The 68,080-nt window shown below is 33.6% G+C and overlaps 4 protein-coding genes, 1 long non-coding RNA gene and 1 pseudogene across 9 annotated transcripts; 4 read left to right on the plus strand and 2 right to left on the minus strand.

The window, feature by feature from the left end:
* Window positions 1–7,223: 7,223 nt before the first annotated feature.
* LOC120085512 lies at window positions 7,224–20,338 on the minus strand. Of its 3 annotated transcripts, none has more exons than XR_005483977.1 (5): window positions 20,148–20,338; window positions 19,888–20,054; window positions 13,585–13,724; window positions 7,931–8,031; window positions 7,224–7,581 (listed from the first exon to the last, which is right to left on the minus strand). It is a non-coding gene; the product is annotated as an uncharacterized LOC120085512 (long non-coding RNA). The 3 variants fall into 3 exon arrangements; XR_005483976.1 differs by having other exon boundaries at window positions 13,585–13,758; XR_005483978.1 differs by lacking the exon at window positions 13,585–13,724.
* Window positions 20,339–23,680: 3,342 nt separating this feature from the next.
* Window positions 23,681–28,157, plus strand: LOC120086535 (beta-1,3-galactosyltransferase 7-like). 3 transcript variants are annotated; one of them, XM_039043234.1, is made up of 11 exons: window positions 23,681–24,033; window positions 24,150–24,246; window positions 24,340–24,395; window positions 24,487–24,701; window positions 24,782–24,845; window positions 26,000–26,072; window positions 26,158–26,278; window positions 26,382–26,469; window positions 26,640–26,765; window positions 27,300–27,409; window positions 27,570–28,157. In XM_039043234.1, the coding sequence occupies exons 1-11, from the start codon at window positions 23,942–23,944 to the stop codon at window positions 27,716–27,718; spliced, it is 1,191 nt and encodes a 396-aa protein (XP_038899162.1). In that variant the 5' UTR covers window positions 23,681–23,941; the 3' UTR covers window positions 27,719–28,157. The 3 variants fall into 3 exon arrangements, with proteins under 3 accessions (XP_038899162.1, XP_038899161.1, XP_038899163.1); XM_039043233.1 differs by having other exon boundaries at window positions 23,684–24,033; window positions 24,147–24,246; XM_039043235.1 differs by lacking the exon at window positions 23,681–24,033 and having other exon boundaries at window positions 24,147–24,246; window positions 24,344–24,395.
* Window positions 27,633–29,442, minus strand: LOC120086537 (ABSCISIC ACID-INSENSITIVE 5-like protein 2). The gene is made up of 3 exons (XM_039043236.1): window positions 28,860–29,442; window positions 28,658–28,729; window positions 27,633–28,565 (listed from the first exon to the last, which is right to left on the minus strand). The coding sequence occupies exons 1-3, from the start codon at window positions 29,316–29,318 to the stop codon at window positions 28,485–28,487; spliced, it is 612 nt and encodes a 203-aa protein (XP_038899164.1). The 5' UTR covers window positions 29,319–29,442; the 3' UTR covers window positions 27,633–28,484.
* Window positions 29,443–30,568: 1,126 nt separating this feature from the next.
* On the plus strand, window positions 30,569–34,470 carry LOC120084873 (transmembrane protein 87B). The gene is made up of 5 exons (XM_039040685.1): window positions 30,569–30,720; window positions 31,935–32,871; window positions 33,017–33,112; window positions 33,774–33,910; window positions 34,001–34,470. Exons 1-5 carry the CDS (start codon window positions 30,569–30,571, stop codon window positions 34,176–34,178), a joined length of 1,500 nt encoding a protein of 499 aa, XP_038896613.1. The 3' UTR covers window positions 34,179–34,470.
* Window positions 34,471–41,111: 6,641 nt separating this feature from the next.
* On the plus strand, window positions 41,112–44,462 carry LOC120084874 (annotated as a pseudogene).
* A 2,323-nt stretch (window positions 44,463–46,785) lies between these two features.
* On the plus strand, window positions 46,786–52,398 carry LOC120084875 (glucan endo-1,3-beta-glucosidase-like). The gene is made up of 3 exons (XM_039040686.1): window positions 46,786–46,870; window positions 50,509–50,903; window positions 51,829–52,398. The coding sequence occupies exons 1-3, from the start codon at window positions 46,786–46,788 to the stop codon at window positions 52,396–52,398; spliced, it is 1,050 nt and encodes a 349-aa protein (XP_038896614.1).
* The last annotated feature ends 15,682 nt before the right edge of the window (window positions 52,399–68,080 follow it).

The raw sequence follows: 68,080 nt of genomic DNA on the forward strand, positions 1-68,080 counted from the left end.
TTCGGGTATCTCTACCTAATGCAACGTAAGTATGAAGCCCTTGACAAGTTTAAAGAATATAAGGCTGAAGTTGAAAACTTGTTAGGTAAAAAAATGAAAACACTACGATCTGATCGTGGTGGAAAGTATATGAACCTCCAATTCTAGAACTATATGATAGAACATGGAATTACGTCCCAACTCTCGGCCCCTGGTACACCTTAGCAGAATGGTGTGTCAGAAAGGAGAAACAAAACCTTGTTGGACATGGTTCGGTCTATGATGAGTTATGTTCATCTTCCAGACTCGTTTTGGGGTTTTGCAGTGCATACTACATGCTATATCCTGAACAACGTTTCCTCGAAAAGTATTTCTGAAACACCTTTTGAGTTGTGGAGAGGTCGTAAAGGTAGTTTACGCCACTTCAGAATTTGAGGTTGTCTGGTACATGTTCTAGTGATTAACCCAAATAAGTTGGAACCGCGTTCGAAGGTTTTCCTTTTTGTAGGATACCCCAAGGAAACGAGAGGTGGATACTTCTATGAACCGAGTGAGAACAAAGTGTTTGTTTCTACAAATGCTATCTTCTTGGAAGAAGACCACATCTGGGATCATAAGTCACGGAGTAAGCTCGTTTTGCAAGAGATTTCTAGTGAGACTGAGACTGCTGAGGGTTTAACAAGAGTTGTTGAACAGGCCGATAGATCAACAAGAGTTGTTGAGGTCGGAACTTCTAGTCAACCAGCTCAAGAGTTGAGACTTCCTCGACGTAGTGGGAGGGTTACGAACCCATCAGATCGCTACATGGGTTTGACTGAAGCCCAAAACGTCGTTTCGAATAATGGGATCGAGGATTCGTTATCTTTCAAGAAAGCAATGAAGGATGTTGACAAGGATGAATGGGTTAAAGCCATGAATTAGGAAATGGAGTCTATGTACTTCAATAACATCTGGGAGCTTGTTGTTCCACCTGATAGGGTAAAACCTATTGAGTGTAAGTGGATCTATAAGCGAAAGAGAGGTATAGATGGAAAGGTGCAAACCTTTAAGGCTAGACTCGTGGCAAAGGGTTATACCTAGGTTGAAGGAGTTAACTATGAGGAAACTTTCTCACCTGTTGTCATGCTCAAGTCTATCAGGATTCTTCTGTCCATAGCCATATTTAATGATTATGAAATATGACAAATGGACGTCAAGACTTCCTTTCTTAATGGTAATCTTGAGAAGATCATCTATATGACTAGACCACAGGGGTTCATAGTTCCAGATCAAGAGTAAAAAGTTTGCAAGCTGAATAGGTCCATTTATGGGCTGAAACAAGCATCTAGATCATGGAACATTAGATTTGACACTGTGGTCAAGTCATTTGGCTTTGATCAAAACGTTGATGAGCCTTGTGTCTACAAGAACATCATCAATAATTCAGTAGATTTCCTAGTACTGTATGTAGATGATATCCTACTCATTGGGAATGATGTAGGGTATCTGACTGACATTAAGAAATGGCTAGCTGCCCAGTTCCAAAAGAAAGATTTGGGTGAGGCACAGTATGTTCTAGGGATCCAGATCATTCCAGATCGTAAGAACAAACGATTAGCCCTGTCTTAGACATCGTACATCGATCAAATGTTGATCAGGTACAGGATGTAGGATTCCAAGAGGGGTCTGTTACCCTTCAGGCATGGAATCATTTTGTCTAAATATTAATGTCCTAAGACACCTCAAGAGGTTAAGGACATGAGACAGTTTCCTAATGTTCAGCTGTAGGAAGATTAATGTATGCAATGTTGTGTACCAGACCCGACATTTTCTATGCAGCAGGGATTATCAGTTAGTATCAGTCCAATCAGGATTTAATCACTGAACGGTGGTCAAGACGATCCTCAAGTATCTTCAGAGAACGAGGGACTACATGCTCGTGTATGGAGATAAGGATATGATCCTTACATGATACACGGACTCTGAATTTCAGACCGATAGAGATTCTCGCAAATCGACATCGAGGTCAGTGTTCACTCTTAATAGAGGGGTTGTAGTATGGCAAAGCATCAAGCAATGATGCATCACGGACTCCACTATGGAAGCTGAATACGTAGCCATTTGTGAAGCAACTGAGAAGGCTGTTTGGCTGAGAAAATTCCTTTCAGTTTTGGAAGTTGTTCCAAATATGGATTTGTCTATCACTCTGTATTGGGATAACAGCGGGGCTATGGCAAATTCAAAGGAGCCTTAGAGTCATCGATCCTATGGAGTGAAAATACCACTTGATCAGGGACATTGTGCATCGGGATGATGTGATAGTCACGAATATCACATCAGAGCACAACGTTGCTGATCCCTTTACAAAGGCTCTCACGACTAAAGTGTTCGAGGGTCACCTAGAGAGTCTAGGTCTGTGGGACATGCGGCATCTTGTCTAGGGCAAGTGGGAGATGATATTGGGGTATGACCTAGTTTATTGTATATTGTACATATTTTATATTGTTTTGTACATTAGTCTCCTGACGCATTAAGACAAGTGGGAGATTGTTGGGATTGGTGTCCTAATTCTCCCAGAGTCTTGTTATTTGTAATGATAGACATTGTTTTAGGAATAAAATAACTGTTATTTCATTCTAGCATTTACTCATATCTAATAAACAAAGCTCCGTGGTTATCTTATGTAAACTTAAGCATGTATATGTGATATACAAATGGACATGCCTTAAGTGATAACCTAAATAGGTCTGTAGTATAAGGATTAAGGTGGGATACTTGATCCTGGTGACACTACGGATACGACCCGCTTTGTAGAGGTTTGCAAGTGTTGTAAACAACTACAAATGATAGATCCTGACCATTCATGTTGAGACATGCGAGCGGGGGTGTCCTATACAAAGAGTTTGTATAAAACCGGACCATGAGATGACTAGACTTTGTATATAACACAATTGATACTAGAGACTTACATCTCACCTAAACGACCATAGGTGACACGACCTCAATCTTGAGTGTTTTGGAAACTCCTGCCTTTGAGGGCGGTCTTTTGATTAGTATGGGTGAGAGTGGCTAGATTGCCAACTCAACATGCCTACCTTTTTGGGGACTTGTCTGATTTGGGAACCGGGAATTCAATACATAAGATGGAATTCACTTCTTCCCTGAAGCAGGGGTAAGTAGAGAGATTGCTCTCTTAAGGGCTGATTCCGGGGCTTGAACATAGTGGTCATAGCTTCTCTTTGGAAAAGAGGACTTAGTCATAGTAGGATTATGACTTATGTTCATTAGAGGATTCAGTGGTACTTAAGGAGTTAGATGTAACTATAGGGGCATAACAGTTATTGGCCGAGCTGTACTTACGAGCGATCTGTGAAGGATTGTCGCACTGTTGATTGGAAAGATGGACATATAATATATCTGCGGTAAGAAGAGTTCAAATGTTGGTCTTTAGTGGAGTGCCTGACAGTTAACGGATGGTGGATCCTGTGATTAAAGAGTTTAGTCAGTTATTCACGTATCATTGGAGCTTCAAGCTACAGGTTCATAAGGTCCCCTTGGTAGCTCAATGGATTCAGTTGAGGATCAGTTCTTGATGTTGATTTGAAATGTTCAAATTGACAAGAGGTAATTTGATTATATATGATATGATCGGTATGATGTATGAGATACTTCTAGTGGAGGATTAATCTAAATGAGATTTACATTAAGTACCATGGAATAGAAAAATAGCTATGGTTTATATGTTTCATGAGATGAGATATTAAAACTATAGGTTATAAATATAATATGATAAGTTAGTTATCATTTATATTTATAATAATATTAATTATTGGATAATTAACTCTTTTTCTCTAATAACCAATTGAGTGGGAGGTTATTGGTGGTTTCATGGTAACCGTGAGATAAAAGGAAAAATGTTTTCCTAATTTTAGTAAAGTTTAGCAAAATTGTTGTTTTGAGATTTCCAATCTCGAAAAAATTCTCACGGAAGTTGTCAAGTAAATAAGATTTACTAAGCGACAACTTAGAGTTAGCTAAACGATCGTGGAGTGTTTGTAGGCGATAGACACTCAACTAAGCGATGAGCTAAACGATCGCATAGCTTTTGCTAGACGATCACTTAGCTTTTCCTAAACAATTGGGCATTGACCTATACAATAGGCTCTTCCATCTCCCGCTTGCTTAATCATTTACACGATTGTGGTTTCCTCCATTTTTCCGCCACAAACCAAGTTCACACAAAACCCACCCTCTGGATTCTCCCATCGAGGATACCAAGGTAGCCTTTTTGGTGGTGTCATACTCGAAAGGCGTTTTAGAAACACTTTTCGAGAGAACATTATTCAAGATATAAATTGCAATCTCTACTGTATACCCCAAAAACGAGCTAGGCAATTGAGCATAGCTCATCATAGAACGAACCATGTCTAACAAGGTTCTCTATTTCTCCTTTCTAATACACCATTCTGTTGAGGTGTACCAGGTCTTGGAAGTTGGGATTGAATTCCATGTTCTATCATATAGCCCTGCAATTCTAAATCCATGTACTCTCCACCCCGATCAGATCAAAGTATTTTAAGCATTTTACCTAACAAGTTTTCAACTTCAGACTTGTACTCCTTGAACTTTTCAAAGGCTTCAGACTTATGTCCCATTAGGTATAAGTAACTATATCTTGAATAATCATCTATGAAATAGATGAAATATTCGTGCCCTCCTCGAGCTTTTATATTCATTGGGCCATAAAAATCTGAATATATGAGCTCTAAGGTCTCTTTGGCTCTATAACCTTTTCCACTAAAAGGTCTTTTAGTCATTTTTCTTTCAAGATAGGATTCACATGGAGGTAATCAATCATCTTTTAACTCTCTTATAAGTCCATTATTTACCAGTCTCCTAATTCTATCGAGATTTCTGTGACCTAATCTCAAATGCCAAAGATAGGTATTATTATTACTTGGATAAATTCTTTGCCTTTTAGTTTGAGTATTTGCAGTTTTAAATATCTCATGATTTAAAAGTGCTTTTGATTCAGTTGGTCTTAACACATATAAGTTGTCTTCTAGTTTAGTTGAACAAATCGTGATACCATTTTTCATAATGAATGCTTCATTGAATGAAAAAGAAACAGGATATGATTGTTCAATTAAACAAGAAATAGATACAAAGCTCCTCTTAATTTTGGGAACTATATACAAATTTTTCAAAATTAAGTATCTATTTCTAAAAAAACAACTTAGCAGCTCCCACTGCAAGAGTTGAAATGGCATCTCCTATTCCAAGCTTGAACATCATTTCACCCTCCTCGAGTTATTGGAAGGAACTAATTCGCTGTAAAGAAGAACAAACATGATTAGTGGCTCCTAAATCAAGTATCTAGGCATTATGGTCATTTTCCACTAAACAAGTTTATAGGACCAGTAAATCATATTTACGTTCCTTCTCTTTCTTCGTCTAGACGAGGTACTTTGGGCAATTGCATTTTCAGTGACCATCCATATTGTAATGGACGCACTTGCCCTTGTTGGCCACCTTGGCCTTGGTCTTGCCTTTCCCAGCAATAGGAGCCTTGCCCTTCCCTTCTTTCTTTTTCTGGATCTTCTTAGAAACAGAAGATAAGGGAACAAACAAAGTTTCAAAGGATGAACCCTTGTGGAACTTCTTGGAATGGGCAACATTTGTCTCTTCTTATATTGGTCCCCTACTTTTCATAAGAGATTGATAAGTTTGTAACTCATTTAGGAGGGTAGTTATAATGTACTCTATTTTATTCATAACCACGAAGGAAACTCTTTGGAAGAGATTCCAAAATAAAGGACACCTGACTTTGCTCGTCGATCTACATCGTTTATCTCAACCACATTGAAGTGGACCATCAAATCGAGAACATGTTCTCTAACTAATTGACCTTACTTCATACGTGTTATAAACGTACTTGAGGGCCTCGTGCTAGATCTGAAATGATTCATTAACTAGCTTAATTTATCCTGTAGGTGTGACCCTACTATTTTCGGATCCCAGAGGTATGCTTAATAGACTGTTGAAAGGAAAGACAACTATTGAAGATTAATCTAAGAAACCCTATCCATTGCTAGAGTTTTGCATTGTTCTAAATCCTATGATTAGGCCCTCTAAAAGGATGGTCGCTCTAGGACGACATGCAAGTGGAGCATAGGACTTTCATGGTGCCTCATAATGGAAGAGACCGTAGGCTACGTACTTTCCTTATTCACCTTGGTATTGACTCATACAAATATTTTTACAATGGAGGTCGCGCCCAAGGCGACATGAAGCTGAGCATGGATCTCATGGTGTGAACTCTTAGAGATGTGAGAGCTAAAAATTGATATATCCTATATACCATTTTTCTCTTACTAAAGTATTCCATTATTTTAGGGTTTTATTTTACTTAGTTAAACTCCAGCTAATGAACTATCTAAGTCCATCTTAATTTTCTCAATGTAACATTTATATTGAATGTTTTAACAATACTTGATTTCATTTACTAAACTCTTTAATAAAATCAATCACCTATTGCATGCTTATAAAATATTTTTCCAATTCACCTTCCAGGTCGGTTCCTAGATGGAGGTGTTCCGTTTTCGTCAGCTTAAATACCCCTGCCTAGATAGAACGTTCCTCAAACAAAGGTCCCTTATGGGTAATTATTTTATCAATTTAATCTTTTAATGGAATTCATTTTAATCCTATTAAAACAAATTAAAAGATTAACCTATTTCTAATATCATTAGAAATACTTCCAATATTAGTCTAGGTGACTTGATTTTAAACCATTTAAAAATAATTTGGACATATGTTTACATTCAACTCTTGATTATAGATTTTAATGTATCCCATTAAACATATAATACTTATATTTTAATGCCATATTAAACTTTATAATTTGCATATAATGACGTTGATCAAATATAACAATCATATTTATCTAAGTAGTGTCATGCTCAATGCAAGGTTCATTTTCATTGGAAAAATATAACATTTATATTTGTCATCCATGAAAATTAAACATACATATTCATCATTCTACTATACATTATAACTTATAACATTGTATGATGCATGAACATGCTTAATTAATTATACATCAAAACTAACATTTATATTATGATACATGGACATGCTAATAAACTCATGCATCCATAAAATATATATAAAAAAAAAAATTATATTTAATCATGATGCATGAATATATTTATCATAAGGTGGCATTTTGAATCTATATGACGTGCATTATGTAATATAAATTCAAACATTAATTTAAATATACATCCAATGCATAAAAAATTAAAATAAACAGTAAATATTGGGCCAAATTTTGGCACCGTAAATATTTAATGAAGTTAATATAACTAATTTACATTAATTTAATTAATATAAAGAAATAAAATTAATAAAATCAAGAAAAACTATTGCAAACACTGGAGGGGAGGTTCGAACCGACAATCGTCGAACTCCTCGGCGTGCGCCTGTGAAGTTCGGAACGTTGCAACGCTATGGATGTTCCATTTTGCTTCATTTTGCTTTGAACTTAGATCGAAAACTTCCATTTTTCCACTGATCTCTTCAATAACTCTTACTCCTTGATCGACACGGACTTACAGGCTTGATAGCAAAACATAAATGCCAAAAAACAATGAGCCCTTATATTTTAATCGGATTAAAACGTAAAGCTAAGTGCCAACAATGTAAACATCCAATATTACAAACCTCAAATTCAAAATGTAGATTAAAACCGACATTTCTACACTGATTTTTGTTTCCAAAATGTGAAAAATAAAATTCAAGAAATTGGCTTTGATACCAATTATAGGGAATCGAATCCCGAGCGCAAGTGTGAGGATGTTATGCATTCGAGAAACAAAAACAGCAAGCTAAAACAGAGTAGAATAGGATAAGCAACATAATTAGCATGCATTATAAAGGAAAAGTAAAAGGGAAGAATGATTCTTACCTTCGTAGACTCCCAAGCTTTTCAAAATTCCTCTTATTCTCTAGGATTCCAAGAGTTGGATGAGTGTTCTTCAACCCTTGGAAGAGGAAGAGGTAAAGAAACTGTAAAGAGAGTATACAGAGGAATTAATTTGGTGGCTAGAGTATGTTTTTTCCCAAAAGAAAGTTTGCCCTAAATGGGCTAATAAGATGAATTTATATAGAGAAGAGTTTTACCCATTCTCCAAGTATTTTCCTTTTTACTCTTGATGTCAATTAATTAAATAACTCCTTATTTAATTAATTGGTATATTAATTAAATAACCATATATTGAATCTAATATAATATAGTCAATTGATTAATATATATAAACATCACATGTTTATATTCTTTCACCTTTCTATCATTTCTTAATCAATTAATTAACCATTAATTAATCAATTAAGTAACTATATTTAATCATATTTAATATAAAGTTAATTAACATATAAATATCACATATTTATATGTATACATCTCTTTAGGAATCTCATTCATATTAATCTAATATTTGAATCCCATTCAAATATATCTTTCTTACATAATTTAAATTATAGATCACATCTATAATTAATTATATATTAATCCCATCAATACAAAATTTCCTTAATTAATTTGAAAAATTCAAATCATTCCTCATTAATATTCTTTAGTGAGCTAACAAGAGGACCTAGTGGACTTGTAAATCAGAAGTTTCACCAATATGAGATTAATTGACTAAACTCATTAACCAAATTAATCAATTTTCGTTAACTGTGGGTACACTCCACTAAAGACCTACAGTTTCCCTCTTCTCACTACAAATATATTTTTGTGTCCACTGATATGACCAATAATAGTAAGTTAGTCCTTCACGAGTATTCACTCTTCTCACTACAAATATATTTTTGTGTCCGCGGATAGAGACCAATAATAGTAAGTTAGTTCTTCACGAGTATTTGTAACACCAATTAGGCCAAATTACCATTTTACCATTGGGTTACCTCTGTATCTTTAAATACCGGCACTTCTATAATGAACAATTTGTTTATGGTTCAACTGTTAAATAAAAATCCCTCTCGGACTAGTGAGAGGGTAGGGCCCTTTGTTCAAGTCCCGCAGACACTACTTAAGGGAACACTCATTTACTTATCCTAAAGTCAAGAATGAGTATTCCATCTTGTAATATTATGTTCCCAATTCCCCATTCGGTCTAGTTCCCAAAATGGTAGGCCCATTGAGTCAGCGAACTAGCCACTCTCACCCATACAAATCAAAGAACAATCCCTTGTGAACAGGAGTTCATAATACACTTAGGATTAAGAGTAAGTTTCCTAGGTTATCCTATTTAAATAGAAACCTGACTAGTCAGGCCAAAGGATAAAACTCATCCATTTTTAAAAATGGAAGGATGTTTGTTGTCCCAAACATTTTTCTAAGTTCCGATCCCGATAAGGAAAAGGGATAATTTATAACAAAGTTTTCGTGTTGTTGATTCCTAGGTGTAGTGCTTTTTCCCCTCTGTTTCGGACAATTTCGTCCTCCCCTTCGCCAAAGTCTAAGTAAAGAGACCGAAGGAAAGTAAAGTAACGTTTTGATTCGAAAATTTTCATTTTGCGGTCCAATCTTATGCAAACTCATTGCACAGGATACCTTCACTCACATGTCACCTACATGAGCGTGTTGGATCATTGTGCTTGTATCAAGTACAAAGTGAGTTATATCATAGTGTCACCAAGATGAGGTACCCAATCTTATCCCTATACTATAGACCTTTTAGGTTGTATCTCGAATATTGATCCCTGTATGTCTCCACATACTGTTCAAGACTCATAATATGGTCTTGGATGTTAGTTTATTGGATTTATGGCTATTAAGACAAAATAGAATACAGCACAATCAATAACATTTATTAAAATGACATAAAAAACTCTATATTGATGATTGTCAATTAATTATATTTACTATCTACGAGTTTTAGGACATAAAACCCAACAAATTAACTGACGGTCACTCACTAAAAACCGATAGCTTCACTATTTGCACTATAGATATATTTCTATGTCCATGGATATAACCAATCAACAGTGAGTCGACTCTTTACAAATTGTTCATAACTACAGTTGGGTCAAATTATCGTTTTACCCCTATAGTTACATCCAACTCCTTAAGTACCATTGATTCCTCTAATGAATAAATAGTTTATAGTCCAACAATAAACTAACACCTCTCGGACCAATGAGAGCTTGAGGCCTCTTTGTTCAAGACCCATAATCAACTATAAAGGAAGCAATTTATCTACTTTCCCTAAGATTGGGAAGAAGTTAATTCCATCTTGTGTAGTTGTGTTCCCGGCTCCTTACTAAAAAAAAATCCCCAAAATGGTAAGCTTGTTGAGTCGGCTATCATAGCCACTCTCACCAATACATATCAAAGGATTGCCCTCATAAACAGGAGTTCACAACTCACTTAGGATTAAGGTCAAGTCACCTATGGTCATCCTAGTGAAATGTAAGTCTCTTTTAGTAACGGTGTTATATAGAGAGACTACTCATTTTGTGGTCCAGTCTTATACAAACTATTTGTATAGGATACCCCCGCTCACATGTCTCCACATGAACAATCAAGATCAGATCATTTGTAGCACTTTACAACAATTGTAACAACTATAAAGCGGGTCGTATTCGTAGTGCCACCGGGATAAGGTACCAAACCTTGTCTATCTACTATAGACCATTTAGGTTATTACTTAAATATGATCCACTTGTATGTCAACCACATACATGTTTTAAGTTACATAAAATAATCTTGGGTTTTAGTTTATTAGATTAAATTAATGTAGTCTAAATGTTAATAAAATACCTCTTTTTTTTATTTTATTAAATATATGGTTTATATTTATAAACTACAAGATACATGAGATTTAGGACACCAAATCCAATAATCATAAGCAAACTCTATCAGATGCAAGTGAGAGTCCCAAATCCCTGAAAACTCTCATGCACAAGCGCGTAACATATTCTCCAATGTTTGATTTAAATGCTTTATTTGCCCATCTGTCTGTAGGTGAAAAGCTGTGCTAAAATCTAACCAAGTACCCAACATTGTCTGAAGACTCTTCCAAAAGCTAGATGTGAAATAAAGGTGTCTGTCAGACACAATAGATACCAACACTCAATGTAATCTCACCACCACTTTCATGTATATCTGAGCCCACTTGTTCACTGAATATGTGAACTTCCTAGAATGAAATGCGCCAACTTTGTGAGTCTGTCCACTATAACCCATATCACTATAAATATTTTTGCTATTCTTGGAAAACCCACAATGAAATCCATAAACACATTCTTCCACTTCCTTTCCGATACGTTCAAGGGCTGCAATAAGCCTGCTGGCTTATGTCTCGAGGCCTTCACCTGCTGACACACCAAACACTTACTAACAAACTCAACTATCTCTCTTTTCATATCAATCCACCAATGAAACTGTTTCAAGTCCTGGTACATCTTGATGGTGTCAGGATGTATCAAGAATGGGGAATGTAAGCTTCTATCAATAATTCATTCTTAAGGTCACTGTCTACAGGTACACATAAACGACCCTGATAAAGGAGGCCATGATCTAAGGACACTGAAAACTCATCATCCCGTCCTGACCTCACTTGACGAAATTTCTCAACAAGATAAGAATCACTCTGTTATGCATCAATAATCTTATGTCTCAAGGTCAGTTGTACTATTAATTATGCCAACTATGTAATGACTTCCCCCACTACTATTGCAATTTTAGCTCATAAAAAACTATTACATAGATGAGTCTGTTTGGTAATTAAAGCTGCTGGATGAGTTGTCTTTCTACTAAAAGCATCTGCCTCTATGTTTGCTTTACCAGGATGGTACAAAATCTCACAATCATAATCTTTCACTAACTCTAGCCACATGTACTGTCTCATATTTAACTTCTTCTGAGTGAAGAAGTATTTTAAGCTCTTGTGATCTGAGAAAATCTGTATCTCCTCTCCATATAAGTAATGTCCCCAGGTCTTTAAAGTGAAAACTACTATTGCCAACTCTAAATCGTGTGTAGGATAGTTTCGTTCATAATTCTTTAACTGTTAAGAGGCATAAGCAACCACTTTACCCTGCTGCATCAACACACACTCCAATAATCTCTTAGAGGCATCACTGTAAATAAGGAAACTCCCTGATCTATCTGTTAGTATAAGAACTAGTGCAGAAACCAACATTTGTTTAAGATCCTGAAAACTATCCTCATAAGGCTTACTCCAAACAAAGGAGGCTCATTTCCTGGTCAATTGAGTAAAGGGAGTGGCTATGCGAGAAAAGTCTTTAACAAACCAACGGTAATACCTGCTAACTCCAGAAAACTGCGCACTTCACTGACTATTGTAGGATGAGGCCAACTTGTAACTGTCTCAATCTTTGCTGGACTACAAATATCCCATCCTTTGATACCACGTGCCCTATAAAGGACACCTGACATAGCCAAAATTCACACTTGGCGAATTTAGCATATAACTTATTCGACCTCAGAGTGTCCAAGACCTTCCGTAAATGTTCTTCATGCTCTGTCTCTGTCTTGGAGTAAACCAAGATGTCATCCATAAAAACTATCACAAAAGTTTCCAAGAATTCTTTAAACACCATGTTCATCAGGTCCATAAATATTATAAGAGCATTAGTTAAGCTAAACGACATTACGATGAACTCATAAAGTTCATATCTTGATTGGAAAGTAGTCTTAGGAATGTCACCGTCCTTAATCCTCAATTGATGGTATCCTGAACGTAGATCGATCTTGAAGAAAACTCTAACCCCCTATAACTTTTCTAACAAGTCATCAATCATGGGGAGAGAGTACTTGTTCTTGATGGTCACCTTGTCCGACTATCTATAATCAATGCATAAGCATAATGATCCATCCTTTTTCATCACAAACAACACTGGTGCACCTCAATGGTGACACACTTCGTCGTATAAAACCCTTATCGAGCAATTCATGCAACTAAATCTTGAGCTCCTTCAACTCTGTTGAGGCCATTCTATACGGAGCCTTTAAAATTGGAGTTGTACATGGCTATAGTTCGATAACGAAGTATATCTTTCGATATGGCAGTTAACACGGGAGGTCCTCTAGAAAGACATTTGACTAATCTCTTACTACTGGCTCTGAAGTCAAGGCGACCTCAGCTTCTCTAGTGTCGACCACACTAGCCAAAATACTCTAAGTTCCTTGATTAAGCAACTTACTGGCTTTCATAGCTGAAATCACTTTGGGAAGACCAAGGTCTCAGCCCCTTTTAATTTAAAGCTAGTTTCTTTAGGAGGATTGAAAATCACCTTCTTGCAGGAGCAGTCTATATTGGCATAGTTAACAGCCAACCAATCTATGCCCAATATTACGTCAAAATCACGCATGTCTAAGACTATTAAGATCACATCTAGCGTACAATTCACTATACTTTTATTTTTTCTTTTGCCAACATAATTTCTCCAGACGAAGTAGAAGCTGATAAACATAATACAAAGCTTCCAATTGTAACATAGCATGCTTCATAAATACGGAGGATATAAATGAATGAGATAATCTAGAATCAAACAATACCAACGTAAAATGTCCCAAGATTAGGAGCGTACCTATCACCATAGTGCCTGACTTCTCGGCCTTCTATCGAGTGGTTGAATAAACACGACCTTGCTATTGCTGGTGTCTGCTTGATGCGTTGATTTATCATTCGATGTAGGGATGTGTGGATGTGATGATCATACAAGTTTTCCTAATAAAGCCCAAGTATAAGCCTTCTTAGGGTCCTGGTAAGTCCAGGGTCAAACGTAGGGATTACTAAATAGATATGCGACGGATTCTCTGATTCTATTACGATGGTGATAAAGAAGTAAATGGTGATTTAATTTAGATTTTCTAATGCGATGGAATTAAATGTGGAGCGATGAAAGGGTGGTGTTGTGATTAGTATGCAATGAAAGGGTTAAGAAGAGATTTAACTAGCATTTCTTAAGATTTTGTACAAGTCATGCGATCATGCTATACACAAATATTAAGCACTACATTTCTCAATGCATAATGTCATATTTCCTATTTCTAGGATGCATGCAATGTGTATGGAATGTTGCAGATATAACTTATTTCTAAGTTTCTACTCTTGCTTATGCAATCTAATCCGACTCTCTCAAGCCTAGATTCTGTCTTTAGAATATTCTCTCAAGTACTTCAAATGATGAATGAAGCATACATAAGACAAGATGATCGCATAGAGTGCATAGCTTAAGTCATGCCAGCTAAATACTTCTCAACACATTCACAAATTTAGTTACTCATGCATGGTGTAGAGAGATGATGACATGCAGAAATGCACGTCATCTTAGGCCTTTTATTTAGAATTATGAGGGTTGTTAAGCAGAATATGCAGCGATTATGTTTGGAATTCATGAGAAAATGAGTTTGCATCCATTGGCATTAATAATCTCGGCTAACCCACTATTATACGTTATTATGGGTTTAATTGATTATTTTTATAGCAACCGCAAAAAGCGATCGCATGCGCGGAAGAGAGGCTATCGCAAAGACGACCGCATGCGGGGATCTCTCCATTGTAGAGGCGAACGCATACGTTCAACGCATGGATGTTGCATTAACGCATGCGTCCATCGCATTGAAGTTGCGGCTGTCAAGCGAATGTGGTCATCGCATAGATGTTGCGGCCATCAACCGCATGCGTCCATCTCATGGAAGTTGCGGCCATCAAGCGAATGGGGTCATCGGAGAGAGATTGCGGCTACATAATAATAACCATAATATAGGGATGATCACAAGGTTGGTGAAATGCAACATGAACGCATATCTCAGGAGTATCAAAAGATGATGTTGACATTTCACCTACCACGCCGTTAGCAGCGGAGATTCAGAAAAGGACCATCGCTGTCTCTTATACACATCTAGATGTGTATAAGAGACAGCTATGCGTCCATCACATGGAAGTTGCGGCCATCAAGCGAATGTGGTCATCGTAGAGAGATTGCGGCTACATAATAATAACCATAATATAGGGATGATCACAAGGTTGGTGAAATGCAACATGAACGCATATCTCAGGAGTATCAAAAGATGATGTTGACATTTCACCTACCACGCCGTTAGCAGCGGAGATTCAGAAAAGGACCATCGCGCCGCGAGTGTCAGATTCAGAGCAGGTCCATTAATGCCGTCAGTGATCAAGCTCTATAAATTGAAGCTAAATTGAAGCTGCTGAGCAAAATTTCAGATATCCAAGTTTCTACCTTCAGGTGGATCCTTGTGATCCAGACAAAAGCGTGAGAAGAAAGCTTGAGAGTTCTTCACCTCCTTCATCCATTCAGAGTGACGACCGGAGCCTTCACTGGAGGTAGAGCTCGAGAGAGTTTTCTCCACCACCCATCCATGGCACTACCGGCAGCCTTGACACACATCTGCTGGAAGCAAGACATTGCTTCCAACTAGCCTTTCCATTTTCTCTTCTTTCCTTATATTGTATTGTATTACATTTTTGCTTAAGGAATTAATACATTTTGTGATCAATACATTTTCTATATTTTCCTTCGACTCCATCTCCATCTTCATTTACTTAGCATTCCTAACTTTCATTGCATCACTTAGTGAGACTGTTAGAGTATCGCATACTTAATCATGCGGCATAGGAATATGAAGCATGTAGCAAACCATCGGGAGGTGTGCGTTGCGCGAGTGTTGTGAGAAAACCTTATTTGCTTAGTGTGTAGCTATAGCAACACTTGTCTATAAGCGACGCAATACTTGTCTATGAGTAAAATCAGCAACAACTAACTACCTGGAAGTGTAAGTGGTTGGTCGCATTAAGCAATGTAAGCAAGTATTCACTAGAGATAGGAATAATCTTACGTCAGCCAGGTTTATTCGATTACCTTGTCTTATGGGCACATCATTCATCATTTAGGCATACTTGGGAGAGTAGTCTAAAAACCAAATCTAAGACTCGAGAGAGCGGATTGGAACATATAAGCAAGAATGGGGAACTTAGAGATAAGCCCAGTTTGCTATTACACGGTGTATGCACCCTACGGATAGGATATTGCATGTGTCCAGAAGTAGGATACGGTGGTATGTAGTCATCTTGTTTATGTGTGGGAGCACATGAGCAGAAATAGAGACTTAGAAATAAGGCCTCTCGAAACTGTTGCATATACATCGCATGCGTCCTAGAAATAGGCACAAGTGTATGTAGCATGATCGCATAGCTTTGTGCTGGCTGAGGTTGCCCTTGTGGTTAAGCTCAGTGTTGCAGTGAATTCATCCTCACATTTTATCTATTTGTCCATGTATTTTACTACGCTTCAACAGTTGTCGTGTCTCTACCTCTCATTCATATTCCCACTGCTTTGTTTGTTAGTTAGGAGTAGGAGTAGTTCTTAGCTTATAACCCCCTCCCCCCATCATTCTTTTATTTATCCGCCGCAAACACATCACCGCATACATTTAGCTACAAGTACCTGAGTTCGACCTCGGATCACTCGAGAAACTTGCGTTCACGTTATACTTGGCGCGAGCGCAAGAAAAATTATGACAGGAACGCATGGTCATCGCATATAAGAGTAACGCATATTTTCATTCCAACACATGACCACCGACGCATGATAATAAACGCATAACTTAAGACATGCATCGAATATTGCGTTCACCCTAATTTTTGTCACCAAGAGACTGATCATAAATTGAAATAAAGTTTCCATTGTTGCAAATAAAGTGTTGAGTACAAAACAATAAATGGAGTAAGACGTATTAAGCCAAGTAAACAATGTCTTGCTTCCTCTGGCTTTGTACACTGCTCTTATCACTTTAACTCTTTCCTGAATTGTAAAATCTTGCTCTCGTAAGGGTTGGGTGTCTCTCCTCTATGTTGTTTCCGGTAGTCTCTCGACCTCTCCAAAAGTAATTCCCTTCCCTCGGCTTCGCCTCCTTTCTCTCACGCCCTATTTGGTTTGGTAACATTGGGTATTTATAGACTTCTAGGCAAAGCAGTTCTTCTCACTAATGATTGCATGGATGGGCGGCATTAATTTCCATACCCTATTGCACCATCTGAAAGTCACTAGAAGTTCAATGTATTTGCAACGGTATGGTCTTCAACGGTCGTCAATTTGTATTCCAGAATTGATCGTTATCAGCTTTACGTCCCATCATGTTTTATTATGATGTCGCCTTTATGTAAGGTCTTTACGCGGTCATTTTTTAGGTACTCTTAGATCGCAAACTCAAATGCACCATCGCATTGTTCCCTTGGATCGCAATTTCAGACGCACCATCGCATTGTGCTTGTACAAAATAATGCAATTTAACTGCTTTTATGCGATGAGCATTAGCGATCACAATTTATTTTTAGTTTGGCGCATTCAATCATAATATTGCCTATTTCAACATTGCTTCCTCCCATTGTTTTAATAATTTGAGCTTTAATAACTTGTATTTCTACCAGTTATCACTGCTCAAATCGCTTTGTTCAAAATCCGCAAATGGGCTCCCGTAACCTGGTGTTTTTTATTTGGACATTTATCAATCGTGTGCTCCTCCTTCTTACAATTAAAACAGATCCCAAAGCCAACCAAACATCGTCTCCAATGATGTCTTCCACAAGAGTTACACATTGGTTGGCTTCTCTCTACCATTCTCGACTCGAGGGCCTACTGCTTGAAGTGTCAAAATGGCTTATCTGAGTTCTGCTCTTCTGTTGGAACTGAAGCTCAAAAGCCTTCTGATTTGCCTTCATTTTCTGACTCGAGGTGGATCCCACCCAAATGACTTCAAGCACTCACTCTCTGACTGGAAGTCTATATCGGCTACCAAACAAAGTGCTTTTACGTGGGTGGTCGATTTAAAAGCTTGCATAAAACCTCGTATTCCGTCCTTCAAACCTTGGACAATATTTTTGCTCTCATAACCTCTGTAGCGACCAATTCAAGAGCAAAACGAGACAATGTGAAACTTCTGGTCATACTCCTCAATGGACATGTGCCCCTGTTTTAGGTCTGAGAACTCCTTCTACTTATTATACCTCAAGTTAATAGAGAAGTACTTTGAGTAGATGCGCTCCTTCAATTGCTCCTACGTCACTGGTTCATCACATGTACCTAGCATCCTCTCTGCCGACTACCACCAGATCTGTGCTTTATCGGTGCACATGAAGACTATACCATACACCTTCTAGTCCTCTAGGCATTTCATGTAACGGAATATTGTCTTGATTGTTGACAGTCATAACTCTGCATTAGTAGGGTCCTTTAGTGACCCATTAAAGGTACGGGGGTTGTACTTCGTTTGAACTTATGAAGGTGGTATTTGTTGGAACTGGGCAAATTGGGTCATTCGCCCGTCCATCATGTACTTCACCTTATTCAGCACCGTTTTCGTGACTGCTTCCCCTATAGCTGTTGCCAAATGTAGTAAACTCAGTCAGGATGGTTGGGGGAATCGGTGTCTGCAAAGGCACAATCATGTTTTGGGCTCGACTTCGTGTCTGAGTCCTCTGCTATCCTGACCCCCCCTGCCTTTTCCTCTAACACATACCATTTCCTAACAATCAAATGTAACCAACTTTAACAAATTCTTCAAAAAAAAAAAAAAAATGTCAATTATGATCATAAATCCAACATAATCTTGTGCATGTTATTCTAGAGACTTTTTCTTAAGGGGCATACCTGGCAATGATGAAGAATCTGTTAATGGCCAAAATGGACAATCTAGACTTACATAGTAAGTCAATCTACACAGTCCAAAACATGGGCTCTAATACCAAGTGTAATGACCCGACTTTCTAAGACATCTAATAAAGTCGTTACTTCATGCATATATAAACTTGTACTTAAACATTTACATTTAAAATAAGAAAGTTGGACTGCTTAAATTAATAAAGAATTCAAAACAAATTTTTAGCTCAAAGATTCATAATGTTTTGATTAAGGGTACCCCTAAAAATAGAAATTTAAAACAAGGGAATATAACTAAAAAGAAATCTCAAACACTTAAGTTCTATCAAAATCTAAATCATGAAAAGTAGGAAAACATGAAAACGACACAAGAACTCATATGCGAAAGCGTTTATTTAATCCCTTTGGCACTATCATAGATTCATCTTATCAATTGCCATGTGTATCCTTACCCTTTAACTAAAAAACATGTAAACATAAAGGATGAGTCTAAAATACTCAGTAAGTGAGCCCATTATCGGGATCGAGCTAAGCAATCACATTCAGTGAATGCTTGGGGCTAGTGGGACATGCACAATGTAACTGTTCCTGGATGACTATTTAAAAGAATAATCTTGCCTCGCCCTAACTCGCATGTCTAGTGGCCTGATGGCACACCATAAAAAAACATAAAATTAAATTTGTTAATTCAAAAATCGTAACATGCAAACGAACCCATCGGTTCACGCATGTCTATTGGCCTGATGGCGCACCGTCAAAACATGGAACTAGATCTGTTTGACTACTGTATCATACGTCAAGGCGATACAATAAATCACCCCTACCGATCTAACATGCATCACATACATAAATCTCATAAGTGGTCCCACAGCCTAAATCATAACATAACATATTATTTCAACATACTCATAGTCCTCATAACTTTCATGCATAAAAAAAAAAGTAACATATATTCAAAATCATGCTTCTAAAATCCATTAAATAACTTGATAATTCTAAACTAGGGCGCTTGACACGGCATTGGTAATAGTATCATTTACCTCAAATTAAGTTCAGAAAAAGTTAACACAACAACAACACTCCAACAATTTACTTGAACTAAAACCTAGAACATAAGTCTAATTCAAAATTCAATCATTAGGCTTAATTCCAAACACATTTTATCTAAGTGTCACTAAATTAATTTCAGGCAATTCCAAATATTCTTACCCAAAGTGTGGCTAGATTCAAAGCTTCAACACCAATGTGACCCAAAAGCTAATTCGCCCAAAAACAATCCTTACTCCCACAGATATTGGCTCTAAACCAAAATCCTTGCTGGAAACAACCTCGAAGCCGCTGGACAGGCCGCTTTTGGTTTCAAATCTCCTCCTAAACTTGAATCTCAAACCCAATTATGGTGGGTATCAATAAACAAAGCTCAAACACCAATGGATAACCAAGAAATCTCAAGAACTCAATAACCTTACCCAAGTCCAAGATTCCGACGAGACCAAGACAGAGTGACGGCGGAAAGAAGTTGACGACGACGGCTCAAGGCGGTGGCACACGACACCCACTGGACGGCGTGACAGATCAAAATAGTGAGCACATGCGTGAATAGCAGCGGGAACAGGGTTGTGCAGGTTGATTCACGAAAAAGGATAAGGATTTTTTTTTTTCTTTTACTTCACACATGATATATATATATATACATCCTTCTTAACCCCCAAAAGCAAATTTTAATTCCTTCCAAAATTCCAAATCTCCAATAAATTTCCAAAATATCCTAACCAACCTTTTCGAAATTAACTCCAAATTTCTAAATCTTTTATCCACTAAATTTCAAAATGAATTATTCTATAATAAATATTTTTTAAAACACGTATTATGTTGTCTTAACCAGACAATTCAATTATCCTCAAGATCCAAAATAACCCAATTAACTAAACAAAATTTACCTGGAAATTCGGGAGGTTATATTTTACGTTTTAATTAAACAAGAGTTTGTTTACTCATTTCAAGAGAAGTAAGTTTCCTTGCGAATTGATGTCAGCGTTGATTTAAGAGAAAAAATATATATATTTACAAGGTAATTCCTTTTTTCTTGGGTCAAAGAAAATTGATTCATTTTCGCTTACTAAGTTTGACGGAAAAGATTGGATGAAAATTCAAAATATAATTTGTTTGGTTAAACATGTATAAAACGAAAGAAAAAAAAAGACAACGTTTTTAACACCTGCATATTTTCGTACTTAAAAATATAAATTATAAACAGCCTTTAAGCAGCCTTCCTGTAAAAATTTAAATCTTCCAACTAATTTAACAGTAATTAGAAAATGACTCTTAGTCCAAATCATAATAGTTTATTTTGAATAATTTTTGGAAAATTTTATTTAGAATGTTTACTTGATAATTTAAGAACACACCTGTTTTTTTTAGATAATCTAATTTCTATTTTATATTTTCAATGCGTTCGAAATTTAGATTTGAAAATTTAAATGATACAACTATATTTTAAAAAATAAACAATAATAAAATAAAGGAAAATTACTTCAAATGGTAAAACTGTTGAAAATATTTACAAGATATAGAAAAATTTTAGAACTATCAATAATAGACGTTGATAGACATTATCAGTGTCTATCAGTATCTATCATTGATGGTTCTAAAATTTTACTATATTTTATAAATAGTTCGATTCATTTTTCAATATTTAAACAACTCAATAATAAATATAGTATTATATGTTACAAACTTTATTTGGTTTTGTTAAATTACATATATACATATTATACAATTTTTATTACACAAAATATAATAAAAAGTTAATTTATAATAGTTTATATTCAGCATATTAGCGTATTTTTGGGCTACTTTTAAAATTGAGATCCAATTATAAAATTTATTAGGAAAATATATAATTAAAAAGGCATCAAATATAAAACTTTGTAGGTTGGTTTTAAATTTTATCAAAACGACCAAATTAAAAGATTCAACAAGAATCTACTAAGCTAATTGATAGATGTTTATGGAAAAATTATAAAAAAAAAGTATTAAAAATATGTAAATTAATGAATTGTTTTTTAAACAAACTTGACATACTTATTTTTTATATTATACCTACATTGTAACATTTTATTTCTTAAAAACACTTTCAGTCCTAAATCATCGTAAGATTCTGTTTTTTAAAATTTATAATAATTTAGTTGATAAATTTTAATAAATAATAATTTAATAATGGTACTTTTTTTATAATATTTAATAATTTTTTATACAAACGAATCACAAAATGATTAGAGATCATTTTTTTTTTACAAACTATAAATAAGTTACGTAATAAAATCAGACCCTTAATTTTGAATCTAGTTTTCATGAGAGGGACTAGTTGAATTGTAACAAATTTAGAGGAACATGTGCTGAATTATTACAAATTGAAATTTAGGGATCAAATTGTTAATTCGTAGAAAATTCATAGATCAGAAATGTACTTTGTATATAATGTTAATATTAATTCAACCATCATATCGATGTTAAATAAGTGAAAATGTAGAAATGTCAACAAAGATATTTGAATATACGGGCAAAATTTTAATACAAAAATGGAGGAAAGATCAAGGGAAAATGACGTATTTAGTCTTCGAGTTTTGAAAACTAAGTGCATTTGGTCCTTTAGTTTTTAAAACATACATTCACAGTCTCCGAATTTTTTAGAATAGGTTCATTTGGTCCATAAGTTTTCAAAATATATCTTTCTAGTTTTTGAATTTTTAAATATAGATTTAAAAGGTCTCAACACTATTTTTTATTATTATTATTTTAAATTAAAAATTATTTATTAAAGATTACACCTTCTCTCTAAAACCATCTTTTGAACGTATTTTTGTAATTCAAAATTTAATATAACTATAAAGTTAACATATTCTTAAAAACCCAAGAACTAAAAAGATATACTTTAAAAACTTAGGAACAAAATGCACAAATTCTTAAAAGTCATAGACTAAAAGGGTATATTTTAAAAACTCATATCTAAATGCACCTATTATTCAAAACTTGGAAACTAAAAAGGTAGTTTGCCCAAAGATCGTGTAGATTGACTATTTTTATAGTACTAGTAAAACAAACGTCTGTTTGGTAGAGAACCTGAAAACATAAAATTGAAAACAATGAATTAAATGAAAACAAAGTTGTATTTCATGTTTTCATATATATGTTTGGCAAAAAAATTCAGAAATTGTATTATAATTTAAACAATTTATAAACTAGTTGTAGTTACCCACTAAATATTAGTTGAAATAAATTATTATTAATTTATTTAGGTACATGTATAATTATTGTTTTGTAATATTATATAATTTATAGAAAAAATTGAAATTTTAGTCTTTGTGATATGAACATTTAGGTCTTATGGTTTATAATTAGAATTTATCCCATAATTTGATAAAAGCTACCTAATAAATAGTCTCCATGGTAGGGACTATATATGAAACTATATTAAACAATAGGAATTAAATTCTAAAATTTAAAATGAATAACTTTATCTAGACTTAGAATTTAACCTAATTTAATTTATAATAAATTACATAATACATATTTTAGTTTTAAAAAATTAAATTAGATTTATTACATCTATCATTCTAAATGTTTTTATCTTTATTTAATATAATTTTATATTTTAAATTTTAAAATTTTAAAAAAAAACATAAAAATGTTGTTTTTCGATTTCGCACGATTTGGATCTAATAATTAAAAAATAATTTTTAGAAACAAAATTGGAGTTGTCGGGTTGAATACAATAAATTTAAAAACATAAAGAGAATCGGATTGCGAATAAAGAAATATGAGGTTTAAAAATCTCAGATCCATGCTATCGCAACTAAACTTTTCGGAAAACGGAAACAAAAGTGGGTAACGATCTGATTAATTTATTTAATCAGAATTAGTGAAGTCATAAACACAGAGTTAATTAATCCAATTAGAAAGCAATGAAGAAGGTGGCTTCATATTAATTTATAATACTGAAAGCGGAACTGAGTTATGGCGTGATTAGCGTGGAGAAGGCAACGACAATTCTTATTTCTTCCTTTCGCAGCCTAACCTTTGACACTCTGACTTCCAAAAACGCGCCTAATTCTTCTTCGATGACGTTTTGATTTATGACACACAAACCCCAATTCGATTCCACTTTCTTCCTTCTATTAACCCCATAAAAGTCTTTCATCATTCCTCTAGTTTTCCATCGGTCGGTCGTCTCCCTTTCTCTCGTTTCACAGCAAACCAGAAAATGAAGAGCCGTGGCACTAGAAAGATTTCTGTTATATGGGTTCCTTTCTTTTGTCTCTCCTTCTTCTTTTTCGGTATGCTCATCACAAACAGGTTTCTATTTTCTTCCACACCCTTTTCTCTTTTCGATTTCATGTGATTCTCTATTTTTTTTAATGGGTTTTGATTGTTGATTTGTGGGAGTTTTGGATTTTTGGTTTATGTAGCAGGATATGGTCGGTGTCTGAATCCAATGGCCAGATCATTTCCCGTCGTCGACACGAACAGGAACTTCAAATTGTCTCTGAAGATAACTCAATTAAGATCGTGAGTGTGTTTGCATCTGATTTCCCAACATTTCACGACTGACTCTGTTGCTTGTTTAGTCTGATTTTTCTTTTTTTCTTGGAAAATTTTAAGCCAGCGGAAAAAAAGGATGTGATGACAGAAGTCTATAGAACTCACGAGGCAATCCAGTTTAGTGCAACTTGTCTTTATTTCCAATTTTTCGCTTCTTCATTCTTCCAGTTTTGGCTCAACACACTGTTTTTCTCCTTTGGGATACAGATCTTTAGACAAGAAAATTACAATGCTTAACATGGATTTAGTGGAGGCTAGAAATTCTCGGGAGATGCAATCCTCTGATAGCCACACCCCCTCTATTGAATCCTCTGGTAACGGCAACCTTCCGAAGAAGAAAATGTTAATGGTGATTGGGATAAATACAGCTTTTAGTAGCAGAAGACGTCGAGATTCGGTCCGAGAGACATGGATGCCTCGAGGTATTTAAGTCCCACTCATTGTTCTTATGTCTCATTTTTTATCACTTGACTGCTAAAACATGGTTTAATGTTTTGGTCAGGGGAAAAGCTGTTCCAGTTGGAGCGAGAGAAGGGGATTGTTGTCCGGTTTATGATTGGCCATAGGTAGAATTGCGTTTCTTGTGGGGTATTTGGCTCTTGCTACTTGTTTGAAATTAGATGCTGGCGAAAATAGGCAAACTCACTTATTTTCCTATATGGTTTATTCTTCTTTTTCCAACCAAACGGTATTAACAAATGTAATAGGCCATTTAAAGGATAGAGTATTAGGGGGTTTTCGTTGGCCAAAATTTTTCTTTTTGAGTTCCTCTTATAATCATGCGCTGGATTGTCTCAAGGCATGACAATAACAGACGTGGGTTTGTGATGACTTTTCCGGTTGAAGCTTTTTCTCTATAAATACTTGTGAGAGAAGCACAAATTAAGTGTTTTTAAAAGCCATCTTAATATGTTGAGTGTTTTCAAACTTGCTCTTTGACTATTTAACCAAACATAGGAAAATATTGAAGAATGCTTTAAAATTTTTCTTCTTTCAGAAAAGGGTACAGAGGAAGGTGTAGAAACTAAATTGTGTAGCAGGGTCATTTTCATGGTATATGAGATGGGAGGTGTTAGCTTATACAACAACAGAAACTTTTCTTCTCCACGCAAAGGAAAGTTGTGGAAACTAAAAAGTGATGTTTGGTCTGTTCACATTATAAGATGGTCTAACATAGGACTGAAGCTGCAAGTTATACCATGCTGTTTTAATTCTTGAAAATAAGTTATAAGATTTTAAGGTCCTCTGTTTTACAATCATAATTATGACACGGAGATTTTCTGGATTGCTTTCTATTGCTGAAACTGGAGTGTGTCAATAGATGGGCCAAACAAGTTCTTTGTTGGTGGTTTCCTTTTACAAAAGCAGCAAGAACTGTCAATCTACCAGCTTTCTCTTTTCACCTTATTTTTCTGATTACTTCAGTAATTAATTTATGATATTGCTGTTTATGTGTGAAATCAATCTTGTGTAAATAAGAAGTAAATTTAGACTGGAATTTCTGACTGTGATTAACAAACTGTTTGTATTTGTATCACATGGAAAATAGTCTTGTCATGTCATCGTTATAACATTTTCCCCCATGAATCATGCAATCGCACCTTATTCTCCCATCATCCTTTTATATTTGTGCAGTTTAATCTCGATGCATTATTTAACTGGTTTGGTATTGCTTCCTTGATTTCATTTGAACTAAGCTCATTGATTTTTGCTTGATTAGTGCAACTTCCAACAGCATCTTAGATCGTGCAATTGATTCAGAAGATGCCCTACATAAAGATTTCCTTAGGCTGGTAAAAGAGTTTATATGGAGTAATTATATTAGCATATAAAAGAATGATTAGACATTCAGCTTGTAAATTGGATCATTATGTGCAGGAGCATATTGAAGGGTATCATGAATTGTCTGCAAAAACAAAATCCTTCTTTTCCACTGCCGTTGCTAAATGGGATGCTGACTTCTATGTCAAGATAGATGATGATGTCCATGTAAATTTAGGTATGTTTCACATTGACCGTTGTTAGGTTGTTATTCTTTCTATTTATTTGAAAACTAAATATACATTTATCAAGATTGAGTTTCTTAATTCTTTCTCATGTAGGGATGCTAGCTACTACTCTTGCTCATCACCGTTCGAAGCCCAGAGTCTATATTGGGTGCATGAAATCTGGACCTGTTCTTTCTTCTAAGTAATTATCATGGACTATCTATCATGTTCATTGAGAGAGGGCGAGATTGATTATCTCTGCTATTTCTTCCCTTCATGGCACAATGATACCATTCTTTTGTTTGTTTTCATTTGTGTATTCTTAAAAAGGATTTGACAATAATATTTTTTGCATTTTCTTTTATATCACAGGAGTGTCAAATACCATGAGCCTGAATACTGGAAATTTGGAGAGGAGGGAAATAAGTATTTCAGACATGCAACTGGGCAGATTTACGCAATCTCAAAGGAACTAGCCACCTACATTGCGGTCAATCAGTAAGGATATAACTTTTCCATGTGCATCTAGAGTTCATAAAGTGAATACATAATCTTAATCACGTCTTTAATTAAAATCATTCAGGCATCAACATGAGATGTGAAGTTTCTTAATACATTCAACTGTTTTCACAGTAAGTTTTTTAAGTGTGTAATGTTTAATGAACTAAAAGAATATGCGATCAATTTCAATGGATATCAGAAGCTTCTCACTTGAGCTTGCAGCTCTTTCTTAAGGTTTTTGACATTTTATGTTATCTTTTACAGTTATGGATTACCTTATCGAAAAAATTTACAGATTATGGATGGTAGATTTTTAGTTGTTAACTAACTAATGGAACGGTAAATGAGCACTAGCCTTGTGTTAAAATAAAACTTTTATGAATTTGGGCAAGTTATATATATATCCTCTATCTCTCTGTTAGGAAGAAATCTGTATGTGGACCAGTCGTTATTTTATCTATAGATTGGGCACTTGTACCCGCCTCTTGTTCATGTCATTTTAAATTCAGAGAGTTGAAACTTGTGATGCAGGCCAATTTTGCACAAATATGCCAATGAAGACGTGTCCCTTGGTGCTTGGTTAATAGGCCTTGAAGTCGAGCATATTGATGATCGCAATATGTGCTGTGGGACGCCACCAGGTAATAGTTTCATTAGATATGGATGATCTTGTATTTAGATACAAACGGTAAGGTAAAGAACAAACGTTTACCTTATTTCTCCAAATTCTTTATCCCTTATTGCAAAGCATCTTTTTTATTCTGTTACATAGTATTATCTTAAAACAACAAAAATTTTCAGATTGTGAGTGGAAGGCACAAGCAGGAAATGTCTGTGTTGCATCATTTGACTGGAGTTGCAGTGGAATATGCAAATCTGTGGAGAGGATCAAGAATGTCCATGAAAAGTGTGGTGAAGGGAATGGAGCTGTCTGGAGTGCCTTAATCTAGTTAAAGCTTCTCTTAGTCTACTTGGGTTTTTGACATTATTCACCTGTGATCAGACAAAGCTGGAGGTTGGGAGTTGAACTGGAGATAAAACATTATCAAAACACTGCAAGTAGAACCCTGAAAGAAGCAACGATGAATGGATTTGTAAGATTGCGAGGAAAATATTCACATATTCAGAAGAAAGAAAAAAGAAAAAAAAAAGTTTCTTCCACAAAGCTTCCAATTTTGTTCGTGTTTGTTAAATTCATTGATACCTCTGTTCCTTTCTCAGTCTTTCCTTTTGATTATAGAATTTATGTATTATAGCCAGTGTATTATGTATTTTAGGCTTCATTTGTATTCCCCTTACAAGGCCGAGTTCCCATTCAATGTGTCAGATTATGTTTATGTAACATTTCTTTGTATAGTGAAAATAAATAGAATGAACTTGTTTGTTTCATGATTTGTGTTAAAGGACTCCACCTTCTTCCTCCATAAACCTCAACTTCATATCGGAAGTAGTTATATCCTCAATAATCTGGATCTGATATCACCGGTGATAAATTTCTTGATGGAAAAGAGAGGTGCCCGGAATTTTACAGCGTAGAAGGCAAAAGAGGTAGAATAGCAACTGCATTGTTATCATAACCAAAGAAGTTTTGTTATTTGAGTATTTCCTCTACATGAAACACAGAAATTAAAGCTCCTATGTTTTCAAAATTAACAATCTAGCTAGGAAAAACTTGAGAGAGAGAACAGAGACAGGTCTGCTTGTAAAGATCAGAAGCTAGAAGAAGGCCGAGCTCGTGCGCCGCAGCTGGTATCTCGGCATTGGAATTGGATTTGAAGAAAATAGTCTTTCTGCTTCCTGAAAAAGAAAAGAAAACTACAGTTTCTTAGTATATGAACAAAATATAACTGTCTGGTAGAAGTAGTAGTTGTAATGGATGATGTACTTGCCTCTTGCTTTCTCAGCCAACTATTTGTTTTCCTCAAGCATAACACTTCATGCTCCAACTGATTTGTATAAGCCTAGAGTATTAAAACAAACAAACATATGATGATGTACACGAAAAATGGTCATTTGTCCTAAAGTTTATTGTGTTTGATGAACACTTCAAAAATAGATGCATGATTGAAAGAACAAATTTCATAAATTTACCTGCTTCCTGGCTCTGGACCTTGCAGCAGACTCCCGGTTCTTGATCATCCTCCTCTGCCTTCTTTCAATAGTCTTCTCCTTTATATCATCCAACTGTCTTCGTTTCCGTCCACAATTACCTTCCTGGAAATCAGAGTTCAACGAGGCCGACGTTGTAATCGACATGGCCTGCATATTGTAAACACCAAAATCTGGTACACTTGCATGATTGTAAACAGCTTGAGAAACTGGCAACTTGGAATCAATCAGCAATGCTCGTTGGTAATGCATCCAATCCATCCCTTCTGCTGAGGCTGAAACCTCGGCCATTGGATCAGGCCGTGGCTCGACATCTTCATTCCTTTTCCCAAGAAACAATGAAGCCGTGGACGCTGCAGGAGATGAAGAGGAAGGGTTATGTACCAGCTCTGCTTCTTCAACAGACATCACATTCCTCAAAACTAATTCATCTAAATTCATTTCCTATTCTAATGGCTTCTTGCCCTGCACCACTTGTTTTCTGTTCCTCTCTGCTACTTCAAAATCTGCACACTGAGACAAATGATGAGGGAAGGGGAAACAAGCCAAGTTTGGTGAAAGTTTTGAGGAGAACCCATAAATCCGATATGAAAAAGGATCTGGCAGATGGTGATTTGTTGAAAGGGATCCTATATTTCAGAGAGAAAAAGAGAGTAGTTTCTCAGTCCAACAGCCAAACCTGATATTCTTGCTAATTTTGTGGGATACAGAGATGGAAATTCAAGGGCTTAAAAACATTCTAATATTACCAATCTACTTCACTTTCTTGTCTTTCATTAGAATACAGTTGCACATTTCTGATCAAAACCATAGAAGCATTGTGACTTAGCATATGCCATCAAAATGCAAATATTATATTTGCTACATATGGTTTTGACGTTTATAATCTCATCTAAAAGAAATACACATATTGCATGCCCTTTTAATTTGAAAGTACCTTGTAGTTATAGTTGATATCAGTATATTCAAATGGATTTTTATCGAATGTGATAAGTTGATTAAATAGGTGTTTTAAGGGTTTTTTTATTTTATTTTATTTTATTTTTATTTTTTAATGAGTGAGAAGATTAAAACCTCACCTTTTAGTTAAAATTATATAATCTAATTTTAATTGTGCTTGGGTTGACCTATATGTTTTAAGTAACATTTTGATTTTTTTTTTTTGCTCACGTTAGCTCTTTTAGTAATAACTTATTTATTTTGTTTTTTTTTACTTTTTAAATACGAGGTTCAAAATTCAGCCAAATTTTAAAAAAGAATAAAATAAAAATAAAAATAAGTTATAAAACAATGACATTTTATCAGTTGGAATTGAACTGAGAAAATAGAAATATCGTATAAGTTATGTTTCTTTAAAATTTGAGTATTAATATCTTTCAGAAGAAAAAAAAATTGAGAATTGATAGAATATACATGAGTTGTCTCAATCGCTTTTAAGGTGAGCGCGTCCCGCGCGTGTGGTAGAATTCCTTTTCGTACCGACCGAAACAAATGCTTCTCTTACAATCGGACTCCGATCTCATCTGCCGATTTCCACCCTAACGCCGATCCCTCGTTTCTCTCTCTCTGGTTCTCGTTTTGCCGTTCGATCCCTAGTCATGAATATCGCAAAACAAAGATCTGTTGTTGTTTCAAATCCTTTATTCATTTTGTATGCTTGCTTCGTACTCTTACTGTCACTCACAGTGAATATGAGCAATGCCTCCATCCATTTCTACGACAAAGAAGTTTTCATTGATGTCGGCAATGCTTTCCTTCTTTCCGGTGGCAGTGAAGGTCTTGCGGCTTCTCTCTCGGCCGATTCCGACACGTCTTCTGTCCGCAATGGCCAATCCTCCATCCAGTACTCTTTCTAACTCTTTGGATGTCTTATGTGTTTCCTTGCGAGTCAGTGTGGATAGGTTTTGTAGTTGAAATTTAATTGGATGTTAATTTCGTTGTTCTTGAGCTAGATCTGTGTTCATTTTGTTATAATGGGGTTAACATTTGATTTAAAACCTGATTCATTGGGGAATCGGAAAATGAAGTTGCACATTTGGCCTCTTTTTTTCTTTTGTTTGTTAACTCTCTAATAATATTTTAAGTGGGACTATGGAAGGACTCTGTATTTCAACAGATCTGGCGTTCACACATATATGCACATATATTTTTGTGTTTTGTGTTTTAGGCTGGAGAAAGATTCTCCTGTCTTCAAAGGAGTTCAACGTCTTTCTATGACCCTTGGAACTCTTCGATCACTTAATGTTTGTTTTCAATGACTAATGAGCAAGATTTCTACTTACCGATTAAAGTACGGATTTTAGTTTGGTAAATTGACCCGTTATGCATTTAATTAAATTCAATGAACGTCTCAAGAACTATGTAATTTGAAGAGAAGATTTTTATCAATAACCAAACCAAGGGTTCTATGTGAATTTTAAATGAATTGAAGTGATGTATCATATAAATCCCAACCTCAGGTTTTCTTCCATTTTTACAGGTTGGTTTCTTATCATTTTGGGATTGGTATATGCAAATACTGCATTTTCTTTATTGCTTAAAAAGTGATTAGATTAGCACTGCAGTTCCAGTGATGTGGCACTTTAGTGCTGCCTCGATTTATTTATGGCTTTAAGTTTTGTATTGGAAGTATCTTGCCACCATGGTGCTCTAGTACTTCCTATAAGTGGAGGCTCGATTATGGGTCAATAAGATGTAGATGAGCTTAGATTTGAACAATATCCTTCCTCTGAAGAATTTCAGTTTGCTTGAAGATCATATTTAGGAATACTCTACCAGTTGATTAGGCAAATTTGTTTCGAACAACTTGGCCAGTAATTCAATTCCTTTGTTTCTAAAGATATTGACCTATCTATTGCATCCTTGATAATGCTTTAATGGATATAACTAGTCTCGAAAACTGATTTTCCAAATATTTATGCCCTGCTGTGATGAAGCTCACTGAATGTTTATACTCTGCATGTGTTTTTTTATTAAAAAAAAAGTTTATATTCTTTCCTGCCTTTGTATTTTTCCCTCAGTAAGTCTGCGTATTCGTGACTTTTACAAATGGGACAGATTTTATAATATCACCTTTTGGAGGAGCAAGGCTGCTGCTGACCAACATACAGACAAGGAGCATAGCACTGGGTTGATTCAAGTAATTATCTTTGAGGCTGCCGATCGTGATAACATTGGTGGTTCTGCATATGGTGGACAGAGAGCTATATGTTGTACTCCAGATTTAGCTAAGCTTGAAGGATGTAAGCAAGGGGAAGTCATTAGAAGACCTTCTGCATTGGATATTAACTGGCCATTTGTTTTAAATGTGCAATTCAGTGGAAACTATCTTCACACTCGAATGGAAGATATGGAAGTTCCCATAACAAAAACTGGAATGTATAACTTGTTCTTTGTAACATGCGATCCAAACCTCAAAGGATTAGTGATGAGTGGGAGGACAAAGTGGAAAAATCCTTATGGTTATTTACCCGGACGGATGTTCTCTTTAATGAGATTTTATGTATTCATGTCTGCTGCATATTTATTGCTTACGGTCATATGGTTATCTCAGTATGTGAGGTTCTGGAGAGATATTCTACAACTTCAGCATTGCATCACAGTCGTCATTGCTCTTGGATTATTTGAGATGGTCCTTTGGTACTTTGAATATGTCAACTTTAATGATACAGGAATTAGGCCAGTTGTAATCACAACATGGGTGGTGACTGTTGGTGCTGTAAGGAAAACAGTTACGCGGCTTCTTATACTGTCCATTTCCATGGGTTATGGTGTTGTGCGGCCTACTCTTGGTGGTCTTACCTCAAAGGTTCTTCTTCTAGGGGTAACTTACTTTTTGGCATCTGAGTTATTGGATATTACGGAGTATGTTGGGACTATAAATGATGTTTCTGGAAGAGCAAGACTGTTCCTAGTCCTCCCTGATGCATTCCTAGATGCCTTTTTAATATTATGGATTTTTACTTCCCTTTCAAGGACGCTAGAGCAGTTACAGGTATTGCCTTCCTGCTCTCGAAATCTGCAAGTTTAACAGCATGCCCTTTCTTCTTCTTCTTCTTCATCTTCTTCGTTTTTTTTCCTGTTTGCCTTTGCCTCTATATCTGATACTCATTTTGTACGATAAACTTGTTTTCCTCCAGATGAAAAGGAGCTCTGTTAAGTTGGAAATATATAGGAAGTTCTCAAATGCATTGGTAGCCACCGTTATTGCTTCTGTTGCTTGGATTGTGTATGAGGTATTTTTCAATCTCTATACATTCCTCTATCCATGTAGGCCTATAGAGCTCAGCAGTCAGCACTCCTAGTGCAACTTAATGCTTTACCATATGGAAACTAAAATATAAAAAACAGGATATCGAAGTTGGTGCACGCATCTTCTCACTGGTACATGCTGTGTGCCGTAATTAGTGTAAAATTATGGAAAGTTTTCTCCAGGGGCACTGGTAGAGTTCAAATTAGTTGTGAAATCTGCTCTAACTGTATTGATTGCTTTAGCCTTTAGCCATTAGGGACTTGCCAGCCGTATCTCCTTGTTATTGTGGGTGTGCAAGGTCTAGCACGCGTTGTAGTTCTTTATGTGGGAATTGAACATTTATACGAAGCTGAGAATTATTGTCATCTGACTCTTCATTCTGAAGTAGATTGGAAGCGTTTCTCTTCATATTTTTATCTTTCTGTCTGTGTGTATCTCTAAACACTAAAGATGGCATCTAAATTTAACTAGGCAATGGACTTACTCTGCTTCATATGCTTTACTTTCAATTCCTTCAGTTGTTTTATATCTCCAATCTTCTTTTTCAGATTATTGCTGTTATTATTTTATCTATAGATGTTCTTTCAGTTTCCCAGTGCTGTCTTGTGAAGCGGGTTTTCATGATAAGCTTTTGTATATTATAGGTCTACTTCAAGGCGACAGATCCTTTCAATGAAAGGTGGCAGAGTGCTTGGATCATAACTGCTTTTTGGAACATTCTTGCATTTGCTTTACTGTGCGTTATCTGCTATCTCTGGGCACCATCACAGAGTTCTCAACGGTATTTCTATATTTCCCAATATCTTGCCTTTTTCTTTTTTTACCCCGCTTTACAATCAGATTTATCCTAACTTAACAATCATGAACCAAGGTATGCTTACTCCGATGAAATTGGAGCTCAATCTGACGACGAAGAGGCTCAATCCCTAAACCGAGCAAAGCCGGAGAGTGAACTTAGTTTTGTGAAGCAAGAGCGGAACGAGAAGGATAGCGGAAACACTATGGAGTTCGATGAAGACGATGACAGGGAAGAGGATAAAAGAGAATGATCAATCAGCTTTCACTCAGCCTTTTTGTTTTCAATCTGCAGAAAGTCCAGTTCATTGGGAGCCCTCTACGAGATCACCCAAATACTAAATCAAAGTGTCATCTTGAAAGTGAGGGCCCTGCAACATGGCATCACAATGGAGGTTTGTATATTCTAATGAAATGTAATGGAAGGCAAAATCACAAGATTTTTCTGTATTCTTTTTTACGCCCATTACCCTCATTTATTTTGTAAAGTTATGTCTGCATATATGTTCTTTGAAATCTTGAGAATATTGAACTGGTTTTTTTTTTTTTTGCCCTCACTAAAAAGAAATCTAGGATGTTTGCTACTCCTCAATTTTGGTAAGCTTGTTTATGTACCATTTTTTACCAAGTTTCTTTCTAAATATATATATATATAACCATCATTATAACTCATGCCATGAAGTCTCGATTTAATTAAAAAAAGAAATTTTCTCCCAAAAATTATAAGAAATAGCAACATTTTAACTATATGGTTCACAAATATCAAAATTGAAGAAATTTTCAACTTTAGCGACTCAAAATCCAGCCTTTTTTCCTTTAAATTTCAAATTTATACTTGAATAGTTTTTTTATATTTTAATGATATACTTGAATTTGATTTTTTCATGTTTAGATATTCATTAAATGTATATTATTTTAATCATCTATTTGTTGTGTAATTTCTATATATATATGCTTTTTTTAATCTTGTGTCATTTACGTATATTATTCCTCCAAGTTGTTGATTTTTGTACATATGATTTTGTATAGGTTAAATTATAAAAAATGCCTTTGAACTTTTCACTTTCTGTCAAAAATATCTCTGAAGTTTCAAATGTTTCAAAAATACTTTTAAACTTTTAAAAAAAAGTTCAAACAGTACCTTTGTTGTCAGTTTTGGATGAAAACTGTTAAAGTTTTGTTTGAAAAATACTCCTAAACTTTTAAAATGTTTTAAAAATATCTTTAACTTAATAAAAGTTCAAAAATATTTTTATCGTTAGTATTGAATAAAAATCGTTAATTCTTCATGACAAAAATGATTTTAGAATTAAAGAAATAAAATTTCAAAAAAAAAAAAATTACTATTGATCGATTTGTTTGAAGTTTTCTTAAAGTTCGAAAAAATCAATTTTAAAATAAATTATATAGATATCTTCACTTTTTTCATATAGGTATTCTCATATTTCTCTTAATTTTCCAATCCTTAGCTTATACAATCTTTTCAACAACCAAAACATACCAAAACGCTGCAATACTGAAGGTCCTGTCACGAAGTGCCTTGGAGAGCAAATTGGAAGGATTGTCTCTTCATGCACGTGTGTCAAATGGAGAGTGATATAGCGCTACAAGGCATGAATGCAATACTTGCCTAGCATACTATCTCTATTAATGGCGTAGGGCATAAGTGTCGTAGCACTTGCACAACGTCGTGCCTCTCCTTGCTCGATTTCACCATTTTGTTTCCTATTGCTTGCTAATTGCTCCATTTAAGCCCGAATTGCATCTGAAACGTCTCGACGGCTTCTTTTGCTCGATAATCTATCTAAGAACTAAAATAAATACTAAATTCCTAAGAGCCAACATGATTTAGGTTAATACTTTTTTTTATTTGACTATTTATCGTTTTGGTATGTTTCAAAAGTAGATTTTGATTTTGGAACTTTGTGAAATTTTGTGGTATTTTATGTTTTAACTTAAAATTTTTGTTGTTGAGAAAATTGGTATAAGTTAAGAATTGAAAAATTAAGAGAAATACGGAAGTAGCTATATGAAAAAAGTTAGGATATCTATGTAATTTATTTTAAAATGGTTCTTTTCGAATTAAAAAAAATTTCAAACAAATTGATCGGTAGGAGCATTTTTTAATATATTTTTTTAATTTTTAAAGTCACTTTTGTCACGAAGAATTAACGATTTTTGTTCAAATACTAACGGTTGATGTATTTTTGAACTTTTATTAAGTTAATGATATTTTTGAAACGTTTTGAAAGTTCAGGAGTATTTTTGAAACAAAACTTTAACGGTTTTCATCCAAAACTAACATAAGAGTATTTTTTTGAACTTTTTTTTTTTTAAAAAAAGTTTAAGGATATTTTTAAAATTTTTGACAAAATGTAAAGTTTAGTGGCATTTTTTTTTTATTTTATAATTTAACCTTTTGTTATATTGTCTGCATTATTGATTAACTAAGAGTAAAATATTGAATATTCAATCGTGTATGATTGTATTATATGTTTCGAAATTTTAATTTTGAACAGTTTTTTCTCACAGCCTTTTCTATATATACCAAGTTTTTTTTTCATATAAATTATATATCTCATATAATTAAGTTTATGCTGCATTTATGACATATAAACATGGAATGAAACAAAAATATATACTTCATATTATTAAATATCTCACATTTATCAAACATAAACATGGAATGAAACAATAATAACTACTCATATTTAATAAATATACCATAAATTTGTGGAATATATAAATGTATAATGTAACCAACATATAAAAACGTATAAATATAAGCCTACTCTTGTAAAATGAAGGAAAAAGTAAATTACTTTATGCACATTGTGAAAGTTTTGTCATTAGGTAAAATTAGGATAAACGTCAACATTTTAAACAAAACAATAAACTATACTTAAACACAAAAAAAAACAAAAATATAAACAAAACTTTAAACAACAAACTTAAACACTAAAACAATGGAATATTATAAAAATATATATTAAATAACAAAAAAAATATTTTATATTAAATAACAATAACAACTACTAAACTTTTTAAGGTGCACTTATACTAAAAGAATAATGCTAATACTAACAAAAAAAAAAAAACATTAATATGGTAGGTCTAACATAATATAAATAAGATTAGTAAAATATATAGAGAAAAAACTACTAACATCAATATGTAAATATTATTGAATTCAACAACAACTAAAAAATTAACATGATAGATTTACTAGATATTTGTAAAAAAAAAAAATAATAATAATAAAAAAATAGTAATAAATAAAAAGTAAACTCACAAATTCAACGACAGTTTTACTTTTTTCCCTCAAAGTGACAATGATCCCTCTTTTCTTTACTATTTATTATCTGGCAACAAAAACTACAAAAAATAAAATATTATGAGAATATGCATCTATAACTTATTTTTATTTTTTTTTTAAGAAATGCTAGGAATTTTGTTGAGTGAACGTTACCTCTTTTCTATTCGTTGTTTCTCAAACAACAACAAAAAACTGTAAAAAGAATAAAATAGTATGAGAATAGGAACAAAATTTACAATTATTAAAAAAAATGAAATTTTGTATAGTAAATGTAACCTCACAATTTGATGGACAAATGTGGGGAAGAAGAAGTTTTAAAAGCAGAAAGGGAGTAATTTTTTTATAAGTTTTCAAAAGAGAAAAGAAATCGGTAGAGAGCAATTTTTTTTAGAAGTTTTCAAAGGAGAAGAAGATGGGCAGTTCGAAAAAGGCAAAGAGCAACCGACAGAAAGCAATGAAGAAGGTAAAAAGCAGAGAGAAATTGTGATTTGAAAAGCTGAAGGGGGGTTTAAAAGGTTGTAGGTTGAGTTTTGACTCAAACCATAGATTAATATGAGCGTCTGACCTCTTTGTCGAGTATTAAAAACTCGACATGTAGAAAACTTAGGATTGTTGAGGATTGAACCCTCGACACGTGCTTTAATTATTTTTAGGACCCTCGATATAATATTTTAAATTTTTTCTCACCTCGAAATCTTAAAAAAAAACCACAAATCTCTAAATACTTTGAAAACAATCCTATTTAGAAATAAGACATCCTTGTAATTAAAATTCTAAAATTGGAAACATGGTTATATTTTCCATGACGGTTGACTTTCTACTTTAGCATTCTTCATTTTCTCACATATCTACTAATATAAAAAAATACTATGGTTTGTTTTTTAAATAATAATAATAATAATCAATCAACGAAAACGGCAAGGGTTTAGGAATTCTAAATTTAATTTAGTAAAATTAAAAAATATATATATTTATATTTCCTTTTTTCTTTGTTATTAAAATAGACATTAGTAAATCCTTTTTATTAATAGATATATTGAAAGTTGTAGAGCGTTAGGGGTAAAAGTCAACGGTTATCGAAAATATAACCATTTTTTTTTTCATTTTCTAATTTTAGAAGTTTAGTACAAAAACACAACTAGAATAGTAATTTAAAATATGGCTTAGAGTTCGAATGACTTAGAATTTGACGAAGCTGGTTTTTTAATATCCATGACCTTTTAAAAATATAGGCTCTAAATGGGCAACCTTTTATTTTATTTTATTATTATTATATTTTTTAAAAGTATGCGGGTGTAACCTATTACTATACATAAATAAAAATTAAAACATAGATTTAGGCTTTTTTGTTTTTGATTTTTTTAAATTAAGTTTATAGACATTATTTTTACATTTAACTTTCTTCCTTTATTATCTACTTTTTATCAATGATTTAAAAAATCAAGTCAAATTTTAAAAACTAAAAAAAGTAGTTTTTGTTTTTTGAATTTGACTAAGAATTCAACAATTTATACTCATGAAATATGCAAACATTGAAAGAAATGGGTAAAATAGGTAATAAATATACTTAATTTTTAAAAATAAAAAATAAAAAATAAAAAATAAAATGATTACCAAATGAGCCAATAATGTTTTCAAATATATTCAAAATAAAAGAAAATAACTTCAGATTTTTAACTAAATTATTATTTAACAATTCATAAGTTTGGTAAGAATATAGAAGAAAAAAAATAATATGTATTTACCATGTGTAACACACGTTTTATTAGTATTTTTATAATTTATTTAATTTTATAAAGAAATAAAAAAAAATTATTTTAAGTAATAAATTGCTGAAAATATTTATAAGTAATAGTAAAATATCATCATTTATCTGTGATAGGCCATGATAGACTACTATCTTTATCTATCATGACACAAATAAACATGTAGTCTATCACGGTCTATTGTAGATAAACAATGAAATTTTGATATCTATTAATATTTTGATTTTTTTTTATATATTTGAAAATAACCCTAAATAAACTCAGTTGAGGTTTTTATTTTATTTTTTTTTTGAGTTGAAACTCAGTTGAAGTTATTTGATAAAATTAATATGTTCTTTGAATTTATACTACGTCTTTTTTTGGTTAAGAAAAACTAAAACAATAGATTTATTTTGGTATTTATAATTAGTATATATACAGGAAATTTATATAAATAAAAAAAATCTAAAAATATTTATATTTGATCGCAAAAAGTTCAAAATGGAACTTTTTACTATAAGTATAAATATTTTTAAATATTTAAAAAGATCCTATATGATTTCATACCTATACAAAAGATAAAGTTTATTGAAATTAGTATGATTTAATGTTTTTAAAAAGGTTTGATATTTCATTTTTAGTTAAATTATGTTCATTTAGTACATACTATATGATTATGTGCATTGTATTCAATTTTTTTTAAAAAAATTTACATTTGATTAAAAATAGTTTCTCCATGAATAAACATGTGATAATATATATATATATATATATTGGTTTGTTTTGTTTTTTTTTGTCGTTCTTGTTAGAAGAATTTGATGAAGCTGGTTATTTAATATCCTTGACTACATGTCCATTTGGAGCCTATATTTTTTAAAATGTCATGGATATTAAAAAAATCAGCTTCATCAAATTCTAAGTCATTTTTAAAAATATAGGCTCTAAATGGGCAACTTTTTTGTCGGTCTTGTTAAAGGAAATCAACCAACAATTGTGTTGGATTTAAGGCACAAAATTCAATTCTAGTATTAAATCAAGTATTGAGTCATTTACGATGTCTGATTTAACTTTTTAAATATTTGATTTTGAAAAATAAATGCAAAATTTCAAAAAATGAATGTTGCCTTTCAGACATGGAATTCATCTGTCAAAAAAACAAAAATCTAAGACATCTCAAGAGGTTGAAGATATGAAACGAATTCCATATGCATCAGCAGTAGGGAGTCTTATGTATGTCATATTGTAGGGAGTCTTATGTATGCCATATTGTAGGGAGTCTTATATATGTTATGTTGTGTACACGTCCCGACATATGCTATGCAGTTGGAATAGTCAACAGGTTTCAATCTAATCCTCGATATGATCACTGGACTGCCTTTAAGAACATTCTCAAGTATTTTCGGAGAACGAGAAATTATATGCTCGTGTATGGAGTTGAGGATCTGATTCTTACTGAATATACTGATTATGACTTCCAAACCGATATTGATTCAAGGAAATCAACTTCAGGGTCAGTATTCCCTCTGAATGGAGGAGCAGTTGTGTGGAGAAGCATCAAGCAAAATTGTATTGCTGACTCCACAATGGAAGTTGAGTATGTAGTTGCAGGTGAAGCAGCAAAAGAAGCAGTATGGCTCAGAAAGTTCCTGGATGACCTGGAAGTAATTCCTAATATGCACATGCCTATCATCCTCTATTATGACAACAGTGGAGCAGTTGCAAATTCAAAGGAACCTCGAAGCCATAAACGAAGAAAGCACATCGAGCGAAAGTACCATCTCATCAGGAAGATTGTACATAGAGGAGACGTGATCGTCACGCATATAGCCTCACAAGACAATCTAGTTGATCCATTTACGGAGGTCCTCTCGGTTAAAGTGTTCGAGGGTCACTTAGTAGGACTAGGTTTACGAGATATTTGTCACCAAGACAAGTGGGAGAATTTATGGGTATCTAATGTCCTAATTTATTGTATTTGTACCTTTTGTTCTCTTAGTGTAACTCAATATTGTATATATTTATATATATTTTTCTTTGGTCATTCTAAACATGCCCTCTATTAAAAAAAAAAAAAAAAAAGCTTTCGACCTTTTTACTTTTTACACATTATTTATTTATTAACTTTTATGGGTAAGTTGCATTTTGCATGCTCGATAAATGCTCGAAATTGGCCAATTCAATAACGCCATCTTGGATTAATTTTATTATTTAATACCTAAACTTTTCATGTCAGCATTAAAAATTAATTAAAAAGAAAAAGTTTGGGTGTTACCGTAACAAATGACAAAACTAACCTCATTGACTGTTTGAACATATTTTCAAAACTTTGGGACTAAAAATATTTATTTCAAAAATTGAAAATCATTTTTTTAATAAGTACAACAATTACAGGATAAGGAATTGAATTTTCAATCTTTAGGAACGAAATACATATCAATACCATAGAACTAAGCTCATTTTGACAATAAATATATAATTTATGATTTATAATTAGTGTAATTTCATGCTTGTAATGGTAGAAACTAGAGCAAGGACACAAATCACAGTAGTTTGGTTTCGCTTTAAACATCTCTCTTTCTAATAATATTTATTTTTTTCATAAATATATATATATATATATATATATATATATAGATCACGGTTGAAATGAACCATTTGGTCACGTACTTTCAATAAATCTTAATATTTGTTCCATACTATTAGTTTATGGTTGATTTGTCGGTTTTTTTTTTATATATAATATATTGGCCTTTTTCACTATAAAATTTGGAAACATGTTTTACTTTCTTACATAAAAACTATTATTATTATTTTACCAATGAAGGATTTTGTCAAAAAAAAAAAAATTGAGAGAATAAATTTAATATTTATTAAAAGTATTATAGAGACTAAAATTAGACATTTAAAAGTATATGAACTAAAATTGAGCAAACTTTAAAGTATATAGAAATCAAAATGATAGTTTACCCTAATTATTTTAATACTAACTTATTTACTGCAAGAAATTTCATTTTAAAACTTAATGGTGTTTTTGGGGCAAATACTATACTAAGACTATAATAATCACCTCTTAATGCTATTTTGTATTTTTCAATTAGTTACATTAAACACTATTTCAAAACTTTAATTTTTTATTGTATTTACTATTTGCTATAGTTTTACTATTTTATATTCATCATTTTTTTTTATTCTTTACTACAATGTTTACTATTTTCTTATCAAACTAAAATAGTTTACACCTCAAATACATACTTAATAATTTACATTCCATACACAAACTATAAAAATCTATGATTAAATAACCAACTCTTTACTCCAAATACCCCTAAATAATTCAACCAATTGGAATGGAGCAATACTTGGTTGTATCCCAAGATGCATCCATATTCGAGATCCATCCATATTCTATATATCTCGTTATCATTATATACATAAAAACAAAAATTAAAATATTTAAAAAAAGAAACCAAAAAAATTTCTTACTTAGTAAATTATGACTGACCACACAATTTAATGAAATTCACATAGATAAGTGTGAGATGCACCAAGTAATTTTCATTTCAATATTGCTTAATAAATAAAAACACAAATTACCATATCAAATGTAATTTATAGTTTGTTAACCTACTTGGATGATTCTTTTTTTTCCCTTCTTTCTTCTTTCCGTTTCACCTTCTTTATTTCTGTAACATATCATACATATATGGTAAGGTGAAATGCATTTACAAAATGGCATTTCATAATGTTGTTCCATCTAAAACATGAAATAAAATAGGCAAAAATTAAAGAACTTAATTAGAGGGGTTAATTGGAAGATTATTGTGTTTTGAAAAAATAGGAAAAACAAGGTGCTTGAAATTACAATTAATTTTCAAATTAACCCGATTAAAATATTATAAACTACAGCTTCACCATTTGTCGCCAATGCGCCATTAAAAATATAATGCAAGCGCTGGTCAATTCTACCATCAAATATGACGACATTAAGGTGATGATGATTAATTAATTTAAATTATGAATTTGGTTTTATAATCTTTTCATTTGATTGCCTATTGTTTGGATTTGATGTTTACCATTCTTAATGTTTTCATATATATTTTTTTTCCTGATAATGTGTTGGATGGAAGTTGATAGTTTTCATAATAAGAATAATAATAATAATTTTAAGTGATAAGCATATTTCAGGGTGTAGGGTTTAAAAAAAGGAATAATGTTAAACTTTAATAATTCCCTACCAATATAAGCCCTGCTACATCAACGGAAAAAAAAATATTTCATTTATTAATTTATTCCGTGGATCTCACGTCGTTACTATTGTGACAAGCAATGAATGTATTTTCATATTACTATAGTACTAGAAATTTCCTTGCTCATCCACATGCATTATATAAATATGTGGTTGATTACGTCAACATTTTATATGATCTTTTAAATTAAATGATAAGTCAATTTTTATTTTTGTGTTTAATAAGATTCTAAACTTTAAGACCTATGTTATAGATCTTAAAGTTTAATTTTGTGTCTAATAGGCCTATTAATTTTTAATTTTGCATTTAATACCTACCATATACAAAATTGAGAGCTCATGTCCTGTTTGACAATCATTTTATTTTTTTTTTAACTTTTGAAAATTAAACTTACAAATACTTAATTTTTTTACTTTATTATTTACTTTTTCCAAATGTTTTCCTAAATGGAACCAATTTAAAAAAAAAAAAAAATTGTTTTTGTTTTTGAAATTTAGTAAGAATTTAATTTCTTTTATTTAAGAAAGATTAAAAATAATGGTAAAAAATTAAGAGTAAATAGACTTAATTTTAAAAAATTAAATGATTTCCCAATATGCTAATCCATTTTAGACAATGATTTGATTTTTAAAAATTTGATGGTTTTGAGTAAATTAGACACATATAGGTAACGACGGTGGTAGGTATGACAACATTGGAAGTCTCGTCCCCACTTTCAGCCAGAGCATTCACAGCCACTGCCGCTGGAGTAACGAAAGACACTGCAAATGTGTTGGGATCTTCGGGTGCACCAATGTTAGTGAACGTGTACCTATATTTCGCATACGCATCAAACCCACAACAAATCTCTCAATTATGCGCTATTCACATCCACCACCCCAGTCACCATGGACAGAGAATTACAGTACTTCAATCTGTTCGACGCCATGGTGGATTCATTCTATGCCGGAGAAGATTGACGCCAGGGGACTGAGAATTGAGATCTCGGAGACTGGGTGGTCCACCAAAGGAAACGAGCCATTCACAAGCGTTGACAATGCATTGACTTACAACAAAAACTTTGTGAAACATGTGACCATCGGAGTCGGAACCCCCAAAAGGCCCAATCTCGCATACAATGCCGTTTTGTTTGAAATGTTTCATGAGGATCTTAAGGCGCTTGAAGTTGAGCAAAATTTTGGCTTCTTTCGTCCCAATATGAACCTGGTTTATCCCTTTTGGAATTGCTAAACTCTTCCATACCAAAATCTTTATTTTTCGTATGTGTACAACCCTGCATCAAACTTTTATATTTACGTTCTATTTTTGACATTATGAAACATATGCAACTCGCATAGTATTAAACTAATATTTTATAAATGTGGAGGATATTTAATAACATGAGGTACATATTGTTGTTTTATTGTATATTAATATTTCATAAATGCATGGTATATATATTAATATGAGGTATATATTGCGATGGAACGACGTTAGACGTTGGAATTTAACTTGCAAAATAGAAAACTGTTACAGGTTAAGTCGCGGAACTCGTTCTCTTTAAGACCTTTCGCGGTTCTGTACCTTGTGTAAGCAGTTCAACAATGGTCATGCCGTCTTTAGGATAGAATAGCCCAGATAATACTGTCTTGAATGGAACTGCATCGAAACTGATCGGAATTCTGACATCCTTCTAAAATGATAAAGCTTGAAAATGTAAAAGAAAGGGGGGAACTTTTTTTTTTTTTTTTTCTTTTTCCTGTGAATAGAGAAGAGAAGAGAGGGAACACACTGTGATGTTATGTTAAAATTGATGAAACTCAGCGCAATTTATAGGCCTTGAAGGCCAACGATGACAAAAAATGAAAAGGAGAACGTGCAGAACCGTGGAATGTGCGCAAGGGCCATGCGTAAAAAGTGAACTCGAGAAGACTAAAGAAGTTTTTGTCCTTCTTTATTTTTAAATGATAATAATAAAAAAAAAGAAATAATAATAAATAGATAAATAAATAAATAAATATATTATTTTTTAAGATAAAAAACAATTCCACACACGCACGGTTCGTCACGTTGACCGACAGGACGATGGCGACGACACGTGTATGGGATGTCCACCATACCCACATTTGCCTATCTCCCGACCCTCTCTAAAACATAGGTACCCCTTGGGTGAGTCTATCAAGAGTACTTCTGTAGCTAGGTACTCCACTTGACATCAAGTATAGATCTTATTTAAGAACTAAGTTCAACATTTTTTTATGCTTCATAATATCATCAAAACTAAGTTCCCTCTCTCTGGTTAGTCCTTTCGTCAAAGGATCTACCAAATTTTCATCAGTTTGTATGTTCTAACTGCATCAGTAGTGAAGAACTCTCTAATGGTACTCTGTTTAGGACGTATTTTTCGTCTCTTTCCATTGTAATAACAATTCTGAATTTTTGCGATGGTTGCAATACCATCGCAGTGGATCATTATCACTGGTACCGATTTTTTCCATAGGGGAATCTCTGATAGCAAACTTCTAAGCCAACCTGCTTCTTCACTAACTGTTGCAAGTGCTGTCATTTCTGACTTCATCATAAATTGGGCTAAAATAGTTTGTTTCTTGGACTTCCAAGAAATAGCTCCATCTACTATATTAAAAATATAGCTACAAATAGTCTCTGAATCATCTGAAAAGGAGTTCCAATAAGCATCATTGAACCCTTCTAAGATAGCGAGAAACTTCTGATAATGTAATCCTAGTTTTTGGGATTTCTTCAAGTACCTCATAACTCTTTCTACAACATTCTAATGCTCTATACTAGGTCTGTTTGTAAACCTATATAGTAATCCTACAACATAAGCTATATTAAGCCTAGTGCAGTCTGCAGCGTATCTGAGACTGCTTGTGATGCTCGCATACTTAGATTGATTAACACCGTCACTAGTGTTCTTGAATAACTTGACACTAGGATCATAAGGAGTACATGTTGGTTTACATTCAAAGTAATTATATTTTTTCATAATATTTTCTATATAATGAGATTGATCTCAAGAAATTCCCTTTTCAGACCTAGTTACTTTTATACCTAAGATTTCATCTACTTCTCCTATGCCTCTCATATCAAAGTTTTCACTCAACAAGGATTTCACATCATTTATAATGTGCAAGTTTGATCTAAAAATTAACAAATCATCTACATACAAACATATGATAGGGCATAGATTGTTTTTGAACTTATAATAGATGTATTTGTGACTCTCATTAACTATGAATCCTTTAAATGTGATGAGATTATTGAATTTCTCATGTCATTGCTTAAGAGCTTGTTTCAGGCTATAAATAGATTTATCTAACTTATAAACCTTGTTCTCTTGCCCATGGACTACGAAGCCTTTAGGATATTCTATGTAGATCTCTTCTTCAAGTTCACAGTTCAGGAATGCAATATTTACATCCATCTGATGAACAACAAGTTTGTTTAGGGCAGCTAAAGAAAACGACACAGAATTGAGGTGATCCTAGTCATAGGGGAGAAGGTGTCAAATAAATCTATATTTTTTCTTTGTCTAAATCCCTTAGCTACAAGTATGGCTTTGAACTTATCAATTGTTCTATCAGGTTTGAGTTTTTTCCTCAGGATTCATTTACAACCTATTGCTTTGCAACCAAGGGGTAGGTCTACCAAATGCTAAGTCCTATTTGACTCAAGAGGGTCCATTTCATCATTTATAGCATCTTGCCATAAGTTGACATCTACAGAGGACATGGCTTCTTCTAGGTCTTTAGGATCTTCTTCTACGTTATAGGTCTGGAAGTCATTCCCAAAGTCCCTAACAGCTCTAGTTCTTTTGCTTTTCCTAGGCTCTGGGTCAACTTCTTCCTTAGGAGTTAGGCTTCTAATAGGTGGTAGACTACTAGAACTCGAGCCTCTACTATTCCTTGATTAAGGAAATCTACCCTCAAAGAAGACAACATCATTTAACTCAATGATCACTTGGTTTATTAGGTCATAGAATCTATAGATCTATTTGAGCATAATCTATAAAGACATACTCATAGGCTCTACTAGCAAGCTTTCTTCTTTTAGGGTCTGGTATTCTTACAAAGGCTAGACACCCCCAAATTCTAAAGTATGACTAAGTTAGGTTTCTTATTCTTAAGGACTTCATAAGATGAAGTTGTGTTTTTAGATTTTGTAATTCTATTTAGGACATAACACATGGTAAGGATAATTTCACCTCACCAATAAGACGCGACTCCTGAATTAAGCAAAATAACAATTACTAGTTCAGATAGAGTTCTATTTTTCCTTTCGGCTTTTCCGTTCATTTCAGGAGAATAGGGTGCACCCTTTTCATGTATTATTCCATGTGAGTTATAGAATTCATTAAAACTGTCTGAGTTATACTCAGTTCCCATATCACTACGAAGTCTCTTAACCTTTTGGTTAAATTGGCTTTCTACTTCGATCATAAAATGTTTAAAGGCATAAAAAACATCACTTTTGTTTTTCAGCAAATATATGAACGTGAAAGCAGAACAGTTATCTATAAACGTGATAACGTATCTTTTACTATTCCTAGTCAAGACACCATCGAATTCACATAAGTCATAATGAATTAAATCTAGAAGTTCATATTCCTTAATTATAGATTTATGCAAAGTCTTAGTTGTTTTAACTTGACTACAATATTCACATTTATCAAATTCATTCATAGATAACTTTGGGAATCACTTCCAACCTAATCATATTACTAATTAATCTTTTATTAACATGACAAAGTCTAGCATTCCAGACATTAAATGAACACAACATATAAATAGAAGATTTCGTTTTATTTAAGTCTAGATTTAATTTGAACATGTTATCAGTTGTATAACTTTTCCCTACGAATACATTATTCTTAGTGAGGATATATAAATCTGCCTCAATTGTTTGAGTGAAGTCAGCCTTGCTGAGGAGATAGCCCGAGACCAGATGCTTTCTTATCTCCGAAGTGTGTAGGACTTCCTTCAAAGTGAGAGTCTTCCTAGAGGTAAACATCAGCTCCACCTCGTCGATTCCAGCAACTTTTGTTGAGTATTGATCCCCTAACAATATGTTTTTATCCTTAGTTCCACTATAAGATTTAAAGAAACTAAGGTCATGACAGACATGGCGCATAGTTCTAGTGTCTATCCACTACCATTCAGAGCCACCGACCACATTTACTTATGTGATCATGGATACTAACAACTCTTCTGTCAAGTTCGCCTGCTCAATAGGACAATGCTTGTTCCTATAGTTCCTGGCCATATGTTCAGGTTTGTTGTAGTTATAGCAAAGAAATTGTATCGTTTCTCCTGAGGGTAGTTTTTGCTTCTTCTGATTGTTTTGGTTGCTGGATCCACGGTTCTGACCTTTCCTCTTGGTTTTCTTTTGTTTTTGGTTAGGTTTCACGGCAGTTGAGGCAGGCTTTCTCAATACAATGTTTACCTTCTCCCTCTAGTCTTACTTCTGAGGTTCCTCCTCAATCCTTAGGCAGGAGATCAAACTCTCCAAGGAGAAATCTTTGGTCTTATGTCTTAAGGTATTCTTAAAGTCCTCCATAATGGAGGTAGCTTCTCAATAATGACAACTTGAAATTGCTCATTTAGGGGTATACCTTTGTTTATAATTTCATAGTCTATCTTTTGAAATTCATGGGATTGGGCCTCCACAGACTTGTCATTCTTCATTCGAAACTTCAAGTAATGGCAACGACATACTTTTTTGAACCAACCTCCTCGATATCGTATTAGTCAAATAATTTTAATATATATATAATATATATATATATATAATATATATTATATTTTGCATAAAAAGATCTTTTTCTTCCCTATCATCTTGCATCTTTGATCTGTTGTTCAATCGAATCTCCTTCGCCATCCCCAAGATAAAACAACCTAGTTAATACTGAAGAATTTTTTTCCACACATGCACGCCTCGCCCGACTGGACAGACGACGCGCATGGGATGTCCACCATACCCACATTTGCCTGTCTCCTCACCCTCTCTAAAACATGGATACCCCTTAGGGCCCAAACTCATAACTCGAAATGGAAGTTTATAAAGGAGGTTCCACTTGTTAAACTTAGCAACGTGTGATTCTTAAAAGGTTTTATTTTTCAAAATTAAATTTTCAATAACAGATCAATATATATATAGACATCATATATTATATGTTGGATTAAAAAAAAAACCATAAGAAAAGACTTTGAAGAACCAAACTTAAGATATATTAAAAGTAGAAGAACAAAAATTGGACATTTAAAAATAGAAGAACTAAAATCGAATAAACTCTAAAATGGAAGGACTTATTTTAACACTTAACTTATTTGCTTAGAGAAATTTCATTTTAAAACTTAAATAATTCAGCTAATTCAGAAAGATAATATTTGGGTGTATCCTAAGATACACTCATCTTTATATATCCCACTCTCATCACACAAATTATAATAATAAAATTTCAAAAATGAAACAAGAAGATTTTATCACGTGATAAATTATGACGAGACAATTAAGCAGGATGACAAAGATAGGATACCAAGTATTTCTCATTTGAATATAGCTAAGTGAATTAAAACACCAATTAATTAGCATATCAAATGTTGATAGTTAGATTGTCTACCTTGGCATGATGAATTGTTTTTTTCCTCACCATCTCCATTTTGCAACATATATTATAGATATGGGCATTACATTTACAACATTTCATAATTGTTTTCCGTATAAAACAGAAAATAAAAAAGACAAACCCATCCCATAAAACTCATCTAATATTCGTTGATAACGAAGAAGAATACCCAATTAAAATATTAAAAAAATAAAAGGAATCTAATTAGAGGCCTGCCTACTTTAACTTATCCAAAAAAATGACAAATTAATTTCCATATATAATACATTAGCATAGTCCAGAGTCATTAGTCAACACATGCCGACATGCGTGCATGCTTATTAATTACACTTTAACCGTAATTCCAAACTAAGACCCACTAATTAAAATTATATAGAATGTACACCTCGTATCTCTCCTTTTTATTACCTTAAATTTGAATTCCCCAAATTCTCATATTACTTTCTCCCTATAAATTTCCTTAATTCTCCCATTATTAATCACAACAAAAAAAACACACCATGAACTTCTTCTTCCCAACATCCTTTCTTTTGTTTCTCTACCTTTTTTCCCATCAAATCCTTCATATAAGTACTTTTACATGTTGAAACTTTGTTTATTTGTTTTTCTTTTCTTCCTTCTTTATTTTGATGTGTTGAGTTTGTATTGTAGGTGGCTCCGGCACGGTGGGAGTGAACTACGGGTTAAACGGCGACAATCTTCCGATACCAAGTGATGTGATAAACTTATACGGACGATGTGGGATAAATATCATACGGATATTTGAGCCGAACCATGGGGTTCTTGATGCTTTGAAAGGTCAGGCAAATTTAGTGTTGTGGCTAGGGACGAGAAATGAAGACATAGAGGGGTTTGCTACGGACCAAGTAGCGGCTAATGCTTGGGTTAATGCTAATGTGGTTCCTTATTATAAGGATGTCAACATTGCTTATATCACCGTTGGCAATGAGGTTGTCCCTGCCGATGCAGCTGCACCATTTGTTGCTAATGCCATTACAAATATAATGCAAGCGCTTGTCAATGCCGGCATCCAAAGTGACATTAAGGTGATGACAACTTATTGGGTTAAATCAGTAAATTTGGTTTCCATTAGTCTTTTGATTTGGTTGGTATATTGTTTGAATTTAATGTTTTCATAAAAACTTTTAGTTTTTAGTGGTAGACAAATTTAATTTGATTTATGAGTTTTTTTTTTACGTAGAAAATTGTTTTAAATGGCAAAATATCTGAAAATATTTTCAAGTATATTAGAATGTCATAGTCTTTCAGTGATAAATTATGATAGATATCTTTCAATGAACGATAGACTGCAATAGATATCTATCAGACACTGATAGATTTCTATCATAGTCTATCACTGATGTGACATTTTGCTATATTCGTAAATAAATTGATTTATTTTCCTTTATTTGAAAACAATCATTTTTATTAAATATATATGAGTCTTATATATCTAGAGAGACTTTTTGGATTGACTAGTTAAAGAAATGTTTTTTTTTAAGGAAGTCATTTTTATTTAAATTATTTTTATAAAACATATTTAAAATTGTTTCAAAAGCTCTTTTCAATGTTTGCCAAATGTTTCAAAATTTTCCAAAATGGCTTATTTTTAAAATTAAATATTTGAAAAATTAAACAAAACAAATTCATAGTCTTTAATCTTTACGACTTTAAAATTTTCAATTGGTTTTCTATATTTGGATTTATTGTCAATACCTGTGTGTTTATATGCTTAGTTTTGAAGTTCAAATCTTTATTAAGACATATTTTGGAGTATGTTGAAAATGTTAAAATCATTTTTGACGTTTTTAAAATCACTTCGTAACATGTTTTTCATCATTCAAAATCAATAAATTTAGATGACAAAGCTAATTTGAGTGATTTCAAAATCAATTTGAAGCGTAGATTAAATGGGACCCTACAAAAATAAAGTCATCAATAGTTGATTATGAATAAACGAAACACAAACAGGTGACGACAGTAGTAGCCATGACAGCGTTGGAAGTGTCGTACCCACCTTCAGCCGGAGCCTTCACAGCCACCGCTGCTGGAGTAATGAAAGACATCGCAAACGTGTTGGGATCTTCGGGTGCACCGATATTGGTGAATGTGTACCCATATTTCGCATACGCATCAAATCCTGAGCAAATCTCTCTCAATTATGCACTCTTCACATCCAGCACCCCCGTCGTGGTGGACGGAGATTTACATTACTTCAATCTATTCGACGCCATGGTGGATTCATTCTATGCGGCGTTGGAGAAGATTGATGCCGGGGGCGTGGGAATCGCGATCTCGGAGACTGGGTGGCCCACCGATGGAAATGAGCCGTTCACGAGCGTTGACAATGCATTGACTTATAACAAAAACTTTGTGAAACATGTGACCAGTGGAGTTGGAACCCCCAAAAGACCCAATGTCTTTTATGATGCCATTTTGTTCGAAATGTTCAATGAGGATCTTAAGGCGCCTGGAGTTGAGCAGAATTTTGGCTTTTTTTATCCCAATATGAACCCAGTTTATCCTTTTTGGAATTGTTGAACTCCATACCAAAATCTTCAGTTTGTCTTTTCTTTTGTTAAGAAAATAATGATTTTGGTCTATCACAACATAACCTCTATTTTTTGCCATGACTACTCTCTTTAATCTTCTCTCCCACTCCCAAGCTCCTTTAATTTTTCACCTTCTCTTTTATTGGTTAAAATTTCATAATACGTTTTACTTTGAATATTCTCTCTCTCATATGGTGCTTTATTTTCTTGGCGTAGTTACACTTCATCATCCACCTCCATTACCTCTACTCAAATTTCCAATAAATAGTTAGCTTTTCTAACTCTCCTATTATTATTATATTCAAAGATTCATGATTGATTGATCACCTTTTTTCTTTTATCACATTTTCCACTCTTTCTAATTGGAGAAAACTGCAATTTATTTATCTTCGTTAGTGTAGTCGAGGTGGTAGTTGTGGTTCGGACAACATTCTCTTGAATTAATTAATCATTTTAGTGGTAGTTTCTTTTTCTTTTGTTTATTTGTTTTCTATTGATAAGTTGATTATTGATGATTATTGTTTTCGTTTTTCTGCTTCATTTTCCATTACTTTTTTCCCTTTTTCGCTGATTCCTTTTGGCTTTTCCTCTTTCTATTCTGTTATTTTCTTTTCCTATCATTGTATGACAAGTGGCACCCTATGATTAAATAAATACTACAGCTTGGGTCTCTAACTATTGTCCTTTGAAATTCCTGTCTCTTTGTTTTTCTACACTATTGCTCTTACATGGTATCAGAGCTTTAGGTCCTATTTTTTTCTTTATGGCGTCAAGTTCAAGAACATCAGAGGAAGAATCCGTCCAGCCGGTGACGTCCCTCCCAGGGACTACATCTTCTACTCTATCTCTAGTCACTCTCTCTATGCCATCACCATCTTTTACCCTACCCATAACCCAACAGATTCCTCTTCATCTATTCAAAATCCAATTTTTCCTAAACAAATACCTTCCTCTTTTCCCTTCAACTATGGTCCATCACCACATTCTTATCCTCCGATGTATGTCGATTCTCCCACAAATTTTCCCTATCCACCCAAAGTACCACAGTTTCCCCCCAATCTTCCCCATGGTCAACCACCAAATCCTCTCTCTGCCATATCTTCTCCTCAATCATCGGTTGCCAACTTTCCTCATATGTCTCAGTTTCTCACTGTTAAGCTTATAGATTCAAACTATTTACTATGGAAAAACTAACTCCTTAATTTGATCATGGGCTATGGTCTAAAGAGCTTTATTGATGGTACTTTTCCCTAGCCTTTTAAGTACTTAGACCCTCAAAGAACGCACTTGAATCCATATTTTTCTTTCTGGCAAAAGTGCAATTGGACTATAATGAGCTGGTTCTACTCCTCTTTCAATGAAGACAAAATGGGTGAGATAGTCGGCTATGAATCTGCTTTTGGCATTTGGGAGGCTCTCCGCACTGTTTATGAATCCTCTTCTACTGCACGTATTATGGGTCTTCGTTCTCAACTTCAAAAAATCAAGAAGGATGGACTGACAGTATCACAATACTTGGCCCAAATCAAAGATGTTGCTGATAAATTTGCTACTATTGGTAAACCCTTGTCATACCGTGATCATCTTGGCTACATTATTGAAGGGATTAGAAATGAATACAATCCGTTTGTAACTTCTATTCAGAATAGAACTGATCGTCGATCCATTGCTGATGTTCGCAGCCTACTCATTGCTTATGACTCCCGATTGGAAAAACAAACAGCAACAGATCACCTCCAACTTATTCAAGCCAATGTTGCCCATCTCTCCATCAATTCTCATAATCGGTATCCACAATGGCAACAACATAATAGGCCTTCTATTCGATCTCCTACACCTTCAATAGGCTTTTCCCTAGGTATTCTTCCCAACCCCCTTTTATTTTCATCTAGTCCTATGGGTCATAGTTCCACTCGCCCGCCTGCTCGGAACCAAAAATGGCCTCCAAACTAATCCTACATACCTTCAAATCATCCTCAATGTCAGATTTGCAACAAACTTGGCCACACTTCCCTGTCCTGCTATAATATTGATAATCCAAAATACCGAACCTTAAATTCTCCTCAGGCCCATTTTGCTCAAACCTACCTTGTTCCTAATCAGCTTCTGTCCTATGTTACCCTCTCTCCTATTCCAAAAACTAATCATCCAGAAGAAGGTTGGTACATGGATTCCAAAGCTACATATCATATGACCCCTGGCCTATCCAATATTCAGCAGCCCTCCCCATATTATAGTGGTAAACAAGTTGTGATTGGCAATAGTAAGTCTCTACTTATATCTCATATTGGTTCTTATGAATTCTTGTCTCCCCTTTCCAATACCTCTGTCCACCTTCACTCTGTTCTTTACATTCCCTCCATCTCTCATAACCTAATTAGCATTGGTCGATTATGTTATAAAAATCATGCTTATGTTGAATTTTTTCATGATTCCTTTGTTGTGAAGGACCTTCGAACTTAGAATCCTCTTCTTCAGGGCAAACTTGATCGTGGTCTCTACAAATTGTCTCTTCCTTTCGTTGTCACTACTCCATCAAACTCTCTCATCTGTCATACTGCTTTTGTTTCAACCTTCACAGACATCTCTCAATGGCATCGTCATTTGGGACATCCATCAATTCACATCGTTAAGTCTGTCTTATCTAAATGCAAATTGAAGTTTAAAAATAATGATGTTCCACAGTTTTTCAAGTCTTGTCAAATGTCCAAAAGCCATCGTTTACCTTTTTGTACTTCTGTCTCTCATGCAACCTCCCCCTTTGAACTTGTTTATCCTGATGTCTGAGGTCCTTCCCCTGTGAGTTCAGTGAATGGAGATAAATATTTCCTTCTATTCATTGATGCATTCTCTCGTTTCACATGGATCTACGCACTAAAAACTAAATCTAAGGTTGTAACTTACTTTACTCAATTTCATGCCATGATCTTAAACCAATTTTCTACCACTATCAAGTCCATTCAAACTGATGGAAGAGGAGAGTTTCGGGCTCTTTCACCTTTACTAATCAAGTATGGTATTCTTCATCGAATGTCCTGTCCCTACACTCCACAAAAAAATGGCACTGTCAAAAGAAAAAATAGACATGTTGTCGAGGTTGGTCTCTCACTTCTTGCTCACTCCTCCGTCTCTCATAAATTTTGGTTTTTTGCATTCCACACTGTTGTTTATCTCATCAATCGCACACCTACACCTACTATTGAAAACAAGTCCTCTTATGAAGTTCTTCATGGTAAACTTCCTGATTATAACCTTCTCAAAGTGTTTGGCTATGCTAGCTTTCCCTTCCTTCGTCTCTTCAATGACAATAAGCTTCAATTTAAATCTCATGAATTTGTTTTCTTGGGCTATACTTCAGTTTACAAAGGATATCTTTGCCTTCACGTCTCATCCGACCGCATTCATATATCTAGGCATGTCATATTCAATGAAATTTCCTTTCCCTTTGCCACTTTTGTTCCTTCACTTTAACCTCCATATCCACCCCATCCTTCTATTGTTTCTTTCCTAATCACTATCACCTCTCCTTCCTCTAGTTCCTTCCTAGGCCCATGTCGTATCATTACTTATCACAACAACGTTCACCACCATCCTCCATCCACAACATCCCTTATCCTCATTACTCCAGCAACTCTTAATCTAGCCTCTCCTCACCATTCTCCCATCAGTCCACAACCACCTCTTGTCCTTGAAACTGAAAATTCTGCTTTCACCACTCAATCTTCAAGTTCTCCCATCTCTCCTCAACATCAACCTTCTTCACCATCCTCTATCTCTTCTTCCTTATCTTCCACTTCCTCTAGCTCTCCTCACTCACCTAAACAACCCTTCCTTCCTCCCCCCACATCCAATGCTCACCTAATGATTACACGTTCCAAGATGGGTATCTTCAAACCAAAGGCTTGGTTATCTGTTGCCACTAATTTGGACATGGCTGAACCTCGTTCCTATAAGAAAGCTCTATTACATCCTAAATGACATCGTGCAATGCTTGATGAGTATGAGGCTCTTATTCGAAATCAAACATAGTCTTTAGTGCCCTTACCCTCTGATCGGAAAATCATTGGAAGAAAATGGGTCCTTCGGCTTAAACACAAACAATCAAGTGAAGTTGATCGGTTTAAGGCCCGACTAGTTTCCCAAGGATTCAGCCAAGATTATGGTATTGATTATTTTGAAACCTTCAGTTTAGTTGTCAAACCTACTACAATTCGCATTGTGTTGACTATTGCTTTGTCTAACAATTGGGTTATTCAACAACTTGATGCTTAGCATTCCTCAATGGAGAACTCTCTGAAGAAGTATACATCAAACAACCACTTGGTTTCATACACCAACAATACCCCAACCATGTGCTTCTCCTTCATAAGGCACTCTATGGCCTTACACAGAGTCCTCGTGCATGGTTCTCCAAGCTCAGCTCCTGTATTATGCAATGGGGTTTCTACAGTGCCAAATCTATGGGGTTTCTACAGTGCCAAATCTGATACTTCTATGTTTTTGTTTCGGAATGGTAGCTTTTTTATCATTTTCCTTATTTACATTGATGATATTGTTGTCACAGTAAATAACTCTACTCTTATACAACACTTCATTACATGTCTACACAATCAATTTGCTCTTAAAGACCTTGGTGATTTGTCCTTTTTCCTTGGTATTCAAGTTGTTCGCTCTTCTACTATGATGCATTTGTCTCAGACTAAATACATTCGTGACCTCTTAGATCGTGCCGATACATCCGACTGTAAGCCTATTCATTCTTCTGTGGCATTTGGTAGTCACTTATCTCTCACTGATGGTGTCCTCTTGGAAAATGCATCTATATATAGAAGCTTAGTGGGTACTCTTCAATATTGCACTCTTACTCGCCCAGATATCAGCTTATGTGTTAAAAAGCTTTGTCAGTTTATGCATGCTCCCACGTTTTCCCATCTTCAAGCAGCAAAATGGCTCCTACGCTATCTTAAGGGCATTGCTCAACATGGTCTTATGCTGTATAAATCCCCTATTTTGGCTTTAACCTGCTATACCATGCTGATTAGGCCAGTTTTCCTGATGATCGATGGAGTACAAGTGGGTTCTGTGTGTTTCTAGGCTCAAGCTTGATTTCGTGGTGCTCTTTTAAGCAAAAGGTTCTCTCCAGATTAAGTGTTGAATCTGAGTATCAAGGCCTATCGAATGCTACTGCAGAACTATTATGGATCCAATCTGTACTTTTTAAAATTGGTGTCGATATTCTGTCAACTCCCTTGCTGCTATGTGATAACTTAAGTGCTACTTACATGGTTGCAAATCCTGTTCTTCACAATCGCACTAAGCATCTTGAAATTGATTTATACTTTATTAGAGAAAAGGTGGCTTGTAAGCAGATCTCTATGAAATTCGTCTCGTCCGAGGATCAACTTACTGGTATCCTGACCAAAGCATTGTCTAGTCCTCGATTTCTCAGCCTCAAAACCAAGCTCATAGTCGCAGTAGCTTCTCATTCACTTGCGGGTGGATGATAAGTTGATTATTGATGATTATTGTTTTCATTTTTCTGCTTCATTTTTCATTACTTTTTTTCCCCCTTTTTTTGCTAATTCGTTTTGCCTTTTCTTCTCTCTATTCTGTTATTTTCTTTTCCTATCATTGTATGACAAGTGGCACCCTATGATTAAATAAATACTACCGCCTGGGTCTCTAGCTATTCACGTCAAGTCCTTTGAAATTCCCGTCTTTTTTTTTTTTGCACTATTGCTCTTACACTATCCACCTTTATAATTGATGTCGCTTTAGCTTTATGCCTTTTTAATTGAGGTGTTTTGTTTAGGCTTGAGTTTGAAAAAGGATTTTGAGTTGTATCATGATTCATGATTCTCTCTGTGTTTTAAAATCGTTTAGAGGAAAATAATGAAGAGAAAAAAAAAAACCTACAAGAAAGATATGTGCCCAACCCACAATGTCTTTCAAACCCAAATGTAGTTAACAATTCTCAAATTTGTCTTTCAATTTCATGTACATCGCTTATTTTCTTAATCATTCTATCGTTTGTCTTACGGACATCAAATTGTTTATATTTATTTTCTTTAAATACAACAATAAATGGATTTTTATTTATTTTTATTGGAAAAGTCCTGTTCAGTGACTGACTGATAGATCCACTCGGCTTTGGGATGTCGACCGCTATCTAGAGAGGAAAGAATTTGAAACATGAGCTTAAAAATGCTCACTGAGTGACTATTTAGAAATGAAGGAAATTTTTTTTTAAAAAAAAAAAAAAAAAATCCTTTGAGCGGAAGCAAAGATCAACCAAAATTCCATTTTTTTTTTCATTGAGTTTTACACTAAATAAGAACAAGATAAGCATTTTCTTAAATTATAGCATGCTTTAAATAAAATACTTAGGGTTTGAGAAACCCTTACCTTTGAAGAACCCTTTCTTCAAGAACTCCCTCGTACAAGCCATGAACGGGTCACCTTCTCCATGCGTAACTCCTTCTTCAAAAGGACACCACCACTTGAGTGGTTGGGTTGATATCCTAAATCTCGTAGGATCCTATAGTTTGTAAACCTTGTATGAACAAACATTTATGTGATTAATAATATATGATATTTTATTCACTTCTTTTTATGAAATATGTGATATTTTAATTGCATTAACCACAAACCAATAAACTAACATCCATGGTTCTCGTTGTAACTCAAACATGTATGTGGAGACATACAGGTGGATTGTGTTTAAGTGATAACCTAAATGGTTTATAGTATATGGATAAGGCTGGGTACCTTATCCTGGTGACACTACGAGTATGACCCGCTTTATAGGTGTTATAAATGTTATAAAGTGCTACAAATGATCTGATCCTAATCATTCGTGTATTAGACATGTGAGCAGGGATATTCTATACAAAGGAGTTTGTATAAGACCGAACCACGAAATTTTTAGTCTCATTATATAAAGTTGTTCATAATAGAGACTTTCATTTCACTGGAATGACCATAGGTAACATGACATTAATCTTTAGTGAGTTGTGTATTCCTGTCTTTAAGGATGATCCTTTAATTTGCATGGATGAGAGTGGCCAGATCGCCAACTCAACAAGCCTACCATTTTGGAGATTCGTCTGATTGGGGAGTTGGGAACTCAACTACACAAGATGGAATTCACTCCTTCCCCGAAGTAAGGGTAAGTAGATAAATTGCTCCCTTGAGGGTTGATTCTGGGTCTTGAACAATGTGGCGCCACACACTCTCTTGACTTGAGAGAGTTTAGTCATAGTGGGACTATGATCTATTGTTCATTAGAGAGATCAGTGGTACTTAGGAGTTAGATGTAACCATAGGGCAAAACGGTAATTTAGCACAACTAAACTTACAAGCAATTTGTGAAGAGTCATCCAACTGTTGATTGGTTATATCCAATGGACACAGAAATATATCTGTAGTGCGAATAGTGCAGTTGTCGATCTTTAGTGAAGTGCCCGACAGTTAACGGATGGTGGATAAAGTAATTAAAGAGTTTAACTATTTATTCACGTACGGTTGGAGCTTCAAGCTATAAGTCCATAAGGTCCCCTTGGTAGCTCAAAGAATTTAAGTTGATAATCAATTTTTGGGATAATTTGAAATATTTAAAGTAATAGGAGGGAATTTAATTATATATGATATAATTAAATTAATTAAATTATATATGATATAATTGGCATAATGTATTTGATACATTATAGTTTAATTGGAGGAACAAATATTTGAATATGATTCAAATATAATTTCTATTAATAAAATTCATAGTTGTTAAATTTAATATAAATATGATTTATATTAAATGCCATAAAATAGAGAAAAAGAACTATGGTTTATATATTGTATATGATGCAATATTAAAACTATAGGTTATAAATATAATATGATAAGTTGGTTATCATATTTATTTATATTATTAATTATTTGATAATTAATTCCCTTTTTTCTCTCTAACCACCTTTAGTGGGAAGTTAATTGGTTTTATGGCAAAAATGGGATAAATAAAAATATGATTTTTATTATTCTGAGAGATAAGCATTCACGATTGAAAGTCTTCTACACGATTTCATTGAAAAACTATATGATCGAGTAAGAAAGTCTATGCGATAGACTTGATCGCCTACACAATAGAACAAAACTCTATGCGATAGTGTTAATTCTTCCTTGATCATCTTCCTCCTCCATCCTACAAACTCCTTCTAACCAAAATAGCCAGAGTCCACCACTTCTGGGTTCTCACACCGAGAATACCAAGGTCACTAAGTGGTAGTGTCTTCATTTGGTTCGAGTTTGGTTGTTGCTTATTCGTTTGGAGTGTTCATGACTTGTTCGACACATTTGTGAACGATTTAGTTCGAGGAATTTGCTTGAAGAATAGTTCTTCAAAGATATAATCTCCAAACTTTTGTTTATTATTAAAAAAGCATGTTGTGTTTTATGCGTAATCTGCCTGTTTTACTGTAAATGTATGTATTCAATCAAAATGAGATTTGGGTGATCCGCTTCTATTCATAGGTTCTCTGTCAAAAGAGTTCCTTCATTGAGAACCCTCTGTATTCTCTTGGGACAAAGGATTCAAGCAAGAGTTGTGGGTTTTGCTTGAATCCTTGGAAGAGGGAAGAAGATGGAGAGAAGGAGAAAGAATTTTTCTACAGAGAACTTTTCTTTTTTGTGTGATTCTTTCAGAGAGAACTTTCTATCAGAGAATTGGGGAGGAAGAACCAACACCAACCACTTGTATATTAATTGAGAGAATGGGGAGAGAGAGTTGTAACTCCTTCCCTTTTATTAGTTTCAATTAAATTAATAATATATATATATATATATATATATATATATATATAAATATATATATTATACTATATGTTATATATAATATAACATATAGCCTACAATTATATTACATCAAATACAACATAACCTATAGATTTTATTTTATCTCAACAATATATGACATTTAATATAAATCACATTTACATTAAATTCACTTATATGAATCTCATTCATATAACTGATGTTTGGATCATATCCAAATATTTAATTTCTCTCAATATAAATTATATTTATATTAATTATATGAATTTCATTCATATAATTAGTATTTGAATCATATTCAAATTCCTCTCACATAATGTATCAAATACATTATATCACATATATAATTATTTTATTTAATTATATCATATATAATTAATTCCCTCAATTAACTTGAACACTTTAAGTTAATCCAAAATTAATTCACAATTAAATCCTTGTTGAGCTACAGAGGGGACCTTATGTACTTGTAGATTAAAGCTCTAACGGTACTCAAATAATTAATTAAACTCTTTAATTAAATTACCCTACATCTTTTAACTACCGATCACTCCACTAAAGACCGAAAACTGCATTCTTCGCACTACAGATAAATTTCTATGTCCATTGGATATAACCAATCAACAGTGCAATGATCCTTCACAAATTTCTCGTAAGTACAGTTAGGCCAAAATTACTGTTTTTCCCCTGTAGTTAGATTTAACTCTTTAAGTATCACCGATTCCTCTAATGAACAGTAAGTCATAGTCCCACTATGACCAAGTCCCTCTCGGGCTAGGAGAGGGTGTGACCACTATGTTCAAGACTCGGAATCAATTCTTAAAGGAGCAATTTATCTACTTGCCCCTGCATTAGGGAATGAGTGAATTCCGTCTTGTGTACCTGTGTTCCCAGCTCCCAGTTAGACGAATCCCCAAAATGGTAGGCTTGTTGAGTTAGCAATCTGACCACTCTCACCCATACAAATCAAATGTCTGCCTTCAAGAGTAGGAGTTCACAACTCACTCAGGATTCAGGTCATATCACCTATGGTCATCCTAGTGAAATGTAAGTCTTTATTATTAACGGCGTTATATAAAGAGACTAATTATTTCATGGTCCGGTCTTATACAAACTCTTTGTATAGGATACCCCGCTCACATGTCTCCACATAAATGATCAAGATCATATCATTTGTAACACTTTACAACACTTATAACACCTACAAAGCGGGCTGTATCCGTAGTGTCACAAGGATAAGGTACCCAGCCTTATCCATCTACTACAGACCGTTTAGGTTATTATTTAAACAAGATCCACTTGTATGTCTCTACATGCTTGTTTAAATTACATGAAATAACCTCAGATTTTAGTTTATTGGATTGAGTATATGCTTGTAAAATAACACTTATTTTATTAACAACAATATGTTTATACAAAGTTTACAAACTACGAGATTACAAAGAGATTTACGACACCAATCTCAACAATCTCCCACTTGTCCTAAAGCTTAAGGAGAATAATTTACAACATATAAAAAAAATACAAAATCACAATAAACTAGAGCATACACTATATCCCAATAACAAGAAATACATGCTTTCATTCATAAATAATATAAACAAACTTTCATTATAAACATCGCATGCTCATAATCAGGGTTTTCAAAATAAACTAAAAACATGAATCGTATTAACTGAAAATTCATCATAATCATATTGTAAAAATACCACTACTCTTCTACCTGGACATGGGGAGAGCCCTTTTGCTCAACCCTGAAACATAAGTCTAGGTTGGGGTGAGAGCCCTTTTGCTCAATCATCTTATAACCAATATTGAGAGAAGGCCCTTTTACTCGATCTAACCAACATTAAAAACATGGTTGTACGTGCACGCATAGTTAAATTGGATCCTGCCCACCTTATCATACCTTTGGTGTCAAGGATCATAACATAACTGCCATTTGGGTGCCTTACCATACCTTTGGCACCAACATAGTATAACTGAAATCTGGGTACTTTATCATACCTTCAGTACCAACATAGGAGGAGAACGCATACAAGGCACAAATAATTTAAAGCATATAAACATGATTCTCATTTAAAACATCATAAATCATAGTTCATAACATACCGTGGTGCCTTGTAAAACATAGAGCATGTTTATAAAATCTCTTGTTAAAACATCACTATTCTGTAAAACATGGCATAGGCTCATTGGAAAACGCATGCTAAATTCATAAGTAACATTATCATTTAAAACATGGATCATACGATCAGCTTTTCTTTAAAAGCATGCGATAACAATATCATATCATGAAACTTTAGATAAACTGCCTATGCGTTAAATCATTCATGAAAACTTGTCTTTGAAAACTTTTATTAAAACTTGTTACTCATTATTATAAGCCACTTATCCAAGAGGTCTATAAGCCTCTCCTACTTGTGTTCGTGACAAGAAGAGGTCCCTTGGTTAAAATCATTTGCTCCCTTTTGAGCTTTACATAATACTTAATTCATCATTGTTGCATACATGACTCTAATGCCTCTTAGTTGAACTAACGCATCACTTTTACTTAGTCAATTTACCTTTCCTTTGGCTTGTGATTAGCTCCCCTTTCACTCGGGTATACAATGGTCGCGAGGTCACACTTTAATGCCTATGCGAAAATTAGCCTTGCACGCGAACTTCACGACTATGCGTTCGTTGCATACCCTTGTGCCTATGCATCAACCGTTTCACACGCCTCACTTTGTGCCTATGTGCTCTATTGCATACCTTGGCTAGTTAGTTGCCTGCTTGTTCATCCATAGCGTCAATTCAGACTTGAATTCTTTTGAACATCATAACTTATTCCAACCATCATTTAATTAATGTTCTTTCCATAAATAGTTCAAAAGCTTTTTAGCATGCTTACCTTAGGATTTGCACATCGAATTCCTTTTGCCTCAGCTGGAAACTGCATAAATCTCCTTAATCTTGCTTAGAAATTTCACAGAACTTCAAGCACTCCCAAGCACTATCTCCCTTCCTTAAGCGTCAGCTAAAATTTGGCAAAACCTTCTTTTTTTTCATAAAGCCTATTTATACTTGGGTTTTCATGAAGGGTTTGCCTAATTAATTGCCACTTGGCACACTTATCCTTATCTTAACCTCTCCAAGGCTGCCATTGTTGGAGTTGATGCCTTAAATCTCATGGGTTTTGTAGTTTGTAATTGTAATGTACAAAATATTTATTTATTTAATAAAATATGAGGAATTTTATTCAACATTTAGTAGCATTAACCTACAAAACAAATAAACTAACATCTGAGGTTATCTTTTGTAGCTTAAATATGTATATAGAGACATACAAGTGGATCATGTTTAAGTGATAACCTAAATGGTCTGTAGTAGATGGATAAGGTTGGATACCTTACCCTATTGACACTACGAATACGACCCGCTTTGTAGATGTTATAGTTATGGTAAGTTGTTACAAATGATCTGATCTTGATCATTCATATAAAGAGATGTGAGCATGAGTGTTCTATATAAAGGGGTTTGTATAAGATCAGACCACGAAATGAATAGTCTCATTATATAACATCGTTAATAATAGAGACTTACATTTCATCAGGATGACCATAGGTGACATGACCTGAATCCTGAATGAGTTGTGAACTCTTGCCTATGAAAGCGCTTCTTTGATTTGTATGGGTGAGAGTGACCAGATCTTCGACTCAATAAACCTACCATTTTGGGGATTCGTCTGACCAGGGAGTTGGCAACACAATTACACAAGACGAAATTCACTATTTCCTTAATGTTGGGGTAAGTAAATAAATTGCTCCCTTAAGGGCTAATTCCGAAGCTTGTACAATGTGGTACCACACCCTCTCTTGGCATGAGAGAGGTTTGGTCATAGTTGGACTATGACTTATTGTTCATTAGAAGGATCGGTAGTATTTAAGAAGTTAGATGTAACTACAGGGGCAAAACGATAATTTTGGACCAACTGTACTTACGAGCAATTTGTGAAGGATCATTATACTGTTGACTGGTTATATCCAATGGACATAAAAATATATTTGTAGTGTGAAAAGTGCAACATCGGCCTTTAGTGACCGACAGTTAATGAATGTTGGATAATTTAATTAAAGGAGTTTAATTAATTATCTAAGTACAATTGGAGCTTCAATCTACAGGTCCACAGGGTCCCCTCTGTAGCTCAACAAGGATTATTGAGAATTAATTTTGGATTAATTTGAATTAATTTTATGTGATATAAGTAATATAATGTATTTGATGTATTATAGTATAAAGTTTATTTTGAAAGGAATTAAATATTTGGATATGATTCAAATATTAATTGTATGAATTAGATTCATATAATTTAGTAACTATAGATTATATTGTATTTGATACAATATAAAAACTATAGGTTATGTATTATATTCAATATAACATATAGTTTAATATATAATATATATATACTTTTTATTATTAAATTAATTTGGGAGAGAGTTATAACTCCTTCCCCCTATTTTTTCTCATGATCAATCATGTAGAATGGGAAGTTTTTACGATTACTCTTTGGTCTACTTCATAGAATCTTTTTCACAGAAGGTTTGAGAGAATTTTCCCAACGATTTTCTTCCAGAAAGAAAAATTCCTCTCTTCTAAAATTCTTCTCTCCCTCTCACAAAACCAACATAACCCACACCTCCTGTAATTCTCAATCCTTAAGGAGAATACAGAAATCTTTCTTGTGGTGGTGGTCATTTTAGTTTTTCGTTCGTGATCATTTGAAAAGAGGAGATCGTGAAGATTAGGTAAGTGTGACTAATCCAAATACTTCTTCCCTTCTCTGTTTAAACCAAAAGGTTAGATACATTTATAAAATTACAAATTAAAAGAATGTCAGAAGTCTAAAAAACACTTGGATACTAAGAAATCATTTCAATTTAATCTAAAAATTGAATTCTAGGTTACTCTACTTTAAAATACAATTAATTGTGGAAGTTAAAAACTCTCACAATTTAATAAAGAAAATATATTTTTTTAAAAAAAGTATAGAAATACATGGAAAATAATTAATTAAAAAAAATATTTAACATTTTCCTGATATATGATTGTGCAGTACTTATACAATCATTCATAATAAAATTGTAAATCAACTTTTACGAATAAATTATATTTTCAATTTCTTGAAACATAATGTAAAAAGAATTGCAAATATGACCAAATTAAATAGTCTATCAATGATAGACTATATTATTAGTAGGAGTTTATAGACCATATCACTAGTAGGAGTCTATCAACAATAGAAATCTATCGCTGATAGACTTATCTATATTTGTAATTTTTTTTAATGATGTTATACACTTAGTTATTATTCTTAAAAATGTTACCAATTGCAATTATCCTAATAAAAATTAGTATAATGAAAAGACGATAATATAAAAACATGAAGAAAAAACTATATAATTCTTATTACTTGTTAAAAGTTTCATAGATTTTTAAATTTTGAATAAAAACTATGAGATTTCACTTACATTGCACAATTTCTTAAACTAGTTAGGTTTAAAAAGGGTAATGAAAGAGAATCTTTTTTACCATTTTGCCCCTCATTTTATCCTCCACCCATCTTTTCAAAGTACCTCAAAAGGTAGAAAGTAACTATCATTTGATGATTGTCCTTATTTAAGGACAATGCATGGTATCTTTTTCTCCAACAAACATATTTTTGTCAAGATCTACATATTTGACTATGAAAAATGTATCATAAAAAAAGGAAGAAGGTGCTAACTATATATATATATTTTTTAGTAAAGCATATAATGATGGTAGTTTCTATATATCTTATATGTGTCTCTCTTTGATCACTAGGTTTTTAAGAGATTTTTTTACAGTGAAAAACTTATTACTAAATAAATATTTCATCTATTTTTTTCTCCTTTCTTAAGTATGATGTGTCTAAATTTATTTCTTGGGATATTACGAATAAATTCAACAATTTTATAATTTTTTTTATTTTCATATACATTTTGGAACACTCAATAAATTTATTTTTTTATGTGTATTATTTGATGTATCTCCCTTTAATCACTAGGGTTTTTTTTCAAGAGATTTGACGGCAACAACAATATTTTCAAATAAGGTATTTCATCTATTTTTCTCTTTTTAAGTATTGTTTGTCATCTCTCTAAATATTATGATGTTTACAAACTTGTTTATCGAAACATTTGAAGTGCAATCAATAATTTTACAAATTTATTTTATTTTCATATATATCTTGAAATGGAAAAATTAAAAGGATATTGTACTTTTAGAAACTATTTAGGAAAATATTGTTGTTTTCAAACTATTTGTAAAAATATTGTTTTAAATAAGTCGAGGGTTGAAAATTCGACCTAGATAGGTCGAATTTTGAACCCTCGACCTTCCTTTTTTTTTTTTAAAGAAAATATTGTCGTTTTCAAATGGATTCTGTCATCTCAACAAGTCTGACTAAATAACGAGCTAATGAATCTCCTTCTTTTTACTGTTAATGAGCTAACGAGCTAATCAAATTCGAGAGCGAGATTATGAGAGACAACGAGAGTTTGAGAGAGCGAGAGTGTGAGCATGAGCGAGATCGAGAGCGAGAGCGAGATTTTGATAGAGAGCGAGAATACCGAACAAATTTCTCCTTTTTTTCCTTTTTAATTATTACACATTCCACCTTCTTCTTTTTTTTTTAATTTTTCATTTTATAAAAAAAAATCTAAAAGTATTTATTATTTTATTTAAACTCTAAAAAGAATAAATTAAAAATAATAATAACTCATAAAAATAAAAAATGTAAATTAAATATCTCATTTATATAAAAATAATTACAAAAATCAATG

This window comes from Benincasa hispida, chromosome 9 (assembly GCF_009727055.1).
Source record: "Benincasa hispida cultivar B227 chromosome 9, ASM972705v1, whole genome shotgun sequence".
In the NCBI taxonomy this organism is placed as follows: Eukaryota; Viridiplantae; Streptophyta; class Magnoliopsida; order Cucurbitales; family Cucurbitaceae; genus Benincasa; species Benincasa hispida.

What these genes read in the sequence shown, in the direction of transcription:
- LOC120086535 (XM_039043233.1), top strand. Translation starts at nt 23,942, where the DNA reads ATGAAGAGCCGTGGCACTAGAAAGATTTCTGTTATATGGGTTCCTTTC. An exon ending in GGTATGCTCATCACAAACAG is followed by an intron (nt 24,034 to 24,146) that starts GTTTCTATTTTC and finishes TGGTTTATGTAG; the next exon opens with CAGGATATGGTCGGTGTCTG. An exon ending in AGAACTCACGAGGCAATCCA is followed by an intron (nt 24,396 to 24,486) that starts GTTTAGTGCAAC and finishes TTTGGGATACAG; the next exon opens with ATCTTTAGACAAGAAAATTA.
- LOC120084873 (XM_039040685.1), top strand. Translation starts at nt 30,569, where the DNA reads ATGAGCAATGCCTCCATCCATTTCTACGACAAAGAAGTTTTCATTGAT. An exon ending in AATGGCCAATCCTCCATCCA is followed by an intron (nt 30,721 to 31,934) that starts GTACTCTTTCTA and finishes CAAATGGGACAG; the next exon opens with ATTTTATAATATCACCTTTT. An exon ending in TTGCTTGGATTGTGTATGAG is followed by an intron (nt 33,113 to 33,773) that starts GTATTTTTCAAT and finishes TGTATATTATAG; the next exon opens with GTCTACTTCAAGGCGACAGA.
- LOC120084875 (XM_039040686.1), top strand. Translation starts at nt 46,786, where the DNA reads ATGGCTTTGAACTTATCAATTGTTCTATCAGGTTTGAGTTTTTTCCTC. An exon ending in TATTGCTTTGCAACCAAGGG is followed by an intron (nt 46,871 to 50,508) that starts GTAGGTCTACCA and finishes TTTGTATTGTAG; the next exon opens with GTGGCTCCGGCACGGTGGGA. An exon ending in GCATCCAAAGTGACATTAAG is followed by an intron (nt 50,904 to 51,828) that starts GTGATGACAACT and finishes AAACACAAACAG; the next exon opens with GTGACGACAGTAGTAGCCAT.
- LOC120086537 (XM_039043236.1), bottom strand. Translation starts at nt 29,318, where the DNA reads ATGAATTTAGATGAATTAGTTTTGAGGAATGTGATGTCTGTTGAAGAA. An exon ending in GGTCCAGAGCCAGGAAGCAG is followed by an intron (nt 28,730 to 28,859) that starts GTAAATTTATGA and finishes TTAATACTCTAG; the next exon opens with GCTTATACAAATCAGTTGGA. An exon ending in GTTGGCTGAGAAAGCAAGAG is followed by an intron (nt 28,566 to 28,657) that starts GCAAGTACATCA and finishes TTTCTTTTTCAG; the next exon opens with GAAGCAGAAAGACTATTTTC.